This window comes from Bidens hawaiensis, unplaced genomic scaffold (genome assembly GCF_021521415.1).
Source record: "Bidens hawaiensis isolate Kalapana, Puna unplaced genomic scaffold, B.hawaiensis_p1.1 tig00010467_1, whole genome shotgun sequence".
In the NCBI taxonomy this organism is placed as follows: domain Eukaryota; kingdom Viridiplantae; phylum Streptophyta; class Magnoliopsida; order Asterales; family Asteraceae; genus Bidens; species Bidens hawaiensis.
Genome location: NW_027491799.1, coordinates 663,980 through 724,430, shown reverse-complemented (window position 1 = coordinate 724,430; position 60,451 = coordinate 663,980). Strand labels below are relative to the sequence as shown.

General features: G+C 38.7%; 6 protein-coding genes and 1 pseudogene across 6 annotated transcripts; 5 read left to right on the top strand and 2 right to left on the bottom strand.

Annotated features, from left to right (window-relative positions):
- Window positions 1–865: 865 nt before the first annotated feature.
- Window positions 866–3,861, top strand: LOC143535343 (uncharacterized). The gene is made up of 6 exons (XM_077029624.1): window positions 866–970; window positions 2,377–2,470; window positions 2,910–2,983; window positions 3,191–3,250; window positions 3,410–3,649; window positions 3,739–3,861. The coding sequence occupies exons 1-6, from the start codon at window positions 866–868 to the stop codon at window positions 3,844–3,846; spliced, it is 681 nt and encodes a 226-aa protein (XP_076885739.1). The 3' UTR covers window positions 3,847–3,861.
- A 1,892-nt stretch (window positions 3,862–5,753) lies between these two features.
- On the top strand, window positions 5,754–11,402 carry LOC143535361 (uncharacterized). The gene is made up of 9 exons (XM_077029640.1): window positions 5,754–5,879; window positions 5,988–6,202; window positions 6,283–6,465; window positions 6,545–6,670; window positions 6,921–6,935; window positions 7,028–7,180; window positions 7,265–10,026; window positions 10,118–10,201; window positions 11,053–11,402. Exons 2-9 carry the CDS (start codon window positions 6,144–6,146, stop codon window positions 11,115–11,117), a joined length of 3,447 nt encoding a protein of 1,148 aa, XP_076885755.1. The 5' UTR covers window positions 5,754–5,879; window positions 5,988–6,143; the 3' UTR covers window positions 11,118–11,402.
- A 3,050-nt stretch (window positions 11,403–14,452) lies between these two features.
- Window positions 14,453–15,707, top strand: LOC143535341 (25.3 kDa vesicle transport protein SEC22-1-like). The gene is made up of 5 exons (XM_077029623.1): window positions 14,453–14,686; window positions 14,795–14,955; window positions 15,030–15,176; window positions 15,260–15,336; window positions 15,477–15,707. The coding sequence occupies exons 1-5, from the start codon at window positions 14,499–14,501 to the stop codon at window positions 15,558–15,560; spliced, it is 657 nt and encodes a 218-aa protein (XP_076885738.1). The 5' UTR covers window positions 14,453–14,498; the 3' UTR covers window positions 15,561–15,707.
- A 1,389-nt stretch (window positions 15,708–17,096) lies between these two features.
- LOC143535389 (peroxisomal (S)-2-hydroxyacid oxidase GLO4-like) lies at window positions 17,097–39,399 on the top strand. The gene is made up of 11 exons (XM_077029656.1): window positions 17,097–17,251; window positions 17,329–17,453; window positions 17,768–17,814; window positions 17,888–17,965; window positions 18,061–18,185; window positions 18,718–18,805; window positions 38,090–38,182; window positions 38,697–38,766; window positions 38,850–38,950; window positions 39,033–39,137; window positions 39,220–39,399. Exons 1-11 carry the CDS (start codon window positions 17,109–17,111, stop codon window positions 39,397–39,399), a joined length of 1,155 nt encoding a protein of 384 aa, XP_076885771.1. The 5' UTR covers window positions 17,097–17,108.
- A 3,232-nt stretch (window positions 39,400–42,631) lies between these two features.
- Window positions 42,632–45,034, top strand: LOC143535388 (peroxisomal (S)-2-hydroxyacid oxidase GLO3-like; annotated as a pseudogene).
- Window positions 45,035–45,193: 159 nt separating this feature from the next.
- On the bottom strand, window positions 45,194–52,136 carry LOC143535387 (protein PHYTOCHROME-DEPENDENT LATE-FLOWERING-like). The gene is made up of 12 exons (XM_077029655.1): window positions 51,990–52,136; window positions 50,496–50,538; window positions 50,334–50,398; window positions 50,155–50,226; window positions 49,189–49,269; window positions 48,950–49,117; window positions 48,759–48,857; window positions 47,541–48,664; window positions 47,247–47,461; window positions 47,007–47,152; window positions 46,872–46,910; window positions 45,194–46,773 (listed from the first exon to the last, which is right to left on the bottom strand). Exons 1-12 carry the CDS (start codon window positions 52,134–52,136, stop codon window positions 45,322–45,324), a joined length of 3,651 nt encoding a protein of 1,216 aa, XP_076885770.1. The 3' UTR covers window positions 45,194–45,321.
- Window positions 52,137–54,725: 2,589 nt separating this feature from the next.
- On the bottom strand, window positions 54,726–58,611 carry LOC143535340 (oligouridylate-binding protein 1C-like). The gene is made up of 12 exons (XM_077029622.1): window positions 58,531–58,611; window positions 56,924–56,985; window positions 56,518–56,620; window positions 56,367–56,443; window positions 56,233–56,294; window positions 56,027–56,114; window positions 55,864–55,939; window positions 55,736–55,766; window positions 55,527–55,646; window positions 55,360–55,445; window positions 55,102–55,278; window positions 54,726–55,017 (listed from the first exon to the last, which is right to left on the bottom strand). Exons 1-12 carry the CDS (start codon window positions 58,609–58,611, stop codon window positions 54,736–54,738), a joined length of 1,245 nt encoding a protein of 414 aa, XP_076885737.1. The 3' UTR covers window positions 54,726–54,735.
- Between the last annotated feature and the right edge of the window lie 1,840 nt (window positions 58,612–60,451).

Below are 60,451 nucleotides of genomic sequence, written 5' to 3'. Positions count from 1 at the left end.
TAATTTCTAGTTATACTATAACAAAATCCAATTTTTTTAGGATGAACTATAAGTTAGTTTAATAAATGTCACGTTTAAAGGTTAAATAATTACTAACAACATACCATGTTTCAAACTTTTAAATTATTAAATGATTTTCATATTTTCTCGAACAATCAATGAATAAAACCTGACTATTCGGGGTTGCCCAATAGCAAAAGAAGCCTTCATACGCTCGCAATAGCAAATAATGTTGGGTAACCCAATCCCACTATCTCCTATTCCTGGAAAACCCGCCGTCCGAATACCCGTTGCTGTAAAACTTGATTGAGATCAAATTTATATAAAATTATGCGACCTTCATCCCAACTCTTCACTTCCCGTCCGACACGAACCGAGCTAAAGTGTGTGACTAGATTATTAAATGTTTAATGCCTACATTGGTTTAAAAGTCAATAAAAGCTCTTAGGTTGTTGATTCACAAATATCTACCACACCCATCCAACCCATTTCCATTTTCCACACAACCCATTATTTTAACACTTTAAATCTTTTAAAAACAATAAATAAACATATTTTATTCCTGTTTCTGGAGACTTCTTGCGGCCTTAACGTACGATGTATGTATGAAAAAAGATCAAAATCCTGTAGCTCATATTCATATGATCATATCCTCTTATTATAACCATTCCAACGTGCGTGTTTTACTCTTTAAATAAATTAACAACATGTATTATTATTAGTTTATTACTCCCTTTTTATAATCATTCCATCAACAATTACAACCCTTTAATATCCAAGAAACTGGGTCTTGATCTTTTAATTAATCCAACAATTTATTGGCAAAACAAAGAACAAAGGTGAATCTTGATTAAGGGTTTCAAGAATGGATGTTAATGGAGGAAAAAGTATTGATTTTTATAAGATTTTGGGGCTTAAAAAAGAATGCACTGAAGCAGAACTCAAGATTGCATACAGGAAGCTTGCAATGGTAATTTTTTTTTTTATTAAATTTTAACTGTTTTATTATTTTTTTTTCTTTAATATTATTGAAATTTGTATGAGTTTCTTGACTCATCATCATCATCGTACTCAGTATATCCCAATAGCAAAGCTATGGTAGGGTCTGAGGAGGGTAAGATGTAGACAGCCTTACCTCTACCCATAAGGATAGAGAGGCTGCTTCCGGTGAGACCCCCGGCTCGATAGTAGTTTTGCATCAAGCCTTGGACATAAGGCACATAGTACTCAATCATCGGGACACCGGCTGATCGGTGCATGTACCCTTGTCTTTCGGCTATCAACGCCACTACATGATGCCTGATTAACCGTCCGTCACTTTTAAACGTTATTTTCACGAGATTAGTAAAATAACGTCAAAATTAGTGCAATTTCACTTTTGCCCACCCGAGGGTTCACACATATATACATCATATGTGCGCACCGCAAGCAGGGCTTTATGAGTTTCTTGACTATAAAATTTAAATACTTGCAAGATCTATATGAATTTGATTATTTGGAGCTACTTAATTGAGTCCAACGGGTCATAACTTATAAGTGATGTTAATTCTAAAAGATTTAGTTTTGTTATCTAGCACAACGTGTTGCCCGTTTGCCATTTGTTTTGATTAGGCCTGTAAACAAGCCGAACGAACACGAACAAAGGCATGTTCGTGTTTGTTCCTTTACATTTAACTGGATATGAACACGAACACATAATCGAACAAATTTTTGTGTTCACGATCATTCATTATGAAAACGGGCATGTTCGTGTTTGTTCCTTTGCATTTAACTGGATATGAACACGAACACATAATCGAACAAATTTTTGTGTTCACGATTGTTCATTATGAAAACGGGCATGTTCGTGTTTGTTCGTTTAAAACCTAAATGAACAGTTCATAAATGTAAACGAACAAAAACAAACAAACTTAAATGAACATAATAGAACAGCCATAAACAAACGCAAATGAACGTAATTGACCAGACATAACCAAGCGTGTATATACACACATATACATATCCATATACGTATACATATAATTTAAACGAGCCCCTTTTATGTTTATATAATTATTTTTATATAAATATAGCTACTTACGTATTTATTAAAATTTAAACAAACATAAGCGAACGAGCGAACACAAACGGACATTCATGAACATAAATGAACGAACAAAACGTTTGTTCGTTCGTTTAATTAAATGTACAAAAAAAATTTGTTCGTGTTCTTTCGTTTATTAAATAAACGAACTTCCTGCCGAACAGTTCATGAACGTTTGGTTCGTTTACAAGCCTAGTTTTGATGTAAACACTACTGTTTTTTTAATGAAATTTATTGATATGAAATGACAAGAGTATATAACTTTTTGTCTATTTGTGTTGTTTTGGGCGTAGAGATGGCATCCTGATCGTTGTTCAGCCTCCGGTAATTCGAAGAATGTGGACGAGGCAAACAAGAAGTTTCAGGAAGTGCAAGAAGCGTATTCTGGTATGTTTTTAGATCAGTTTCTGTAATTAAGTTCAATTTGGGATTAATTGTATTGAGAATTGTCATGGGGGTGTTTGGTACTGCTTATTAACTTGGGTTGCATTCGGGTGCGATAAAAATCTGATCTTGGATTGGAATAGCATATTCCTATGTCTGGCAAAACGGGCTGCTTTAAAAATGTCATTTTGGTTTCGGGTGAGTGATCTTAAGGAAATGGGCATGGGTTGAAACGGGCCATTTTGGAAAAAAAGTAACAAATAACTCAACATTATCAAGATACAATAATAATAATAAATTGTTATAAATCTATCTAGTTCCTGAAAATTTGAATAAAAACATGTTTTTGCCATTTTTTAAGATTTTTGACAATAACACCAACAAAAACATGTGTATTTGAAGATTTAGTTGACAAATTCCAAACAATTTTTGTGTTTCATAGTACTTTCTGATGCAAATAGAAGATTTCGGTACGATGTTGGAATTCGTGACAATGATGATGTTGATGACAACAATGTGAGTTCTTTATTTCTTTTCTTGCAAGAGACTTATGTTCATCATAATGTCCTTTGAAAAACATCTAAAGTCAATAACTTTCAGATATTATTGTATTTACATAATCTGTGGTTTCTTCAAGTAATTTGATTCAAGAATTGAGTTTAGAACCCTGAAAGTATTTTTTTTATACTGTGATTTACCGTTTATGAATCGGTTATTTTGAAGCAGGGAATGGTTGATTTCTTGAGAGAAATGGCAGCAATGATGAGGCAAAACAAAGCCAGTGTAAGTTTTATGCTTTCTTATTCCTTTCTGATCATTATAAATAGTAAAGGCATCAAAATTAATGGGTCGGGTAATGGGTCAAAATGGTTAACTTTAGTTTGGTTGCCCCGAAAGACTATTATTCAATTTAACCTTTATAAGTCTATATGTTGTCGATAGGGTAACATTGAGACAAGTGTCGAGGAGCTAAAAGGTTTGTTCGAAGAGATGTTTGAAAAAGAAATAAACTCACTTGATCCGTCTTATGAAACAAAAAACTTCACCACTTGCCCTATAGTGTTTCCAAGTTATGGTGAAAGCGCTTCCTCTACTAACAAACGAGGTTCTTTGGGGGTGTCAACCGTCACGGTTGAAGACCCGTCAACTTTCAAGATGAGTGTACAAGGATTTTGCTTAGGGGTTAGTTAGTTTACCGGCCTCTCTATCTAATTTGACTATAGTCTTTATCTGATTCAAACCGAATACTAACAATGTGTCGTGTATGATAGACAAACAACATGGAATACACAAAGAGAGCAAGTTGTGCTCGAGAAAGGCGAGGCACTAAACAAAGTTCCAAACACAAAACTAGTCGAAATGGTTGCAACAATTTGTGATTGAATGGTTAACGCAAGTTTCTAGTTCATTCTATGGTTGTGTAATATTTTTAGTGTGCTAATTAATTCTTTGAAACAAATTCTTTCTTGTTATTTGTATCATGGTGTTGATGGTAATGGAATTATCATATCTTACAAGTGAGTGTTCTTTGCAAAATAAGTGAAAGTGAATCTAACTTATAATTTATAATTTGTGAAATACAAATGTTGGTAGATTGCATTCTAAAGATAAAGGCTAAGTGGATTGCAAAGAAGCTTTTATTCTCTTTTTTATAATCAGTTTCTTTTTACTCCGTATATGAAAAGAAATAAAGTATGGTACTAAGTTAATGGGCTCCATAATCCATAAATTTTGCTTTTCAATTTTCTATAATAATATGTAGTCATCTACATAAGGTATCAATACCTAAGGCTGATGGAGACTTGACAAGTGTTTCCTCTTGTAGAGGAATCTTTAATCAACAAAAAAATATGTATGTGTGGTGTAAAATGTCAATGATGTTCAGTGTCATGATTAAGGAATGCATCACAAGAATGACTTTTGAAATCTAAAGAAGATTGCATTGATTTGTCATAAATGGAAAATGTTTTGCTTTAGAAAAAAAATATCATGAAAGTAACGGTTTTTAATAGTGCGAGTTATATCTTTAAACTTAGGCCATCTCGAAAAGTCATGTATAACTTATATGTGACCTTTACACTAATAACCATTTAGAGGTCTCTTTAGAATTAATTTTGTAGAGGTTGTTGGCTCCCCCAAGGGAAACCCACTTGCACCACCCATGAATATGATTGTGATTATGGAACTGACCGATCTTGGGTTTATAGCATTGGACCATATGTTTGATTGGACCAGATCTTTGATGATGCTGCATGGAAGAGCTTCACATGCTTTTTAAGCTAAATGGAAATATTTTAATACACGAATATAAAATGGTTATCTAGTAGAGGTCACATATATCATGACTATGAAGTTGGATTTGTTTTTGAGTGAAAGTTAAGTATATTATGGAGATAAATGTCACCTAGTTTGTTACATGTAGGGGTGAGCAAAATGTTCCAAGAAAATTAAAGTAACTTAAATAAAAAGTTAAGAAAATAAATAACTTATGGTTTCATACTTTCGTTTTATATTTATATATAATCGACTATATCGCTTGGATTTATATTACACACAGAACACACACATACAAAAGCGATCAAACAATTACCATAGCAAACTGCTAGATAACCAAATCAAATCGAAGCAATTACTATACTTTTTAAAAAGAAGGGAGATCTAAAATTCTAACATGTATTAAACCCATTGAAATGTCTTTTCTTCCACCTACTCAAGATATGTCAAAACCCGAATCTGTAATAAACTCTACGCAATTGACTCAAACCCAAGATTTAACAATCGAAAACCATACAATTCATGATAACAAAAAATTACCGCACCGGTCGTATTACACTTTTTAATTACCGATACTTTAACACATAATTCAGACATAATGTATATCGAAATATTAAACTACACACATAAAGTTACCTACTAAAAAAATAATATAAAAAAACACACCTCCCCCTAAAATTCTACATGTTTCTATATTCATGCTGTACTGTTTATCTAGTTACATCAACTAAAATAACTACATATTTCTACCTAGTCAAATGTTTTCAATCAAAACACAATCCTCGTTTTATCTTGTATGTATTCAAATCTAATAATCTATGCATCTACATATATACATACACATACTGTACTTACATATTTTTTAGAAAGAAGATGGAGAACATGAAAGATAATGGGTGGGTTTGAGAGAGAGAAGTAAAGCAACAAGCACCATCTACACAACACAAGACAGCTAATTAATTTACCTTTGTAGGGTTTTCAACTTTCTTTCTTTCTTTCTTCATATAAAACACACACACTCTCTAAACAACACAAACCCCTTTTCTTTCTACACCCAAGAACCGCAATGTTGCTTGATTTTTGAAATCCAATCCAAGATCCTTCTGGGTTTTCAAGATCTTACATTGCTGTCACTTGGGTAAGTCTTCAATTTCACTCAGCTTTCCGATTTCGGATTTCCAGATTATTAGGGTTTTTACCCGATTATTGATTTGATTGGCATTTCGATTGTTTGGTGTGGAATCAGATCTGATGCGGTCTTGCATTACAGTCTGATTGCGTTGTAGTTAGATGGGATTTGGTTAAACGTTCGAATTTTGTTGTTGATGCACGAATAGTTCGCATTGTTGGTTTAGGCTTTTCGTCGAACAACTGGTGTGCGAGGTGAAACATTGGGGACAAGATGGAATTCGACACGCCGCTTGATTATGCTGCATTCCAGCTGTCACCGAAACATTCGAGGTGAATTCCGGTTTTGGTAATTGGTAGCTTGGTTTGGTTTTGTTGATTTTGTGCTGATCTTTTGGTTGTTTTTTGTGCAGATGTGAATTGTTTGTTTCGAGTAATGGGAACACAGAGAAGCTTGCGTCGGGTTTAGTGAAGCCGTTCGTGACTCATTTAAAGGTTGTGGAGGAACAAGTTGCATCGTCGGTTCAGTCTATAAAGCTTGAAGTGGATAAACGTAAAAATGTGGACTCGTGGTTCACGAAGGGGACACTAGAGAGGTGTTTTTCCTATGATAATTCAGTTGCTATTTACTAAATATGTTTTTTGTAATTATTAATTTATTTATTTTATTACTAGGTTTGTACGGTTTGTTAGTACACCTGAAATTGTAGAGCTAGTGATCACCTTAGATGCCGAGATGTCTCAGCTAGAAGCAGCCCGAAGATTATATTCTCAGGGATCATCTGAGAGCAACATAGGTATGTGATATGGACCGTGATCTTTTTTACTTGATATGTGAAATAGGAAGATTGATTATTTGATTAGTGTAATAAGAGTTTGATACGCGCTATGCATCTGCTACCAAGTAAATAAAAACATATATCATACCTTTGCACATTGTTTTTTAAACTTCAAATTAGGGCTAATTTGACGGTGCTAACTGCTAATATAGTGGGCTAATATGGTAATGTTATTATAATCCAGGTGACGGTAGATCAAGCACCGCAGCCAGAGCTGATGCAACCAAGTAAACACTTCTCTCTCTATCTCTCTCTTTCTTTCTCACACACACACATGCTGCATTTTAGGCTAATTTGTTACATCTTACGGCAATTATAGGAAGGAACTTTTGAGGGCAATTGATGTGAGGCTGACAGCTGTAAAGCAGGACTTCGATACAGCGTGTGCTCGTGCGGCTTCTGCTGGTTTTAACCATGAGACTGTAACCGACCTTCAGTTGTTTGCTGAGCGGTTTGGTGCTGCTCGTCTAAAGTAAGAGTTTTTACTTTTTCGTTAAATAATATTTTTGTGTTTGGTTTGAAACTGTTAATATAAAATATTTCTAATTTTGTGCAGTGAAGCTTGCTGTAAATACCTCTCACTTTATGAAAGATGGCCCGAGTTGTTCAAGCACTCATCTAAATCCAGCTTCGGTGATCAAGCTGCCATCCGGTGCTCGTACAGCTCAGACATGTCAATTGATGACGACGCACCGTCTACCACCGCCACGTCCACCGTCCCCGCTGCTGCCTCAGCTTCTCAACCACCGCCAATCACATTCTCTTTACGACCCATGGGTAAAGACGAAACGGTTTCTGATAACCAAAAGGTAAAGAAAGAAGATACTGGTAGCGGTGGGGTCGAGGAACCATTGGCTCAGACCGCCCCACAGCCGTCTTCTAGGCGGCTCAGTGTGCAAGATCGGATTAATATGTTTGAAAGCAAGCAGAAAGAGGTGGGTTCTGCCACCGGGAGTGGCAGCAAACCGCCACCAGCTGTTGCTAAGCCTGATCTTCGCAGGCTTTCGTCTGATGTTTCTCAATCGAATGCAACTGTTTTGAGAAGATGGAGTGGTGCGAGTGATATGAGCATTGATTTGAGTGGTGAGAAGAAGGAAACCGACAGCCCGAAACCACCTTCGAACGCGACCTTGATTGAGTTCAACAAAAGTCAGTCTTTTGATGTCAAGAAAAGTCAACATGATTTGAAAGATCAGGTGAGTACTACTAGTAGTAGTAGTAGTCAACCTGATTTTGAGGTCAAGAAAACTCAACCAAAAATGGAGACGAGTTCTGTTAGACCCGAAGAATCTGTTGGGTCTAACCACTCAACTTCCACTTTGGAAAAGACGCAGTCTTGGTCATCTTTAACCAAACCTGAGGATGATTCGTTGGAGGTGCGGTTAAAACCCAATACTCAGTTCAAGTCTTTATTCAGTAATCAGGAAGAATTTGGTGCTGGGCCCGTTGGCCCATTTGAGCCTGACTCCAAACCGACGAGTTTAAAGGCTCCTTCAAAGAGAGTCGGTTCCGGGTCAAAAATCCAGGAAGCTGTAGCTGCTTCTCAGCATAGAGGGCTCGAGATCGGTTCTTTACGGGCTCAAACCAGGCCCAATTCTTCAGCAGAAACCAAGGAACCAATAGCGAAACAATCTGGCGAATCTGGGCCACAAAAAACGAAGGTTCAAAAAAATGTTTTGCGTGACGAAAGCAAATATGCTGACGAGTACAATAAGACACCGCCACCTGGCAAATATTTTCAGGCGGGGTCTGGTTCAACGCCAATGGATACTAATGTTGACCAAGTCAGTAAGTCAAGGCCGTTAAAAGGAAATCAAGAACTAAACGACGAGCTTAAACTGAAAGCAAATGAATTAGAAAAGCTTTTTGCAGAGCATAAACTTAGAGCTCCAAAGCTTCCGGAAGAACCTGTTCCACCTCCGGTTCCCGAACCGAAAACCGAACCTAAATCTAAACCTGACGATCAGAATCACCGGACTCCACTTCAGAGAAGCTTTTCTGATGCTTCAAGAGGAAAATCTTATAACAGTTACATGAAGAAACGAGAAGAAAGATTAAAGGAACAATGGGGATCTAATAAAGCCGAAAAAGAAGCTAGGATGAAAGCTATGCAAGATAGCCTTGAACAAAGCAGTGCTCAAATGAAGACCAAACTATCATTGTCCGCAGGTACACAGGATCCCGTTTCCAGTGCCCGCAGACGTGCCGAAAGATTAAGGTCATTCAATGCCCGGTCAGCTATGAAGCGAGAGCAGCCGTTAGATTTCGGGCAGCTTGAAGAAGATGAAGATATATCCGAATTTTCAGACCTCAAGATTTCAAGTAACGGTGTTTCTCGCGGTAAAAAACCGTTACCAAACAAGAATTCTTCCACATCTACACCGCGGACACCAGTTCCCAGTACGGGCTCCAAAGTAGCCTCTGGTTCCGGGAAACGGAGGGCACAATTGGAAAATCCTCTCGCCCAGTCGGTCCCGAACTTTTCAGATTTGAGAAAAGAAGATGCTAAACCGTATTCTGTTGCCAGCAAGGCAGCTGCACGATCTCAGATGAGAAACCATACGCGTAGCAGAAGTAGTACCAATGACGAGGTTCCACATGTCAAGGAAGAGAAACTGGGACGGCTGCCACCTGCCGTTTCAACACCGGGAGAAGGTGTTCATAAAAAGCCGTTTCATAAGAGGAATAACAGCATTGGCGGGAAAATGAAGGTGCCATTAGTGGTAAAGGAATATGAAGAAGACGACGTGGAAAACGAGTTTGATGATGTCATGGAAACCGAAGCTTCTCAAGATGTAGTAAACGAGAGCTTGTCAAACTCAGAATCTGGTAACGGGCAAACGGACCCCACCGACCCGAATCTGGCAACCGAAATACTGGCGGTGCAAGATTTGCCCGGTGAAAGCCCGATGTCATGGAACTCGCAAATCCATTATCCGTTTTCTTTTAATAACGAGGCTTCTGATAACGATGCTTCTGTTGAATCTTGGAATCTAAGTTCAACAGAATCTGATGTGGCACGCATGAGGAAGAAATGGGGAAGTGCGCAAAAGAACATTCTTGTTGCTAATTCGTCTTCTGGTTTTCAATCCCGCAAGGATATGACAAAAGGGTTTAAACGGTTGTTAAAATTCGGGAGGAAAGGGCGTGGTTCTGATAATTTGGCTGATTGGATTTCTGCTACAACTTCCGAAGGAGATGATGATACAGAAGATGGTCGAGATGTTTCTAATCGGTCATCCGACGAGCTTAGAAAATCAAGAATGGGGTATGGACATGAAGGTAGCTTTAATGAGACTGATTTTTATACCGATCAAAGTGAGTATGGTTTCTGTTAAATAACTGATTTTTAATATATAGTTTTAACATGAGTTATATGTTCGAATAATGCTGTTACTTTTTATTATAGTGCATACATTGCAGACCTCAATCCCTACGCCACCAGCCAATTTCCGACTGAGGGACGATCACCTCTCTGGAAGCTCTATGAAAGGTATAATATGAACTTAAAGCTCAAGCTCGGCTCGTTAATAGTTTTTCAAGCTCGAACTTGGCTCGGGCTTAACTTGTTTATTATTTGTTAAAAGCATTTAATTATTTACTGATACATATATATTATTATTTTTCAGATATTTTACAGATATTTATAATAATATTTTTCATATATTATTATATGTTAAAGTATATATTATTTAATCATTTTTATGATACTTTAATCTGTAATAATATTTATTGTGTAGTTATATATGCAAAATTTTTATTTTTATGTAAATAATATGCTCATTTGCCTAGTAAAGCTCGGTATGTGAAGCTCAGATTGAGCCTTTCTATTAAATAAGCTCCAGTTTAAGCTCGGACTCAAACTCGAGCTTGTTTAAGCTCTCGGTCTCAAACTCGAGCTCGTTTAAGCTCTCGGACTCGAACTCGTTTAAGCTTGGCTCTTTTTGAGCTTTTAGCGAGCCGATCTCGAGTAGCTCACGAGTGGCTCGGCTCGTTTACACTTCTAACTTAAAGAATAAATCACATGCTCGTTTAGGCTCGCGAGCCTAGTCAAGTTCGGGGTGTGAAGCATGGGCTTGAGCCATTCATTGTATGAGCTTCAGTTTATGCTCGGGCTTGAGCTCGAACCCATTTAAGCTCAGCTCATTTCGAGCTTTTAGCGAGCCAGTCTTGAGTACGTCATGATCTGCTCAGCTCGGCTCGTTTACACCCATAACTTAAAAGAATATTATTTTTGACTTATATAAAAGTAATTGTATTTTTTTTTTGGATAAGTCTGGGTATTCGTCACTGAAAACTCATGGGCGTTACCTTACTCTTTGGTTTGAACTTTGAACTCAACAGCGCCTCGGTCGTTCTTCTCGTTGTCATCATTCAGGAGCAAGGGAAGCGACTCGAAGCTAAGATGAGAACGGTCGGTAGGTATATATTTAAAATAGAGAAAATGGGTTGGCAAGCATTTGATATGTTTAAGATCTACAGTGTGGTAGACCTTGCTCATGCTTGTGGTAGTCAGCTTTGCTAGTATTTTTGGTTGTATATTGTATTCCTTCAACTCAACTAAATAGCCAATTGGCTAAACTTTATTGTTGAATTCTCTCTCTAGTCTTTATGAAGCAAGTGTTTCAATTTTTTTGCACTATGTACACAAAACTCGAACTCGGAAATTTGAATGGTTATTTCAGTTCTGGTTACTTGTAACTTGTTTCTAAGGGTTCATTGGTATCTTGTAATGCATGGTGTTTCTGGTTTCTAGCAACTTGCTGGTCCATGTTAATAAAGTTCCCGTTACAAAAAAACATGGATGGTAGTCATATAAATAATGTTTAGGTTTAACTCAAGTTAAACGTCAAACAATGCTGCTATCAAGGACGAAGCTTATCGAGGGCCAGGGGTGGCCCCGGCCCCCCTGTTTTACTTTTTTTGTTTGCGCAGAAGTGTAAGTTAACCCGTTTTTTCGCTCAAAAATTTGTATACGTAGTGTACACTCACCTGTTTTCAGTCGAAAATTTGAGCTATGCCCCCTTTTTTTTTTTGCGTAGCAGTGAAATTTTGTATACATAGTGTAAATTTATCCGTTTTCAGCCGAAAATTTGAGCCCAGCCCCTTTGAAAAATTCCACACAATTTGACCCCCCCCAACCCGCAAAGTCTTTGTTCAAACTTCGCCTATTATTATTTTTTAAATTAGATTAGTTAAAGTTGAAGGACTTTATGATTTTTGATAATTAAATACTTATTATCATATGTTTACTAACATTTACTTATTCATTAACATTATTATTTAATTCTATATATTTTTTCATAATTTGTTATTAATGGTATAAGATATTCTTAAATCAGATTACATAGAAATTATAAAAGCATGTTGTTAAAACTTACTCGTTTAATAAAAAGAAGATAAAGATCAATGAAACTAATGTCCAAAGCCAAAACTTTATATTATATCACTCGACTTTCATAAGAAAATAATTACATAAACATTTTATTAGAGTGATGTGACGTGACAAACCACTGTCCAAAGCCAAAACTTTATATTATATACATCACATGCAAATACATATAGTTAGACTATTATCATAACAAACATTTGTTTGTTGAGGCTTCATACATAAGGAGTAATAAAATGATCCAATTACAATAAAGAGACAGATAAACGGGTAACAAGTTGCGCCGCCACCTCCCTTTTAAATGGCAAAACTAATCCTACTGAAAACAAAGTTATCTTTTCTTCGGCGTCGTTGAGTTATTGTGCACGACCCGCTGAACCCTTTTCAGAAATGTAGTCGCATCGGGGGCAAGAGACCCAAATGTATCGAAAGCAAAATGAATGAAGGCGCGTTGATTCTCAACACACGTCTTCTCGTGCTTAGCAATTTTTTCTGATTTTGCTTTTAACACGACCTGCCTAGCAACAAACCCCGATGCCCCTAAGTCCGACAAGAGGGGACACCCCATTAAGGTTTACACAAGCATGATCCCCCCGCGCATCCAAACACAAAAATGTCCGCTGGTCGAAGAGTAGACGTTCCTTCACGCGGATCCGACAAAAATTCACAGAATTCTCTTTTTTTTCCGAGATTCCCGCTCGTTTTAACACATCAAAAAGGACATCTTTGACCAAATCATGTCTATATTTAAACCCAGAGAATTCTTTGCAATGAACCGATGTTCACTGGACTTATCTAAACAAACTTTACAGTGGACCGAACATGACTCATCAACTGGAAACATGAAAATCATTAAACGATATTTAAGAATGACCCGGTACTCCACCGCTGACACGTGCCGGCTTAAACCTTTGATGGGGATGACAGTCCTAAAGAACCATAAGGACCAATAGGCAATAAAGTTATATTAAAGGGAGCAAGTATTCAAATATTTTATAATTATAAATTTTAATTAATAATATCTGTCATTTTGAAGGACAAGAAAAGAAATCATCCCAAATTCTCCAATTCATTCGTTCTTCCAAAACCCTAAAATTCGATTCGATTTGATTAATTCAATCCGTTATCTCTGCATTGTCTTTAACCTCAATCATCGATCAATTAACCTAGATCAAAATTTTAGGTAGTTTTTTTTTCGGTTTCGTATGCATGTAATGCGTTATGCTTGATTTTGTTGGATTTGGATCGAATTGGAGTTACGTTGGATGTTAATTTAGGTCTGGCTTTGTGATTACAGTTGATTTGTGGTTTTAGGTTTGAAATTATTGTTTAATTTTAGATGTTGTGTGGATTAGATGTTCGATTCTGCTTGATGTTTGTGAGTGACTGTTGAGTTTGAAGTTTGTAATAGATCTAGTTTTACATTTAAGAATTATTGGTGAATATGCAGGTTGTAGTATGTAGTGTTAGTGTTAGGATTACATACAGTTTTTAATGCGATAAGTGTACAAATATCTAGAGTAAGTATTATTACTCTACTTCATTTTTTGTAGCGTAATTACTCTAGCCTAAAACTGTAGGGTGATAATAATTACTCTAGTTGTTTGTATGCTTAGTAGGTTAATTTCTAGGGGTGCAAATGAGGCGAGCCACTCACGAGCTACTCGATATTGGATCAATTAACGAGTCGCGCTTTTTCGAGCTTGAGCATTGTATGGGAAGCTCTTTTGGATTTTCGAGTCTTAATTAGTTTTGTGTATTTTTAAGTTTTATCTTTTTTGGACTTCTATGTATTAATTTCACAGTTCCCTATTGTGCTCGAGCCGAACTTTGGCTCGTTTAAGATGCTACACTAGCTCAAGCCGAGCTTAGGATCGTTTAAGGTTTATCTCAAAATATATAAAATATTAAAACGGTGTCATAAAATTCCAGACTAGGCGCCGATTAATCGCTAGTCGCCACCCCACCGACGTGTGGCCAATTAGTCCTCATTTGTCCAAAATCGGTCAAAATTGAAAATTTTATATATAAATTTTGGAATATATATGTATATTTGAAAATTTACATATAAATTCCAATCCGATTGATCCCTATTAATTCCAAAACGTATACAAATTAATTAATAAATAATAACGAGCCGTGCTCGAGTTTGAAACCCAAGGTTGAGCTCTCGCAAGTCAAAATGAGCCGAGCTCCAGCTCATGTAAGTCGAAATGTACTGGATCTTACTGCGTAGTCTGTAATCTGTATATAAATTTCTGAACAACAAACCTTACTGAATCACTTTGTAGCTTCTGTAACAAATTCATTTTGTTCTAATTTCGTTCTAGTTTTTGTAATAATACTCTTAATTTGCAGGTTTTTTTGAATTTCATTCAGTTTAAAGCTTCTGAAAGTAAACATGGTGAAGCTGACAATGATTGCCCGTGTTACCGATGGCCTTCCACTAGCTGAAGGATTAGACGATGGTCGTGATATGCAGGATGCAGAGTTTTATAAACAGCAAGTTAAGGCCTTGTTTAAGAACCTTTCAAGAGGACAAAATGAAGCTTCTCGGATGTCTGTGGAAACCGGCCCCTACATTTTCCAGTATTATCTGTTCCGTCTACCTTTGTTTGTTTTTCTCTAAAAAATGTTATTGTATGTTATGCAATTCTTGTTGGTGGTAATTTAACTTTATATGTGGAAAATTTTCAGCTATATAATTGAAGGGCGGGTGTGTTATTTAACAATGTGTGATCGTGCTTATCCAAAGAAGCTTGCTTTCCAATACCTTGAAGATCTTAAGAATGAATTTGAGCGTGGTTATGGGAATCAAATTGAAACTGCTGCAAGGCCTTATGCTTTTATAAAATTTGGTAAATGTTACCTTTAATGTATTTGGTTACGGGTAATTAACATTCTTGTTGATTAACACATTCTTTGTGAATAGATACATTTATACAGAGGACTAAGAAGTTGTACCAAGACACAAGAACTCAGAGGAATATTGCTAAGTTGAATGATGAGCTTTATGAAGTGCACCAAATAATGACCCGTAACGTGCAGGAAGTTCTTGGTGTTGGTGAAAAGTTGGACCGTAAGTTAATTATTTCTTTTAATTGTTATCTGTTATGTGAAGCTATTGAAAATATTAATTTATATATATTGATTTTTTTACAGAGGTCAGTCAAATGTCAAGCCGATTAACCTCTGAATCTCGCGTCTATGCTGATAAAGCAAGAGATCTAAATCGACAGGTTAGAAATGATTAGTTTGTTGTTGGTTTTTGCTGCATCTTGGGGGTGTTTGGGATTGCATACTATATGCAGATTGCAGTAGCGATACCGAACACAGCCCTTAGATTATTTGTTAATTTGTTTTTTTTTGAAACTTATAGGCATTGATAAGGAAGTGGGCTCCTGTTGCAATTGTTCTTGGAGTTGTGATTCTGTTATTCTGGGCCAGAAATAAGATATGGTGATCAATGGTTTGTATTCAGTTGTTTTTGGGCGGATTAAGATATTATAAACTATTTGAGCCTTCAAGTAGAAAGGTTATAAATTATGACTGTATTTTCAGCATATATAGTTGCTAGCTATATGGAGGTGGTTAAATTAAAGAACCTTATGCTTAGAAAGTATTTACTTTATCCTGTGTTGGATTAATGAATTTTTATTATACATGGATTTGGTTTGGTGATGTGTAATATTCACTCATTGCACATTGTTGTGCAAGTATGGTGCTTGCTAGTAAGCCATCATTGATTTTAATGAATAAAGTCATAAACCAATAACTTCTTTAAAGTTAATTTGTGTTAATGTTCTAAAATAAAGCAAGGCCATTTTGATAATACAAAATGTTTTAATAATATGAACCACTGGATTAAAACTCAATCTTGATTACATAATATTCATCATTTTACTACGTTTGTTCGTGTTACACTACACTGAAGATTAACTACAGTATTTGTTGTTGGAGGATATATCGTCTCCTCACACCTCATGATTCCACCATTTAAAATCTTCAAACGGCATTCGGTGAATGGTGAAATCTGCTGATGGTCAAACACTTAAGCATCCCTACCTTTGTGTTATTGTCAAGAATGTTTGTCCTTGATAATGATCAATATCAACAACTTAAGAGATCATCCTCTGTTGAGAAGACATCTACCATAACAAGTAAAAATAAGGTTCCAAAAACTGTCAAGCAGTTAAATTTGAAGGATTAAAGTCTTAACACATGAATTTATGTACAATGCAAATTCTGCAACAACCAATCACATGGGGATTGGGTGGGGTCCATGTTATCCATGATGACTCATGTGTCTGATTATTGTATATGGGCCCACTAAAAAAATTTAACAAAAATAAAATCTCATAAGGTCCTGACCCTTACATTTAAATAGCATAACCTCCTCCACTGCAGATTAATAGCAGTTAAAACTTAAAGGGTATGATTTATATGCATATTAATAATTATATTCTTGATTCAGTTAATGTTTGATTATGTTAGAATAAATATACATGTTAATTTGTAGTGTTCATCGTCTAGATTTTAGGGTTTTAGACATGCAACATCACTTCCTTTTGAAAGTTTGTTACTTTGGCCAATTTAAAAAACTTAAGTATAAAATGCCTTGGGGTGTTAAAACAGATCGTGCTCATAGATCGTGTAAGACACGTGAGCCTAAACACGGCCCGCATGTTAACCATAAAGTTATTTATTTAATTATCAATTCACCTATTATTACTTTAAATTTACGTTTTTATAACAAAAAATACAAATTTATATAAAACAATTACATTTTAATTATAATATAGCGTGTCAATTTCCTTTTTAGATTTTAATTTTTTCATAAGATACCAGACCAATTTAAATTACATAAAACACATTTTAATAAAATAAAAAATAAATGAGTTAAATAGGCCATGTGATTTTTAATTCCATGTTAAAACGGTTTACATACACGTATACACATATAAGCTCAAACTAATCACAATTCTTGATACCATAAACAAAAGTGATCAGAATGGGTGATGAACCAGTGAATGTGAAGGAATATCAAGAATTGGCAAAACAAGCTCTTCCAAAAATGTATTATGACTTCTTTGCTGGTGGAGCTGAGGATGAGCACACACTCAGACAAAATGTCGAAGCGTTTAAACGAATTACGTAAGATATTATTAACTTTATTATACTGCTATCATATACATTATTATCTTTTTAACAACATTTTATCTTATAAACAGCATCAGGCCTAGAATTCTTGAGGATGTGAGTAAAATAGATATGTCAACAACCATATTGGGCTACAAAACTTCTGCACCAATTATGATTGCTCCAACTTCTATGCATAAGTTGGCACATCCAGAAGGTACGAAATTCATAATTCGCAGATTTCTTAAACTGATCGGGTAATTTATGTAAAATTATGTTATAATTTAAACTGATTGGGTATTTTCTGCAAGAATACATTTGAAAGATAGAAAAAAATGAGCAACAGGTTCCATAGTTTAAACGCAACTGTTTTATATAACTTTATACTAAAATATGCAAAAGAAATAAAAAAAAACATCGGTCATGTTCGTGTCAACCTGCCAACCCACGGACACAACCGTTTAACACCCATAATTTCATGTTTAGTAAATATTTTCTTGTGTGTTTGTGACTATTGATTGTATTTTTCAGGAGAGATCTTGACCGCCAAAGCAGCGGCTGCATGTAATGTCATAATGGTAGTTTTATTGCTACAATTGCGGCTTTCTAAATTACTTTTGTTATTTTATTTTTTTATTATTTCTGTTCCAGGGATTATCTTTCTCAGCTACATGCACAATTGAGGAAGTTGCTTCCAGCTGCAATGCTGTTCGATTCTTTCAGTTATATGTATGAAATCTCAAATCTTCATGACTCTATTGTCGTGTTCGATCAAGTTTTTAGTTTTTGTGTGAAAGGCTATGTTATTTTGGATTTGTTTTTAGGTGCACAAGAGACGTGACATATCTGCTTTGATGGTGAAAAGAGCTGAAACAAATGGTTTCAAAGCTATTCTTCTTACTGCTGATTCCCCTAAACTCGGTCGTAGGGAGGCTGATATAAAAAACAAGTAAAACATCGCATAAAATTGTGTGTATATCCGGGTTAATACTTAATACCATAAAACTCCAATATAGTTTCTTATTTTTCACCGTAAAGTACTTTTCCTAATTTTGTATATTAAAGCCCCTCGACTTGTATAAGAAACACACGAGAAAATCACAAAGGTAATCTTTCTATATTAAAGTCCGTGAACTTGTCTAAAATGTACATATGTAAAAACAAATGTCAAATAATGTTTGTTAACTCTTAAAAGTCACATTATCAAATTTTGACAGATTTAAGAGTTAACAAGACATCATTTTAAAAAGTCAAAAGTACGTGGATTTTAGCCGATTCTATGGACTATGATACACAAAAAATAGTTAAAAGTCACCTTGACGTCTATATTTTCACAAGTTGAGGGACTTTAATATTCGGGGACTTATTTTTGAAAGCTAAGAAAGCATAGTGGTTTTTCTATGGTATAATTAACCCTTTGTTTTTTGTTAAATTTTATTCTTTTTTTAAATAAGTAATTAACCTTGCAACATTTCATGTAGAATGATTGCACCTCAGCTGAAGAATTTTGTAGGTCTTATGTCAACTCAAGTTCATGATGTAAGTGAAATCATTATTTTTTGTATGTTGGTCTTTCAGGGTTCCTTATTATGCATTTATTTTTATTGGTCAATACATTAGAGCATTCTCGTCCCATTTCCTATCCCTATATCCAAATATATCATATAATTATACTAAAAAACACTACATTTCTCTCTCCTATTCAATTAAATAATATTTTTTATACCTTTTTCATTAGAGCATTCTCATCCAACCCTTCATTTAATGTGAATGGTGTTTTTTTTAATTTAGAGAGTAATTCAGGGTGTTGTGAGTAAAGAGTTTTTATATTTTAGAAAAATTAGTGATTTTTCTGTATATTTGAAAAGTTACTGTTCATCCCCTATAATTTTTTAATATGTTTTGAGAGTGGTTGTGAGTGAAAGAAAGAGAAAAAGTAATGATAAAAGGTATAAAAAGTATTATTCAATTGAAATAGAGAGAGAAAATGTAATGAGTTTTAGTGTAATTTTTGGTTTAGAAATAGAGGGTGGGGTGAGAATGCTCTTACAGTTTCTCTCTCCACCCTATAATTTACAAAAAAATCACTACCTTTTCCCCAAATTCACTATCTTTTCTCTCTCCACCCTATAATTTACACTCACAACCCCATCCTATAATTTACAAATCCTACTCACATAATTTTTGTCACACCCGGCCCTGAGCTGCGGAAACAGCCGGGCGCGCGCGAGTGGGGATTGATAATTAAGCACGGGCCATTGCAAAACATTCAAAGTAAGATTTTCATTGCGCATGAAATGTTTAATACAAATACATTACATTGTTTAAAGTTTACATAGAAACATCCAAGCATAAAAATTGTTGAAGATTTCCACGTCATATCCCCTTTGCGTGGCGGGAACAACCGCGCGCATCGAAGGGATAGAACTAAAATCTTCCAAAAAGCTAGTTTTAGATGTTCAGCGTGAGGTGCTCTAAGTGTGACTCCATGCGCTACCTAGTTATCTCCTGAAAGACACGTGAAACATTTGAATCAGTATAAACTGAGTGAGTTCACAAGTTTTAGTAACTTGATAAATCGTATTGCATCATAGTCTTGATAGAAATCATTCTAAAACATAATTCTGATAGCATTATTGAAACACATGCTTAGTAAAACATAGTTCTGATAACATATTCTGATAAAATCGTTCCGCGGGTTACGCGCGAACATTTCTGGGAACCGTGCTCGTCTGTGTAAGTGGCGCTGCCACTACGAGCGAAATAAGTAATACCGTCCCGCGGGTTACGCGCGGACACTTCTGAAAAACCGTGCTCGTCTGTGTAAGTGGCGCTGCCACTACGAGCGAAATAAGTAATACCGTCCCGCGGGTTACGCGCGGACACTTCTGAAAAACCGTGCTCGTCTGTGTAAGTGGCGCTGCCACTACGAGCGAATAATACCGTCCCGCGGGTTACGCGCGGACGTTGTGCCGGAAAACAAGGCGCTCGTCTGCGTAAGAGGAGCGACCTCTACGAGCGGGCTCAATCCCATAGTACTGCCCCGTGACATGCTAGGCACTCGTCTGTGTAAGAGGTGCGACCCCTACGAGTGGGCGGATCAAACCAGCAGTCCCTACCCTTAGAGTTCCAATGGTAAAGTGATCACTTACTCGAATTCTGGCGCACATACATCGTAAACCATAGATAACCGTTTGCATTGCTCATCATGAAACATAATTTAAACACAATCGTTTGCATAACTTGTAAGTATACCATGATAAATCGTGATTTAAGTACGTGTCCCTCGCCCCGAAAACAGTTTAAAAACAGTGAAAATAGTGAAAATAGGGGCTGTGAGACTCACCTGTGGTTCTTGTTAAGGGATTAATCGAGATTCGGGTTTTCTTGGGGTTGGCCTCGGAATTGAAGGTCTAGAATACGATTAAATAACAAGAAGTATATATATTAAGATCAAGAAATAGGAGAATATAAGGGTTGGAAAGTAGATCTCGAGGTTATAATCTCGGCTTACCTAGTAACAGGATCGGAAATGAAAACAACGGATGCTTGGGAGATGATTAGTGCAAGTTTGCAGTTCTTAAGAGAGAAGTTTGAAGTGTGTTTGGGTGATAATTTAGGTCACATATTTATAGGCAAACTCAAGGGAACACAATCCCTTGCTTTAGGGGATTGTAATCTTTTCATATCTAGGTGTAATGATGATAAAGTATGGAAATTATTATTATTTATTTAAAAGTGGAGGTGATTGGTCCTAGGGAGTGGATAAAGGATTCTGATTTGATTTGGACAGGACATGCAGGTCTGTGGTTGGTGGGAGTAGGGTGGCTGATAGTTGACTTTTCATGTTACAGTGTGCTTTTTCAGGTGCTTTTGTCAGTTGTACAGTAAAAAGTGGAAATCTCTGAAACACGCTACTGTTTCCTTTTGGGCGGGAATAATCCTCCTTACATCTGGAGAATAGACTAAGTGTTCTGTGCGTATAGCTTTGTGCGCATAGCTTTCTGCGTGAAGGACATTTCTTTGCTGCGGGTAGGTACGTAACCTTCTCGCAGTCAGGGACATTGAGTTTCATTTGTAGATTCTCCAGGTGGTCTTGGTATTTCAACATAGTGATCAGTCATGTTGAAGTCAATTCCATCTTGGAGCTTCAGACAAACTAGCTCTCAATGTTCCCGCCATGCGGGTAGGTTAGTTCCCCTTCCGCACGCGCATAAACGATTTGGGATGCACCCGCCTTAGCATCATGCGTGACGGTCAACCCATTAGACAACATAAAGTTAAGTTACATGAAAACATAAAGCCAAAACATTCGCACATGGCGCATATTGTTCTTACATATGCCAAAACATATGCCCACGCTGGTTCTTACATCGCGTGCTCGCGCAGGGCACACATAACGTGCCCGCGCTGATTCTAACATAGCGCGCTCGCGCAGGGCGCACATAACGTGCCCGCGCTGATTCTAACATAGCGCGCTCGCGCAGGGCGCACATAACGTGCCCGCGCTGATTCTAACATAGCGCGCTCGCGTAGGGCGCACATAACGTGCCCGCGCTGATTCTAACATAGCGCGCATAATATTCACAATCACCTAATTATTAGGTTGATTACTTAGTTTATAGGGTTGGGAAATTACCGGGTGTCACATTTTCCCCCTGTTAAGAGAATTTCGTCCCGAAATTTAGGAGACGTTGCTGGCAGAAGCCATGCTCTGAAAGAGGTGTGGGTATTTCTTGCGTATTTGATCTTCTCTTTCCCAAGTGAATTCAGGCCCACGCCTTGAGTTCCATTGAACCTTTACTAACTTGATTTTGCTTCTGCGTAACTTTTGTTCTTTCCAATCGGTTACTGCTATAGGTTCTTCTACGAAGTGCAGTTGTTTGTCGATGTGAATCTCTTCCAACGGTAAAATCAACGTTTCGTCAGATAAACACTTTTTGAGGTTGGACACATGAAACGTATCATGAACTCCACTGAGTTCGGCGGGTAAACGGAGTTTATAAGCAACCGGAACGATCCTTTCCAGGATCTCAAATGGTCCAATGTAGCGCGGATTCAACTTTCCTCGCTTGCCGAAACGGGGGACTCCTTTCCATGGAGAGACTTTCAAAAGTACTCTATCCCCTACTTGAAACTCCAACGGTTTTCTTCGCACATCTGCGTAGCTCTTCTGTCTGTCGCGCGCTGTCTTAAGGCGATCCCGTATCTGAAAAATCTTGTCTGTTGTTTCTTGGATCAATTCTGGACCAGTCATTTGCTTGTCACCCACTTCAGCCCAGCACAGTGGGGATCTACACTTGCGCCCATACAAAGCTTCAAACGGCGCAGCCTTGAGGCTTGTGTGATAACTGTTGTTGTAAGAAAATTCAACCAATGGGAGGTGAGTATCCCAGCTACCTCCGAAATCGATTGCGCACGCGCGCAGCATATCTTCCAATGTCTGGATTGTTCGCTCGCTTTGTCCATCCGTTTGGGGATGATATGCCGTACTCATGTCAAGACGAGTACCTAAAGCCCCTTGTAACGATCTCCAAAACCTTGAGGTGAACCGACTATCTCTATCAGAAATGATGGACACTGGGACTCCATGTTTTGAAACTACTTCTCGAATATACAATCGGGCTAACTTTTCCATCTTATCGGTTTCCTTGATCGGCAGGAAGTGCGCTGTCTTAGTTAGCCGATCTACAATAACCCAGATAGTGTCGTAACCCCCAGGTGTCCTTGGCAGTTTGGTGATGAAGTCCATAGAGATTTGTTCCCACTTCCACATGGGAATTTCTGGCTGCTGAAGTAACCCCGACGGCTTCTGGTATTCAGCCTTTACCTTCGAACACGTCAGGCACTTACTGACATACGTCGCGATGGCGCCTTTAAGATTGGGCCACCAATACAGCACTTTAACATCTTGGTACATCTTGTCTGCGCCAGGATGTACGGAATACCGCGTCTTGTGAGCTTCGTTTAATACTTGCTCGCGCAATCCTCCCTTGAGAGGGACCCATATGCGGTTAGCAAAATATCGAGTGTCGTTTTCCTTGATCTCCAAATTCTTAATCATACCCCCAAGGGATTCGTTTTTAACAAACTCTGGTTTCAAGGCTTCTTGCTGAGCGTCTCGGATGCGGGTAGAGAGATCTGCGCGAATGGTCAACCTTAGAGCCTTGACTCGTAGCGTTTTTATTCGCTCCTTCCTACTTAGCGCGTCTGCTACCACATTCGCCTTTCCAGGGTGGTACTTAATTTCACAGTCATAATCATTCAACAACTCCACCCATCTTCGTTGCCTCATGTTTAAATCCTTTTGATCAAATATATGTTGAAGGCTCTTGTGATCCGTAAAGATTATACACTTTGTACCATAGAGGTAATGGCGCCAAATCTTTAACGCGAAGACAACCGCTCCAAGTTCCAGATCATGCGTTGTGTAGTTCTTTTCATTGGCCTTGAGTTGGCGCGAGGCATACGCTATGACTTTATCTCGCTGCATAAGGACACATCCGAGTCCCTGATGTGAAGCGTCGCAGTAAACGACGATGTCATCCGTCCCCTCGGGCAGAGACAAAATTGGCGCACTACATAACTTCTGTTTCAACATTTGAAATGCCGCTTCCTGATTTTCGCCCCAAACAAACTTCTTGTCTTTCTGAGTTAGCGCGGTCAGAGGTAGAGCTATCTTGGAGAAGTTCTCAATGAAGCGTCGATAGTAGCCAGCTAGTCCTAGGAATTGCCTCACCTCAGTTGGGGTTTTTGGCGCTTCCCAGTTTTCGATGGCCTTGACTTTGGAAGGATCAACGTGTATTCCTTTCTCGTTTACAACGTGACCGAGAAAGTGAACTTCTCTAAGCCAAAACTCACACTTGGAAAACTTCGCATACAACTTTTCTTTCCTCAACAATTCCAAAATCAATCTCAGGTGTCGCTCATGCTCGGCCTTGGTCCGAGAGTAAATCAGAATGTCATCTATAAATACAATCACAAACTTATCCAAGTATGGTTTGCACACGCGGTTCATCAGATCCATGAATACAGCCGGCGCATTAGTTAGCCCGAAAGGCATCACTAAGAACTCATAATGGCCGTATCTAGTTCGGAAGGCTGTTTTCGGCACATCTTCCTCATGGACCCTAAGTTGGTGGTATCCTGACCGTAGATCTATCTTCGAATAATAACTGGATCCCTGCAACTGGTCAAATAAGTCGTCAATCCTCGGTAAGGGGTACCGATTCTTGACTGTCAGCTTGTTCAGCTCCCTGTAGTCAATACACATCCGGAAGGAACCATCCTTCTTCTTTACAAACAGTACTGGAGCTCCCCAAGGTGAGAAGCTTGGGCGTATGAAACCCTTATCCAATAGTTCCTGTAGCTGATTGGATAGCTCTTGCATCTCAGATGGAGCTAATCGATAAGGCGCTCGAGCTACTGGCGCAGCTCCTGGGACTAAATCAATACGAAATTCGACTTGTCGCGGCGGCGGTAATCCGGGCAAATCTTCAGGAAAAACTTCTGGAAATTCGCGCACTACTGGTAAGTCTTCAATTCTTCGCTCATCTCCTTTCTTCTCTACTACATGCGCCAGGAAGGCGTAGCACCCTTTCCTTAGGCACTTGCGCGCCTTTAGGCACGAAATCAGTTTCGTCGCAACTCCCCTTCTTTCCCCTTGAATCACCAAGGTTTCTCCGTTCAACAGTGGGATCCGAACCTGCTTCTCATGGCAAATAACCTCCGCGTGGTTCTCGACTAACCAATCCATACCTACCACAATGTCAAAACTTCCCAAGTCTATTGGCAACAAGTTAATATTGAACCCGTGACCTCCCATGACTATTACACATTGTTCAGTTCTTTCGTTCGCGCATAACTTCCTACCATTGGCTAGTTCTATAGTATAAGGTGTGTCTAGCCTACTGGTTGCTAAGCCTAGGGAGTCTTTAAACTCAGCGGATATAAAACTTAGGTCAGCGCCAGTATCAAATAAGACAGATGCAAAATGGCCGTTAAGCAAAAACGTACCGGTTACCACATTCGGCTCTTCTTTAGCTTCGCCTGCGCCGATCACAAAAGCTCTCCCGCGAGCTTGGTTTCCCTTTTGTGGGCAATCCCGACTGAAATGCCCTGGTTTTCCGCATGCGTAGCAGTTGTCACTGGCTCCTGCTTCCTTAGCACGGCAATTCACCGTCTTGTGCCCTGACCTGTTACACTTGGCGCATATGACGCTCGCGCACTCACCCTCGTGGTGAAACTTGCATTTGTTGCACCATGGATAAGGCCCGCTGTATCCTTTCCTTGATGGCTCCGCGGCTTGGATCGCGTAAACCCTTGCGCTCTCCTGCTTCTTGAACGGTGGCTGCTTGGAGTCGGACCCTCGGTGGTGAGAGTTCCATTTCCTCTTGGAGTCAGAGGTTCGCTGCTCGTTTCCGCGCGTAGTCAACATACCCGCACGGACCGTATCCCTTGTAAGGGTGATGGCCTGCGCTACCGCCTCATCAAAGGTTGGGGGCGCTGCGGCGTTGAGCGGAACCCTAACAACATGAGGTAACCCAAAGATATACCTCTCGATCTTCTTTTCCTCCGTGTTTGCCATGTCTGGTACCAACTGGCAAAGCTCGTTGAACCGGTTGTTGTAGGCGTCGATATCCGTTCCTATCATGGTGTGGTTCCAGAATTCCTGTTGCAGACTCTGAATTTCTGCGCGAGAGCAGAACTTTCTCATCAACATTTCCTTCAGTTCCTCCCAGGTCTTGTGAAGAGCAACTTCTCGCCCCAAAGTCTTCACTTGAAGCTTCCACCAAGACGAAGCTGCTTCTTGGAACATGCAGGTCGCGTAAAGGACCTTCTGGTTCTCACTACATCTGCTAATGGAGAGAACTGTCTCCATCTTGTCAATCCAGTTGTAGAGCCCAATGGCCCCTTCGGTACCCTTGAATGGCCAAGGCCTACAGGCCATAAATGTCTTATAGGAGCACCCTTTGTCCAAGGCTCCTGATTCGGGTTCTAGGGTCTCGTTCTGACGACCCTGACTAGATTCGGCCTTGCTGGCCTCATGTGTCGCGATCGCCTGTGCGATTATTTCCGCGAGTTCCTCGGGTGTCATGGTGTGACATCTGCCCCGATCCGACCCGACCCAGGTACCCGTTTCTCTGACCCGATCTCTCTTTTATTATTTAATATTTATACTTGTATTTTATTTTTAATAATAATATATATTTCCTGCCCGCCTCTTTCTCCCTCTTTCTTTCCGCCGTCCCCTCCCTCTTCCTTCTCTCTTTCCGCCTTCTCTTCCCTCTTGTCCTTTGGTTCTTTCCGCCTAAGGATGTCTGCAGCTCCACGCGCCAGACTCCTTACATGGAAGCCTGCGTGAAGACATCTTGTTCCTGCGATGCGTGAAGAGAACTCTTCTCGCAGCGCGCTAAGAATGCATGTTCTTCCCGCAATGCGCTAAGAATGTATGTTCTTCCCGCGATGCGCTTAGAATTCTTGTTCTTCACGCAGCACGCTAAGGATTTGTGATTCTTCCCGCAGTGCGCTAAGGATTGTTGTGCCAGCCCTCGCGCTCGCGCACTCAGCCTTCCCGCGCTTAACCCTTGTATCTTCTGTTTAAATCTAGCCGTTTGCTTTTGTGTTGTCTTATCTTTTGAGCTGTTGACCTAATCTGCTTTATGTCTGAATAGTTACTTTCGGCGCAGCATGCGTACCAACCCCCATTGGTTGGTAGAAAAAGTGACTGACATTATCTTTTGAGATCTGCTTTTGCCAAGCTTTATCCAGTACCTTTATTTGAACCGCCCATGCCTGTTACTGTTCCCTGTCAGCTTTATCTTGCCCCCTGCAGCTGCCATATCTTTTGATATCTTTTGCTTTTGGATTCTTATGCTTTTTGATATCTTTTGCTTTTTGAGATCTTTTCCCCTTTTCTAGGATTGTGTTCCCTAGGGTTTCTCTATAAATAATAGTATTATTTTTCCTAACACATCACACACAAAACACTTAATCTCTCCTGTTCTCTTGCTCCTTGCTCTCTCTGCCGTCTTCCTCTCTGCCTCCGTCTTCCTCCTTGTTCTTCCTGCTTTTCCGGTAATATATATTATATATAATAGTTTACTTATTAATTATGCTAACTTATAATCAAGACTTAAAACAAATCATTAAAACAATAATCTTATTTATAGGTTAACTTGTGCTTGTTTAAAGTTGGTTCTTGCTTTATCTATCACCGCATCGTTTATCATGTGAGTTATCTCGTATCTAATCCCTTTTTATTTTAAATGCTTTGGGATGTTCATGTGTTCATACAAAACTTGAGTCTTAAACTTGTTTATGAACTTTAGTCGCGCAGTATCCCATGTGTTGAGGACGTTTACTTGGCTGTTTATTTGTATGTGTGTATCATTAACCGCTTTGTTCGGCCTATTCCGCAGTTCCGTTGGTACCATTAGTTGAACACGGGAGACCTATCGTTTACGGTTTTCTTTGTTTACACTTGCACAGATGTTTTCTCGTTTTTATGCTCAATTGGGAGCATGGATTGAACTATGATCTATGAACTATCTTAGGCTTGATCACAATCTGATTACACCCTTGTTAAACTCTAGACATACACGTGTTGCGCGCAGATTTACTGTGATTATCTATGATTATCTATTAAACTTGATTTCTCACCAACACGCAAGTGTTTGACGTTTATTTTAACACATGTTCAGGTTTGCAGTAGCTGTTTTGGAGCTTGTGGACACGTAGGACGTTTTTACTTTTGGACCTAGAATTAAAATGTATCAAGACAAGTTAATGTTGTTTGAATGTTATAATTTATAATATATTGATTTATGTTTGATTTATGTTCTTTATTTTCCCCGCTGCGCGTACGCGATAAAATGTGTATTAATAAATATTGACACCCATAGTGTCGCGAGTAATGAAGCAATATGTGGCGCCCCGATGTATAATCCGCCTTTGGTCGGGGTGTTACAGATTGGTATCAGAGCTCGTTGACTTTAGGATAGGTGGTTAGACGTAACGGCCTAGAATACCTAAGAGTCCCTTCTCGCGCATGAGAGAAATCTCATGTTTGCGCGCTTATTGTTAATTACTCGTTATTTATGAATATGCTCGCGCTTGCGCAGTATATGATTTTATTCCGCGATATTTCGACTTTTGTTGAATTTCGATTTTTATTGATTTTACTTACATATTCGTTTGTTGGGGTTGAAAATCCGAAAAGTCATGGTGATACATGAATAGTTGATTTTCAATTTCCATTTACGATTATGTTCTGAGGTTGGAGACTTGAAAAGTCATGGTGATACATGAATTGTCAACCTCCAATACTCATTTTCTTGTATGTTTTATATTGAGGATTGAAAAGTCATGGTGATACATGAATCGTCAATCTCCAATACTCGTTTGCTCGTATATTTTAAATCGGGAATTCAGAAAGTCATGGTGATACGTGAATTGTCGGTTCTTGATTCGAATTTGTTACCTTTATTAAGTCTGCATTTAGGATCATTTATTTTACTTTAACTTTTGATAGTATCTAACTCCGTGAAACCAAGCTTTATAAGATTAAAACTTTGCGCTAAAACCAAGATATTAACTAAAATTAAAATTTTTATAGAATGCCTCCGCTATCTCGCCGATTTCAGAGAAGAGAAGCCTCGCGCATGCGTAGACAGCAACGTTCCCAGGAAATGGCCGCCGCAATAGCCCAAGCTTTGAGCCAAAACAATGCTAATACCTCCAGTTATAACATTAAGTCCTTTAATGCGGGTAACCCTCCGAAGTTCACAGGTCTTGAAGGAGCCACCGTGATGCTCCAATGGCTTGAGAAGATTGAAAACACTTTCCTCCATACCCAATGCCCCTCAGAAAGACGAACCCTATATGCTTCCAGTGTCCTGGAATCCAGAGCGCTTACATGGTGGAATGGAGTAGCTCATGCGCGTGGCGCAGAGGCTGCTTCTAGCATGACATGGGAGGAATTCAAGGAAATTCTTACGCGAGAATTCTGCCCTCCCAACGAAGTTAAGCGCCTGGAGGAAGAATTCTGGAACTTGAAGCAATACAGCGGTGAAGCGCGCGAGTACGCGACGCGCTTCCACGAGCTAAGCTTACTGGTCCCTCACCTTGTTACCCCTTCCCGCCGAGCCATCGAGAAATTCCTTGGGGGTCTCCCCATGGAAATTCAAGATTCTGTATGGGCCAGAAACCCAGTTACCCTCTCTGACGCCATCGAATTGGCCGCTGTGCTCAGCGACAACCATGTCAGAGCAGGAACCCTGTTCCTGCGGGGAACTGAGAAGACCAAACCCACCAAGACTGTCCCTGAACCAACAGAAACCAAACCAGAACCCTCAAACCATAACCAGAAACGTAGGCGCAGACAAGCCTATGCGCTTACCAACCCGCCCATTGTCCAACAACCCATTTATCAACCTCCAGTTTACGCGCCTAACCCACTGTCAACCTACCCAGCACCTCCTGTAGTCCACAACTATGCCTTAACCAATCCCGCACTCCCTGCCCCGCCAACTAAGAAACCTTACACAGGAAACCAACCCTTTTGCCCAACCTGTAGACTTCATCACCCACCTCAAGTCCCGTGTCGACAATGTAACCGATGTGGCCGCGTAGGTCACTCCGTTGAGTACTGTAGAACCCCTCCCTCCAATCCGATTGCGCCAACACCACCAGCTTACCCGCAGAACCCACAGCCAACTTACCAAAACCCACGACCCAGATCGTGCTTTAACTGCGGTGATCCAAGTCATTTCCGGAACGCGTGCCCAAGGCTACAAGTTCAGATTACTCAAGCGAATCCGGTGAACCAAATTTCGAACCAAGTGACGCGTGGCCGAGCTTTTAACATAACCGCGCACCAAGCGCAAGCGAATAACGACGTAGTTAATGGTACATTTTTGCTTAACGGATTTTATGCATCTATGCTTTTTGATACTGGCGCCGATCGAAGTTTTATCTCTCGCGCCTTCGAGCAGAAGCTTGCGCGACCGCGCGATGACTTAAAAGAAGATTTTTCAGTTGAATTGGCTAATGGCGAAACTGTTTTAATAAACTCGGTAATTAAAGATTGCACGCTTAACCTTAACGAAAACGATTTTCTGATCGACCTCATCCCTATGCCTCTTGGAAGCTTTGATGTTATCATTGGTATGGACTGGCTCTCGAAGAATCGCGCCGAAGTTATTTGCGCCAAGAAATTGATTCGCATACCTCGAGAAAATGGTGATCTTCATATCTACGGCGAAAAACCCTCCAGTGGTCTTAAACTTATGTCTTGCGCCGAAGCCCAAAGACTCATGCGGAAGAAGTGTATTGCATTTCTAGCCCATGTGGTTAAACCCGATGAAGGAAAGAAGCTTCGCGATATCCCTGTTGTGCGTGATTTTCCTGAAGTTTTTCCTGATGATCTTCCTGGTATCCCTCCCGCTCGTGAAGTCGAGTTTCGTGTTGATCTTGTCCCTGGTGCTTCCCCCGTTGCTAAATCTCCTTACCGTCTTGCACCCGCTGAGATGCAAGAATTGGCCAGCCAACTCCAAGAGTTGACTGCTAAAGGATTCATTCGCCCTAGCTCTTCGCCCTGGGGTGCTCCGGTGTTGTTCGTTAAAAAGAAAGATGGATCGTTTCGCATGTGTATTGATTACCGCGAGTTGAACAAACTCACCATTAAAAACCGGTATCCCTTACCGCGTATTGACGACCTCTTTGATCAACTCCAAGGTGCCTCCTGTTTCTCGAAGATCGATCTCCGTTCTGGTTATCATCAGTTGCGTATCCGCGATGAAGATGTTCCGAAGACTGCTTTTCGTACTCGTTATGGCCATTTTGAATTCTTGGTCATGTCCTTCGGTCTAACCAACGCACCCGCCGTTTTCATGGATCTTATGAATCGGGTGTGTAGGCCTTTCTTGGATAAATTCGTGATCGTGTTTATCGATGATGTTCTGGTGTATTCTAAGACCAAGACCGAGCATGAGCAACATCTCCGATTGGTATTGCAAAAGCTTAGAGCCGAGCAACTCTATGCTAAGCTTTCCAAGTGTGAATTTTGGTCTGATGAAGTACAGTTTCTTGGTCATGTTGTAAACAAGATGGGTATTCATGTCGACCCATCCAAGATTGAAGCAATCAAGAACTGGATTACGCCATCCTCTCCTTCTGAGATCCGTTCCTTTCTGGGCTTAGCTGGTTATTACCGGCGTTTCATTTCGAACTTCTCAAAGATCGCTTTGCCTTTAACAGCTCTGACGCACAAAGGTAAACCGTATATTTGGGGCTCGAAGCAAGAAGAAGCCTTTCTAACGCTCAAGCGTTTGTTGTGTGAAGCTCCTGTTCTTGCGCTACCTGAGGGTAATGATGATTTTGTCGTGTATTGCGATGCATCCAACCAAGGTCTCGGTTGTGTTCTTATGCAACGAGGCAAGGTTATCGCTTACGCATCAAGGCAACTTAAGGTTCATGAAAAGAATTATACAACTCACGACCTCGAGCTTGGTGCAGTTGTTTTTGCCTTGAAGATCTGGAGACACTACCTTTATGGTACTAAGTGTATCCTTTACACTGACCATAAAAGCCTTCAGCATATCTTTGATCAAAAGGAACTTAACATGAGGCAACGCCGATGGAACGAACTCATCAGCGATTACGATTGTGAGATCCGGTATCATCCTGGTAAGGCTAATGTGGTAGCCGATGCGCTCAGCCGAAAACCCTGCCAACTTAACTGTATCTTGCCGCGCACCCAGCTTCACTTCGCGCCGATTCAAAGCAACCTTGAATCGCGTATTCGTGACGCGCAGCGCGCATCCATCAGTAATGGTAACCTTCGCGCCGAGTTAGCGTGTGGCGCGGAAGCACTCTTTGTCCCTAATCTGAGTGGAATTCTCTGCTATCTCAATCGCATCTGGATCCCTTGTGATGAGAATCTTCGCGCTGATATCCTGAGTGAAGCGCACAAATCTCGGTATTCTATTCATCCCGGCGCTGATAAGATGTACAAGGATTTGCGCATAACTTATTGGTGGCCCGGTATGAAAAAGGATATTGCTGTGTTCGTAGCTAAGTGCCTGACTTGTTCTAAAGTTAAAGCTGAACACCAGCGCCCATCTGGTTTGCTCGAACAACCAGAAATTCCTACGTGGAAATGGGAAGGTATAGCGATGGACTTTATTACCAAGTTACCTTTGACAGCAAGCAAACATGATAGCATCTGGGTAATAGTGGATCGATTGACTAAATCTGCTCACTTTCTGCCCATTCGTGAAAACTACCGTGTTGAGCATCTCGCGCAGCTTTATGTCAAGGAAATTGTCTGCCGCCATGGTACTCCTTTGAGCATCATATCCGATCGCGATGGCCGTTTTATATCTCGCTTTTGGAAATCTCTCCAATCTGCGCTAGGAACTCGCTTGGACATGAGTACGACATATCATCCTCAGACTGACGGTCAGTCTGAGCGAACTATTCAAACTCTTGAGGATATGCTCCGATCTTGTGTTCTTGATTTTGGAGGTAATTGGGATTCACACCTGCCTTTGATCGAGTTTCTTATAACAACAGCTATCATTCCAGTATCGGTATGGCCCCATTTGAAGCACTTTACGGTCGTAAGTGCCGCTCCCCGATTTGTTGGAGCGAAGTGGGTGAAACTCAAATCACAGGACCCGAACTTGTTCAAGAGACAACCGATAAAATCGCCAAGATCCGTGATCATTTGCTGACTGCCAGAAGCCGACAGAAGAGTTACGCAGATCGTAGGCGAAAGCCTCTCGAATTTCAAGTTGGTGATCTTGTTCTCCTCAAAGTGTCGCCTTGGAAAGGTGTTGTCCGCTTTGGGAAGAAGGGTAAGCTTGCTCCTCGTTATGTTGGTCCATTCAAGATTCTCGCGCGTGTGGGAAAAGTTGCCTACAGACTTGACCTGCCGCTCGCGCTCAGTAATGTGCATCCAACGTTCCATGTTTCCAATCTCAAGAAGTGTTTAGCTGACGAGAACCTTCACATTCCACTTGATGAAGTTCAAGTTGATGAATCCATGCATTTCATTGAGAAGCCTGTTGAGATTATGGATCGCGAGGTTAAGCAAACCAAGCGCAGTCGTATCCCTATCGTGAAAGTTCGCTGGGAGTCCAAGCGCGGAGCCGAGTTTACATGGGAAAGGGAAGATCAAATGAAGATCAAGTACCCGCACCTGTTCTCTGCGCAACCTACTTCGAGATAAATTTCGGGACGAAATTTCTTAAAGTAGGGGAGACTGTGACATCTGCCCCGATCCGACCCGACCCAGGTACCGTTTCTCTGACCCGATCTCTCTTTTATTATTTAATATTTATACTTGTATTTTATTTTTAATAATAATATATATTTCCTGCCCGCCTCTTTCTCCCTCTTTCTTTCCGCCGTCCCCTCCCTCTTCCTTCTCTCTTTCCGCCTTCTCTTCCCTCTTGTCCTTTGGTTCTTTCCGCCTAAGGATGTCTGCAGCTCCACGCGCCAGACTCCTTACATGGAAGCCTGCGTGAAGACATCTTGTTCCTGCGATGCGTGAAGAGAACTCTTCTCGCAGCGCGCTAAGAATGCATGTTCTTCCCGCAATGCGCTAAGAATGTATGTTCTTCCCGCGATGCGCTTAGAATTCTTGTTCTTCACGCAGCACGCTAAGGATTTGTGATTCTTCCCGCAGTGCGCTAAGGATTGTTGTGCCAGCCCTCGCGCTCGCGCACTCAGCCTTCCCGCGCTTAACCCTTGTATCTTCTGTTTAAATCTAGCCGTTTGCTTTTGTGTTGTCTTATCTTTTGAGCTGTTGACCTAATCTGCTTTATGTCTGAATAGTTACTTTCGGCGCAGCATGCGTACCAACCCCCATTGGTTGGTAGAAAAAGTGACTGACATTATCTTTTGAGATCTGCTTTTGCCAAGCTTTATCCAGTACCTTTATTTGAACCGCCCATGCCTGTTACTGTTCCCTGTCAGCTTTATCTTGCCCCCTGCAGCTGCCATATCTTTTGATATCTTTTGCTTTTGGATTCTTATGCTTTTTGATATCTTTTGCTTTTTGAGATCTTTTCCCCTTTTCTAGGATTGTGTTCCCTAGGGTTTCTCTATAAATAATAGTATTATTTTTCCTAACACATCACACACAAAACACTTAATCTCTCCTGTTCTCTTGCTCCTTGCTCTCTCTGCCGTCTTCCTCTCTGCCTCCGTCTTCCTCCTTGTTCTTCCTGCTTTTCCGGTAATATATATTATATATAATAGTTTACTTATTAATTATGCTAACTTATAATCAAGACTTAAAACAAATCATTAAAACAATAATCTTATTTATAGGTTAACTTGTGCTTGTTTAAAGTTGGTTCTTGCTTTATCTATCACCGCATCGTTTATCATGTGAGTTATCTCGTATCTAATCCCTTTTTATTTTAAATGCTTTGGGATGTTCATGTGTTCATACAAAACTTGAGTCTTAAACTTGTTTATGAACTTTAGTCGCGCAGTATCCCATGTGTTGAGGACGTTTACTTGGCTGTTTATTTGTATGTGTGTATCATTAACCGCTTTGTTCGGCCTATTCCGCAGTTCCGTTGGTACCATTAGTTGAACACGGGAGACCTATCGTTTACGGTTTTCTTTGTTTACACTTGCACAGATGTTTTCTCGTTTTTATGCTCAATTGGGAGCATGGATTGAACTATGATCTATGAACTATCTTAGGCTTGATCACAATCTGATTACACCCTTGTTAAACTCTAGACATACACGTGTTGCGCGCAGATTTACTGTGATTATCTATGATTATCTATTAAACTTGATTTCTCACCAACACGCAAGTGTTTGACGTTTATTTTAACACATGTTCAGGTTTGCAGTAGCTGTTTTGGAGCTTGTGGACACGTAGGACGTTTTTACTTTTGGACCTAGAATTAAAATGTATCAAGACAAGTTAATGTTGTTTGAATGTTATAATTTATAATATATTGATTTATGTTTGATTTATGTTCTTTATTTTCCCCGCTGCGCGTACGCGATAAAATGTGTATTAATAAATATTGACACCCATAGTGTCGCGAGTAATGAAGCAATATGTGGCGCCCCGATGTATAATCCGCCTTTGGTCGGGGTGTTACACATGGTAATTCCCTTGGCTCTAGTTGGAGGCATTCTCGTTCTTAAAAGAGAAAACATAACAAACTTAGCGCATGTACTCTGAGCACATAATGTTCTTATCTTTATTCACTAGACATTGTGTGACCCGTGTTCCTAAGTGTGTGTATAGTTTCTTTTGAAAATATTTTCTTTGAAAAATACTTCATGCGATTCCCCGACGGTTATAGTCTAGGTTAAAACTTCTTTTCCTAGTTCGCTATAACCAGTGCTCTGATACCAATCTGTCACACCCGGCCCTGAGCGGCGGAAACAGCCGGGCGCGCGCGAGTGGGGATTGATAATTAAGCACGGGCCATTGCAAAACATTCAAAGTAAGATTTTCATTGCGCATGAAATGTTTAATACAAATACATTACATTGTTTAAAGTTTACATAGAAACATCCAAGTATAAAAATTGTTGAAGATTTCCACGCCATATCCCCTTTGCGTGGCGGGAACAACCGCGCGCATCGAAGGGATAGAACTAAAATCTTCCAAAAAGCTAGTTTTAGATGTTCAGCGTGAGGTGCTCTAAGTGTGACTCCATGCGCTACCTAGTTATCTCCTGAAAGACACGTGAAACATTTGAATCAGTATAAACTGAGTGAGTTCACAAGTTTTAGTAACTTGATAAATCGTATTGCATCATAGTCTTGATAGAAATCATTCTAAAACATAATTCTGATAGCATTATTGAAACACATGCTTAGTAAAACATAGTTCTGATAACATATTCTGATAAAATCGTTCCGCGGGTTACGCGCGAACATTTCTGGGAACCGTGCTCGTCTGTGTAAGTGGCGCTGCCACTACGAGCGAAATAAGTAATACCGTCCCGCGGGTTACGCGCGGACACTTCTGAAAAACCGTGCTCGTCTGTGTAAGTGGCGCTGCCACTACGAGCGAAATAAGTAATACCGTCCCGCGGGTTACGCGCGGACACTTCTGAAAAACCGTGCTCGTCTGTGTAAGTGGCGCTGCCACTACGAGCGAATAATACCGTCCCGCGGGTTACGCGCGAACGTTGTGCCGGAAAACAAGGCGCTCGTCTGCGTAAGAGGAGCGACCTCTACGAGCGGGCTCAATCCCATAGTACTGCCCCGTGACATGCTAGGCACTCGTCTGTGTAAGAGGTGCGACCCCTACGAGTGGGCGGATCAAACCAGCAGTCCCTACCCTTAGAGTTCCAATGGTAAAGTGATCACTTACTCGAATTCTGGCGCACATACATCGTAAACCATAGATAACCGTTTGCATTGCTCATCATGAAACATAATTTAAACACAATCGTTTGCATAACTTGTAAGTATACCATGATAAATCGTGATTTAAGTACGTGTCCCTCGCCCCGAAAACAGTTTAAAAACAGTGAAAATAGTGAAAATAGGGGCTGTGAGACTCACCTGTGGTTCTTGTTAAGGGATTAATCGAGATTCGGGTTTTCTTGGGGTTGGCCTCGGAATTGAAGGTCTAGAATACGATTAAATAACAAGAAGTATATATATTAAGATCAAGAAATAGGAGAATATAAGGGTTGGAAAGTAGATCTCGAGGTTATAATCTCGGCTTACCTAGTAACAGGATCGGAAATGAAAACAACGGATGCTTGGGAGATGATTAGTGCAAGTTTGCAGTTCTTAAGAGAGAAGTTTGAAGTGTGTTTGGGTGATAATTTAGGTCACATATTTATAGGCAAACTCAAGGGAACACAATCCCTTGCTTTAGGGGATTGTAATCTTTTCATATCTAGGTGTAATGATGATAAAGTATGGAAATTATTATTATTTATTTAAAAGTGGAGGTGATTGGTCCTAGGGAGTGGATAAAGGATTCTGATTTGATTTGGACAGGACATGCAGGTCTGTGGTTGGTGGGAGTAGGGTGGCTGATAGTTGACTTTTCATGTTACAGTGTGCTTTTTCAGGTGCTTTTGTCAGTTGTACAGTAAAAAGTGGAAATCTCTGAAACACGCTACTGTTTCCTTTTGGGCGGGAATAATCCTCCTTACATCTGGAGAATAGACTAAGTGTTCTGTGCGTATAGCTTTGTGCGCATAGCTTTCTGCGTGAAGGACATTTCTTTGCTGCGGGTAGGTACGTAACCTTCTCGCAGTCAGGGACATTGAGTTTCATTTGTAGATTCTCCAGGTGGTCTTGGTATTTCAACATAGTGATCAGTCATGTTGAAGTCAATTCCATCTTGGAGCTTCAGACAAACTAGCTCTCAAAGTTCCCGCCATGCGGGTAGGTTAGTTCCCCTTCCGCACGCGCATAAACGATTTGGGATGCACCCGCCTTAGCATCATGCGTGACGGTCAACCCATTAGACAACATAAAGTTAAGTTACATGAAAACATAAAGCCAAAACATTCGCGCATGGCGCATATAACATATGCCCACGCTGGTTCTTACATCGCGTGCTCGCGCAGGGCACACATAACGTGCCCGCGCTGATTCTAACATAGCGCGCTCGCGCAGGGCGCACATAACGTGCCCGCGCTGATTCTAACATAGCGCGCTCGCGCAGGGCGCACATAACGTGCCCGCGCTGATTCTAACATAGCGCGCTCGCGCAGGGCGCACATAACGTGCCCGCGCTGATTCTAACATAGCGCGCATAATATTCACAATCACCTAATTATTAGGTTGATTACTTAGTTTATAGGGTTGGGAAATTACCGGGTGTCACAATTTTAGAGGATGGGTTGGGAATGCTGTAATTTGCTGAGTAAGGGTTCAAATCTTGAAGCTTTTGCATCTATGAGCTTTGATCCTTCTCTTTCTTGGAAGGTACAATATTATTATTATTTATTATTATTTTTTTAATATGGTGTGCTAGAAAATGTTGTAAAAGTTGGTTTACATGGTCAGGTACTCGCTACAAGGTATGTCGCCGAGGCAAGTTTCTTTAATTCCGTCTAATTACTAAGAATCGATAAAAGGTGGTCAATCTCAGTCAGAATCACATCTAATTGGTGAACTTGGGCTGATTTTGACTTAAAAAAATAAAACATAATTCGTATTTCTATAATATGAAAGTACAAATATCATTTTATTAACTAACGATTAACAATTTTTAGAATAATTTATAATTTAAAAATGTGTTTCAATGATATTCACCAATTTTGTTATAAATATTAACAAACTTATGATAGATATAATATCCAAAATCTAATTTTCGTTATATTTACCATGTCCGAGTACTCTCCGAGTACTCCCAACTCCCTAGTCGGTCGCAGAGGTCCGCTTAGTGACTTTTGCAACTTTGGTGCCTAGAAGTAGTTACAGATGATTTGTTTTGCAGGACATTGCTTGGTTAAAGTCCATTACAAAATTGCCAATTTTGATAAAGGGTGTACTCACTCTTGAGGATGGTACGACGGATTCAACTCATTTCTCAGCCTGCTCGACCCGTCCATCTTGCCACCTCTAATCTTAGCTTATTTTTTCTTGGCAGCCATCAAAGCTATGGAAGTAGGCGTTGAAGGAATTATAGTGTCTAATCATGGTGCGCGCCAGCTAGATTATACTCCAGCCACCATAGATGCTCTAGAACAAGTAATCAGTAATGATCCATATTAAAATTTTAATCATCATTAAGCAAATCCAATATTAATAAATTTATTGGGCTTGCTTGCAGGTGGTACTTGCAGTTCAAGGAAGAATACCAGTTCTCTTTGACGGTGGAGTACGACGAGGAACAGACGTATTTAAAGCTTTAGCACTTGGTGCACAGGCTGTTATGGTACTTTAAAGTTCAAATTCACCAGAAAATAAGATAAAAATCTCATATTGATGTCTTAAAACAATACTTGATAACATTGCAGATTGGGCGACCGGTGGTGTACGGGTTGGCTGCAAAGGGCGAGTATGGAGTTAAAAGAGTGATTGAAATGTTGAAGGATGAACTTGAGCTCACAATGGCTCTTTCTGGCTGCCCGACTCTCAACGATATTACCAGAAACCATGTCGGAACGCAGAGCGATATTCGGCATTGTAGACTGTAGTTTTAGATAATGAGATTAGTTGGAAGAATAAATTTGTTACACATTCAATGCTAAATATTGGATATCATAGAACATTGATATGTAAACATTAGAGTTTAGACCTTAAAAATGTCCCAGTTAAGCATATATATATATATATATATATATATATATATATATATATATATATAGACTCATAATTTTTAACCACCTCTATTTTCAGCATATTTAGTTGCTTGCTATATAGAGGTGGTTAACTAAATGAAACCTTTATGTTTATAAAGTATTTACTTTATCTTGTGTTGGATTAATGGATTTTATATATGGATTTGGTGTGGTGTAATATTCACTCAATCTCATGGTTATGCTTGCTAGTAACCTGGTAAGCCATTGATTTTAAATTTGTAATAAATAGGCCAGTAGTTGCTCTAAAATTAAAGTTCTAATGTTCTCTAGTCATGAGTTATAAGAGCATAGCTTTCCTATCCACATACCAATTGAAGAAACACTAAGTGACCCGGTACAGATTATAGATAATCTGAGGGTTAAGTAATGTTTCCCACGAATGAGGTCTAGCTGAGAAGGCTGTTCTTCAGGAGACCTGCAAAACAAACACCGTAAGCTCGTCACTGAGAAGGGGGGGGGGGGGTTCCTCCTTGTGACCACCCTCCGGCGTGAGAATCAGACTAGGTTGCTCTGAATATAAGTGTATATTAAGAGATTGCTAGATAACTGGATAGCAGATGATCTTACCATTCCAAGATGTTGGAGTATTTATAGCCGAAGGTAGGTTTTCTAGAAGGTACAGCCGGCTGAATAGTATTCCTGTTCAACCAACAGTAGATTACGCACAGGCCATACTGGTTGGTGGGTAGGTTACGGCCAACAGTAACAAAGTCGGCTGCACTATTCCACCAACTGTAGACTATGCACGTCCCACTTACTGTGGATTGTACGCAGGCCATGCTGGTTGGTGAATAGGTTACGGCCAACAGTAACACTATTCCACCAACTGTAGGCTGCGCATGCTCCACAGTAAGGGTTGGTGAGTAGGCAGCGGCTAATAGTGACAAACAGTACTAGAGGGTGCTCCTCCTCGCACTGTTGTCTGTGAGCTGTCACCCTGTGATTGGCTCATGGGCTGTTCTGGTCAGATCGTCTGTCCTATCCATACCTTGGTAGGTATGGTACAAAAGATCTTTCAGAATCAGACTGGCTCATTTGGGCGGGATTGTTCCCGCCTTGCTCATTCCTTCACGTGACTGCTGAAGTAGCTAGTGTCTTGTGCGTGTAGCTCTGCTGTCTGCGGGTAGCCTTCCCTGATGGCTTGTATCCGCAACTGCGGGAACAGGCGGGGTACTTCACCATTGGGAGGCTTTCCCTGCGTGTACAGCTTGCGTACTGCGCGTAAGATTCTATGAGCATGGTGGGTCCTGCGGGAGCAGATGGCCTTTGCGCAGACGTACCTGTTCAAGGTGAGTCTTGCGGGACCAACTGGTCTCTGCTGGGACCTACCTCTTCACCAATCATTTGACTAAAAACACATTTTCTTCTAGAAATTTAAGCATCTTAATAAAATCTTACACATCTCATTCTCCAAATCTGTCTTACATAATACTTATTTATTCTACTTTTATTATCTTTTTTTATTTCTTACATGCTCAATCACTTATAAAAATATAATAAACAATTATATGTGGTGAATAGTTTAATTTCCTTTAAATTTGGGTATGTTCTGAAAATCCTTGATATTTATGCAGAATATAATGATATAGTTAAAAAAAGAAAAGAAAAAAAAGTAGTTATGTTTGATAATTGAGTAAATTATAATTTTTATCCTTTTAAATGTTATAAAAATATGAAATTGGTTCTTTTTAAAATGACTTTAACTCATGTTGTTTTATCCTTTGAGGAGTACTATTTGTGTAACATACTTAAAAGTTAAAAAAGAAAATTAATGTTTGTGTCCCTATGATTTTAGTGCGGAGACATAATGAGTCTCCGAAAATTTTTTTGAACTGGCTGAGTCCCCGTGGTTTCAGAAACGAACAATTTAAATCCCTATGGTTTCAGAAACGAACTATTTGAGTCCCTGTGGTTTTAGAAACAAACAATTTAAGTCCATGCCGTTACTTAACTTTCAGAGAACGGAAGGGACTCAAATTGTTCGTTTTTGAAACCACGGAGACTCAACCAATTTAAAAATTTTTTCGAAAACTCATTTTGTCTCCACCCTAAAACCATAAAGACACAAACAGTAATTTTCTTCGTTTAAAATTCTAATCTAATAACACCGTTTTAGAGGCGCTGTTTTTTGCAAGTGGGACCCACCCCCTTTTTAATAAAACTTTCTTTTTCGATGAACCAATTTAGAGGGTCTTGTTTTTAAAGCAAAAATAGTGTTCATCTGCAACAATCAATCACACTGGGGTCCATGTTAGCTACTGCGTTGACTCATTTTGTGTGAGAAAATTCTCAAAATAGCGAGAGAGACATAGTCATTTTTTCCTTAAAATTTTTTCTAATTTAGACTATTAAGACGGGAAAAGATAAAGAGGGAGCAGACCATATTTCGAAAGAAAGTTATGTAGGAGACGAGATTTAGGGAAATAATGAAGGTAAAGTCCAAATTTTTTGTAATCTGGGAGTAAAAGTTAAGATTTTTCCAAAACTTCTTTTTTCAAAAACCGTCACTGTTTTTTATGTTTCCTACCTTTCCCGTTCATATTTTCAAATTCTTTGGAAAAATATATTTTTTACAATTATACCCCGGAACCACCACCACCATGAACCACCACCATCACCGACGCCGTCGGTTGCCGGAGCTCCGGGCACCATCTTCCGGTCTTCCTTTCTCATTTGCACCTTGATTTGCTGCTTAACTCTTATTTGTTGCTGCTTAACTCTTATTTGTTGTGACCCTTTGCACCGTCTTCCGGCCACCACCTCGGACCAAGTTTCAAACTTTATCAAATTGATAGTATATAGGCATCAATTAGCAGCTAGAATTTGTCATACTAATGATATTTCAACAATAAAAAAATCAAGAATTTAAAGCATCAAAAGCATATATATGAAAAATGAAAATAGAAAAAGAAAGAACCCCAACTGAGCCAGTGGCAGATGGCTTTTGTTCAGCCATGACAGACATGATCTTGGTGGACGCTTTCTTGTGGGCAATTTTGATTGAGCTTGAAGGGCGTGCAAGAAACTGAGACACCCCCACATCTTTCTGCAAGATAGGTCACAACTAATGAGAGGTAAGCAGCAAATTAAGGTACAAATGAGAAAGGAAGACCGGAAGAAGGTGGTCGGAGCTCCGGTAACTGACGGCGTCGGTGATGGTGGTGGTTCAAGGTGGTGGTGGTTTAGGGGTATAATTGTAAAAAAAATATTTTTACAAGAATTTGATAATATGGACGGGAAAAGTAGGAAACATAAAAAAACAGTCTCTCAAAGACAGTTTTTGAAAAAAAAAATTTGAAAAAATTTGAACTTTTACTCCAAGATTACAAAAAAATTTGAACTTTACCTTAATTATTTCCCCAAATCTCGTCTCCTGCCTGACTTTCTTTCGAAATTTGGCCTGCTCCCTCTTTATTTTTATCTTTTCCCAATCCGTCTTGACAGTCCAAATTATAAAAAGTTTTGAGAAAAAAAAGGCTATTTTGGTAATTATCTCTAAAATAGACTATTTTGGAAATTTTCCATTATTATTATTGTATGTAAGAGCTCACAAAATTGTAACAAGTAGTCTTACATGTATATTATGTATAGATAGATGTAAAACATTAATTTTTCAGCCTTTGTTTTTAGGTGTCGATCGAAGAGACGTGACATATCTGTCTTGATGGTAGATTAGAGCTGAAGTAAGTGGATTCAAAGCTATACTTCTTACTGTTGATACTCCTACAACTGATCGTAGAGAGGCTGATATAAAAAACAAGTAAAAACATTGTATAAAATATTGTTACTTTTTAGGTTAATGTGGAATAAAACCAATATGCTTTTTTATTTTGTAAATATGGTATAACTTTTCTTTTCTTCTCTTAAAAAAAATTGAAAATCACTTTTATTAAAATTTTGATAAGTTTAAGAGTTAACATGTCATTTTCGAGAAAAATGAGAAGTACCTCCATTTTAGGCACTTTGATATACAAAAATTAGTTTGTTGCCTATTTTTATGGCCCTTTCATTTTTGTTAACTTTTATTCTTTTTCTAGATAAATAATTAATAATTTTATGTAGAATGATTGCACCCCAGCTGAAGAATTTTGAAGGTCTTATGTCAACTGAAGGTCATGATGCAAGTGAAATCGTTATTTATTTATTTATTTTTAATAACGAATCCTAAAAAACCAACAAAATTAAAATTTGTTGGTTTTTTAGGGTTCGTTATTATGCATTTATTTTAATGGTCAATACATTATATGTGATTTGCGGAGTAAGGGTTCAAATCTTGAGGCTTTTGCATCTAGTAGCCTTGATCCTTCTTTTTCTTGGAAGGTATAAGAAATTACTTTTGACATCTCATTGTTCTTATGCAATCTTTTAACGTAAAGGATTATATCTATGTGGTCTTGAGTCTTGACGCAGAGCGGAAGAAAATAATATTCAATAACTAGAGCATTACATTAACGCCGGATTCACTTTGGTGGGATGGTAAGGTGGTTAAGGTGTGTAATAGAAGGTCAATGGTTCAACGTCAAACCCTCTTTAGTAGGGTAGGTCTAAATACGGCTGATCTAACCAAAACTGAATTTGATTTTCTAAATAAATGTGTGAATTACTTAAATTAAAGATTTACATGTTATTACATAGAAAATAAAATAATCCAAGAAAAACCGTCCATATCGAAGTTAGGGCTCCAAATGATGGAATCCGGGTCCGGTAGTTTGTCACATGATCCAGCATGTTTCCATCCATTACTTACGGTAATAGGTTATGAGGTAGCTCCCCGTTTTTTTTAAGTGGGGCCTTTTTCTACCCTGTTTGTTTTTGTTTAGCTAGTTCAAGTACCGCTACCTTTGGATCTCTATCAGGTCTTTATATAATAGCTTTTTATGGTTTGCTAGAAGTAGTTACAACTGATTGGTTTTGTAGGACATTGCTTGGAAGTCCATTACCAAATTGCCAATTTTGATAAAAGCCGTGGAAGCGGGAGTTGAAGGGATCGTCGTGCCCAATGCGCCAACTAAATTATGTCCCAGCCACCATTGATGCTCTTGAAGAAGTAATTATCCGTAGTTAACAAATTTAAATTCACTTAATCACCATTTATTAAGAAATTTATTGGGCTTGCAGGTGGTACTTGTAGTTCAAGGTAGAATGCAGGTTCTCTTTGACGGAGGAGTTCGGCGAGGAACAGATGCATTCAAAGCTTTAGCACTTGGTGCACGAGCTGTTATGGTAATTTCACCTCAGAATTCCAGTATTTTCTTATAACTATACTAGATAATATAGTCTAATGTTGCAGATTGGGCGACCGATTTTGTTCGGGTTGGCTGCAAAGGGCGGGTATGGAGTTAAAAGAGTGATTGAAATGTTGAAGGATGAACTTGAGCGCACAATGGCTCTTTCTGGCTGTCCCATTCTCAATGATATTACCATAAATCATGTCGGAACGCAGAGCAATATTCGCCATTGTAGACTGTAGTTTCAGATAAATCTTATCAAGAATCATTTCATAATAATATGCTAGCTAAATAAATTGTTACATATCCAATGCTTGCTAAATATTATTTTATTCAACCTTTCGGAATTGAACACATGATTTATGTTAAATGTTGGATATAATATAACACTGATATGTAAACATTAGTCCTTAAATTGTCCCACTTTCAAGCATATAAATATATCTATACATTTACCTTCCAAAATACTATTCTCCATTACACAAACTTGAAAAAAAGATAAATAAACAGTGAGAATGTATGATTATGGCTAGCTGCTCTTATTAACACCCTGCACATCCATTGGTGAATTAGTCATACTACTGACCGAACCCATGGTCTGTGAGCTCAACTGTGGGCTTGCAGGACCATTAGCCTCTTGATTACCTGCACTCATTGGTGGGTGAATCGCACCAGAACTTAACTGTGGGCTCATTGGGGTCCGCTGGCTCATTTGTTGAGGGCTAGCCTGTTGCAGTCCCATTGACGGAGAACCAACCTGTTGCTGAGGTGGCGAGAGAACCGCCTGTAAGGGAGATGATGATTCTTGCTGCTGCTGTTGTTGCTGCAGTTGCTGATGCTGATGCTGATGTGGCAATTGCTGCTGTTGCTGTTGCTGATGTGTCATTTGCGGCTGCTGCTGCTGTTGCACATGCATCTGTTGTTGCTGCTGCTGATTTGGCAATTGCTGTGGCTGATTCATGTAGGCATTCATGCCGGACATTAATTTTGGTGGGGCCATAGCGGTTCGTTGCATTGGGTTCACATTGTTTGCCCGGTTCATACCAGGACCCAACATGGAATAGTTACTTGACCCTGGATGCATCTGGCGGTTCGCACCTGGCAACCCGGTGATATTACCAGATTGCCCTCCGGCCCCACCCATCATAGCTCTGTTCTGTTGTACCATTCTAAGCTTTGCATTCATCATTTGAGCTTGAACCGGTGTGATCACCCCATTCCTAAGTTGCTGACTAATTACATTACTAAAATTAGACGCCTGATTCATATTAATCGAAGTCTGACCCATATTATTCCCCATTCCCGATAGCACCCCTGTCATCGGTGGTGAAATTCCACGATTGGCCCCCATGCCTTGAAGCCCAACAATATTATTCCCCATGCCTTGAAGCCCAACCATATTATTCCCGGTATTACCCCCCATTCCAACATTCCCGAGCCCCATCATCATCTTCCTCTGCATTTGAGGTTGTTGCTGCTGTTGCTGCTGCTGCTGCAACATTTGAAGTTGAAGCGGGGTGGTTTTATTCAACATATGACCTAACTGTTGCATGTTTGAATTCTGTCCCATTGCATTTAAATGAGATAACGGATTGGAAGCAAGCATCATTGCCGGTGATCTTTGCAGCTGTTGTTGAATCAAATTATGTTGATTCTGTTGAAATGATGGTTGTGACTCCGGTTGCATGGGCCGCGTAGGCGGCAATAACCCGCTTCCACCTTGCGAGATTTGCATCAGTTGTGAATTTGCAGGTGGATGCATTCTTGAAGCTGACGAATTTACTGATGCGTTATTATTATTATTATTTCCACTATCAGATGGTTTTGCAATTTCATGGCCTGAAACCGTATCTGACATTTCAATTTTTGGGGATAATACTCCAGACGGGTTATTATTTGGTTGATCGCCGGAAGATCGAACGGTGTTGGTTGGTTTTGGTTGGAGATGATCGTCCGCAAGTTCATAACCTTCACGCAACATCTGCACAAAACAGGTAATATGGTTATTATCTTTCATATGCATTAAAAAGTAAAGATATAATATTTTGAAATTAGTTAATTCAGTTTTTAAGATCATACCAGTGTCTGGAATTGAGCTGCAAGCAAGTCTGCAATATGCTGTAACATTAAGTCAAACAAAAGTCAGAAATACTGTATTTGTTAAATTCAAGCAGATAAAAAATTATAAAGAAATAAAAAAAAGTAAAACTTAACGGTATTGGGAAGTGTAGGAAGGCATTCTTCGGAAGCTAAGTAATCACAATCATCTAATTCTCCATAATGCATTGCAACTGTGCCATCGTCTCGTTTCTCTGATAATATCAATCTAGTTCGTGATTTTGAAACTGAGAACCCGTTTCCTGAAAGAAAAGTCAGCATATATGATCAGAAATGTCAACATTCTTATAAAAAAGTAAATATTTTTTACTTTTTATAGTACTTCAACAAACAAACCTTGGAGCACACGTTCTTTCTGCTCGAAGATCAAAACTCGGGTCTTGCAAACATTCACGCTCCCTCCCACAAGTGATTTAGACAGGGGCATGTCTTCATCTTTAGGGTTTTCATTATTGAGATCATTAAAGAGATGATGATTCAATTGTTGAGTGCTAAATGATGTATTCTCAATGTATTCATCAACCTTATTCTTTTTCATGTTTAACTGATACCTGCAATAAATTTTAAATTAATCATATAAGCTCAACATCAATAAAAGTAATTAAAGTTAATTTACTTTATATTTAATACCTGGCTGTCAGCATTTCAATCTTTGAGAATTTGTCACGTATGCTTTTATCAGCCTCTTTTCCAACTAGCGGACTGGAGGCATTAAAGGGCCCAGGCCCACTGATGTTACTTACACTAGCAGGCGATCCAACGCCACTCATAGCAGCAGGGGTTTTCGGAAGAGAGGTTGATCTTCTGGCTGCCATTTGAGCATAAGAAGTCAACGATCCGGCCCCACCAACAGTTGGAACTGAAGTGACTGCTGACTTGTCCCTTTGGGGTGCATACTGCGCGCCATGAGATCCACTGGAAAATTCTCCTGATTTTGATGATAGAGGAGATTGAGGTAGCGTGCCGGAAGATACACGTGGACTTTGTGCTGACTTTCTTCTTTGAAATTGTTCCTCTTTCCTAGAATTATCCAGAGTGTTCCATGGAGTTGGTGGAAAACTGGATCTTTGAAACTGCTGATTCAGCCTCTGTTGTTGTAGGCGCGGGTCAACATCTGAATCCACCATCTGCATGTTTCGGTTTAGCTCTGGGTCAACGGGCTCTTGTTTTAGATTGTATCTCAATCCAGGTTGACCCATTGTTAACTGTTCTTGATTGAAGCTTCCTTCAAATGGATACTTTTGCATTCCAGCATTATAAGGTAACTGAATCCCTCTACCAATTGATTGCTGGTGTTGCTGCGAGTGTTGCGGCTGCTGTTGCTGCATGAGTGAATTTAATCCATCCATTTGTTGTGGACTTCCATCAAGACCCATTGAGTTTGACCTAGCTCTTTTAGTCAAACCAGTCATGGAAGACAGTTGACTATCTTGGTTTTCCCTCTTACCCAAATTTGAATTCATACTTTCAGGATATGAATTCATCATGTCTTGAACGGGCCCGGAACCATGATCCTGCATAACTCTAGGGTTTCCAGACCCTATTTGATATTTTGATTGATAAGATAGTGAAGGAGATGCTGGAACAACATTCTGGGCAGTCGAATTCACAAAATCAGATGGCTGCACCATCAGCGCTGAATTTTGGTTTTCCGGGACCCGGTCAATGCAAATCTTCTTCCCGTTGACCGAATTGTCTGGTCCTGCCATTTGCCTCAACCTCTTCCATCTAAGTTCTCGTATATTCAAATTTAGCTGTAACAAAATGATAAGTGAATTTAAACAAAAAAAAGAAAAATAAATAATTTATCAACATCAGCAGAATTATTATTAAGTTTATAAAACTTACATTCGTGCAAGTTGGAGGTCTGCAGAGTCGGTCTAAGTTGGGAGTTGGGTTTATATCCATCTTTGGATTTAGGGCTATTAATATGCGAGCTTCTGCTTCCTACAGGCCCAAATAAATTAAATGTTAGATTGGAGTACGTTTAAATATTTTCATTTGATTATTAATTTATTATCATATTAAATAAAGCTCACCATTAAATCACCATAAGTCCAAGAACTGTCAGAAATCAAAGGGATGTCTTTAACCACGTTCTCTAATGACATTTTAAGGCGTATTTTGGTGGTAATTGGGCGCGATGAATCTGCAGAAGAACCATTATTAACTCCTGGTTCTGAAGCAGAGTTTCTATAATCTCTCACCTACAATATTGCCACATCAGAAAATATGTCTTAATGTTAGTCCTAAATTTCTATATAATGTGATTACTTACCTCACAAGCAACTGCTCCATTGTTATATTTGCATGGTATATCATCCAAGAAATCAGCAGGTAACAGGCCACGCTCAATAGCCTTCAAGTACCAAGAGAAAAACAGGTGTGTCAAAATTTATTTAATAATCACTCATTTCTAATTTAGCAAACATTTAACACAAAGCGCCGTAATTATCAGCCAAACTCAAGCAACTTCTTTCTTTAGTTACCGAATTAGCAACTGGCCAATAAGTAACAGCCTCAAGTTTCGCCGGATCCACCCTGATTCCTTTCGCATACACCAAGTAACCAAGAACGTTATTCCCTCCCATCAAAATTCACAATATAGAAAGTTTGGCATTCTCGGCAGCGTGGCGTCTGCAAAGGGAATCAATGTAGAAACGCCTAAAGCTAGGACGTTTACTAATTGGCCAAGACCTAACACAGTAACTAAAGTAAGAAGTTTCTTGGTTATGGCAGGTTATAACCAACGCTTCTTGGAAGGTTTCTCATTCTTGGTGTTACAACTTACTCACTTGGTAAGAAAAGGCGTAATTTGAATGGTACGAGGGACTGGCCGTTAACAGCCCCCCAATTACTAAGGTACTTCAACTGAAGAGATTGTCATACATTTAGATATAAGTAGAGGTGCAAGGATGGATGGGTTGGGTATGGGTGAAAATGTGTTCTGATTGAAAGGTAATTTTTTAGAAAAGAAGCCACATGAGGTCAGGTTGACCCGCAAACACTTATTTGCCAGTTTTTATAAATAATAATTAACGCGTTGGTTATAATTACAAGTTACAATAATAACCTATTATTTAAATAATAATAATTTAGATGGTTGCGTCAAAAATAGACTTTGGACCCTCTTTCAACTCGTTTAACTCATTCCCTTTTGAGCTACACTTATTTACTCATCTGACCCATTTGAGATATCTAACCATTCCATAAGTAAAATATAAGTATGAAGATTAAGAATTACCAAGAATAGGCTTTCTGATGTCCGATCATATGGGTGCAAGAACTTTGGATCATCTTGTACAACAATCCGATTCTAAAAGCGTGTACAAAGTAGTTAGTTGATTTCAAAGCTTACTACTTTATAAAAAAATAATAAAAATAAATAATAAAAAAAAAATCTGACATCATTCGGTAACAAACCTCAGAGGGGTTTCCAATTGAATATCCATCAGGAAAGAGGTTTATGAAGAAAGATATGTCAGCATCTGGCAAAAACAATAATATAAAATTAGCAAACCAAGTATCCAAGCAGCCAATGAAGGCAAACAGATGTGCGGAAATTAATGTTCTTTAGCAAAATACCTGAAATTTCAGAATCATCTCTGCCATTTTCAGTAACATCAACCTACAGTTTTAGCATATATTAAAACAGTCAAATCAAACAAATTGTACAAAAGTTAAAAGTCTGTAATAGCTTAAGTTAACCATGAGCAAAGAATCAAAGATCCCATCTTTCCAAGTGAAAGGTTCAAATAAAAACCATTAAAATACTTGAAAACACGTGAAAACCACTTTTAAACACCTACTTTTTTTATATTTTTTGTTTTACATTTTTTCGATGTGTTTAATCTTTACCAAAACAAAAAATACATAAAAAAGAATATATGTAGCTCGCAAAAGTACATATACGCAGGGCTCATAATGTACATATAAGTATCTTGTATGAGATACATATATGTAACTTCGCAAGATACATATGTGTATTTTCAGTTTTTCACGATCTACTGATTTTTTTTATTTCTTTTTGGTATTGGCAAAGGTTAATAACACACTAAAAGAAAGAAAACATAAATAAAAATAAAAACTAGAGTCTAAAAGCGGTTTTCACGATTCTCCAGATTAAAAGTGGTTTCCGTTGGGCCCTAATTTGAGTGTCCTAGCAGATTGTTACAAAGGTAAACAAGCCAACTGACTTCATTTCACTTTTCAAACAATATTTACACAAAGCTTCTACAAATCCCTAATTCTACTGTGTTAAATACAAATCATCTGCAACTCTACACAATTCCCCATAATCATCAATTTTGTTGTAAAATAGATTTAATTCGAGCAATTTCTCATCAGATTTTGCACAAACGAGCACGCGATTCAACTGATTGCAAAACAATTAAACGAGACAAAACTAAACAAGATTATTAACATAAATAAGAATGTTTAAAAGTGGTTTTCAGGTTTTCGTTATCTTTCCTAAGTGCCCTAGCAGATTGTTACACCAATAAACAAGCTAATAACTAGCTTTCATTTCACTTATTAAACAAAATTCATATAAGGTAATTATAAATCCCTAATTCTACTGTCCTCAATACAAATCATCCACAACTCCACACAATTTCCCTAAATAACTTCCCATAATGCCATAATCATCAACTTTGTAAGCTAATATATTCAATTTGAGCTAAATAAGCATCAAACTGAATCAAATTGCACTAACGAACACGCGATTTAACCAATTTGCAAAAGAATTAGACAAGACGAAACTGAACGAGTTTATTAACATATTACATAATAAAACTATATAAAAAAACAAAAAAAATGTTTAAAAGTGGTTTTCACCTTTCCTAAACCCTAATTTAAGTATCCTGGCATATTAAACAAAATTCATATATAGTACTTATAAATCCGTAATTAATTCTACTGTGCTCAATTCAAATTTCTCTGCAACTCCACACATAAGGTCATAATCATCAACTTTGTAAGCCAATAGATTCAATTTGAGCTAAATTCTCATCAGATTGAATCAAATTGCACAACCGATTTACAAAGCAATTAAACAATTAGAAGGAGACGCATACATACCGAAGGTTTAGCTTTTGCTTTTGCAAACTGATTATTGTGAATTGGAGGATGAGCTCCAACATCTTCTTCTTCGTCTGCAACGGGATCAGGTTTAGGTTTAGGTTTGGGGCGAGTACCGGTCTTAGAGACCTTGAACGAAACCACCATTGTTTACGTCACGATTGAATCTGAGAAACTGTGATGGATTGATTGATTGATTGATTGATTAATTATAAATTACACTGGATATTTTTTGCATCACGGTCGCCGTATACGGGGCTCCGGAACGGACAGACAGGTTGTTGATTTGGTATTTTGTTAGGGCTCAACTCTTAAGCATTAAGTAAAAAAAAAAAGAAACAAAAACGGAATCCTTGAGCGGGCGGTTAAATTTATCACATTGGGATACACACATTCTGATCCAGGTAAGGCCAATGCTCGTGAACAATCGCCCAAAGAAACGTTGGTGCGATGAGTTAAAACTCGTTCAATTCAAAGATCTAAGTGCAGTCAATAGCGGCGAGATAGCAGTTGGATAGCGGTTAGCGGACCTTTGCAAAATAGCGGTGCCAATAACAGTACTGAGTGGTATTGGCTGCTATTTGACCGATTTTTATTCCTTGATAGCGGTCAAAGCACTGATTTTCAAGATTGGTATATTTTGCTAAATTAAGAAAAAACCATAATTGCCCAAACATCAAATTATTATTTGTCTATAACCGGTTTTTTTATCCAAACCATAGAAAAATCACGTTCTGGCTATTTCGTCTACCAACGATTCCATGGTTTATGTGGACATGGAGGAAGATTTCATTTCTTATGATTGAATCATATTTTAGTTATTTATACTTTTGTGTTTTTTTTCTTTTGATATTACTATTAATATAAATGTCTTTATATTGCATGATATTAAAATTTACCGCTATCCCACCACGGTAACCTATATTTCAATTAGCGGCCCTTGACCGCTATCCGATTTTTTACTGCATTAACTGCATAGGATCCAATTAGTGGACGTGCATACTCGACTAGTCTCCCATAATCACCTGGTGCCGCTAAAACTACTAAATGATTTGAGCAGGAATCGAACATGGGTTACATGAAACAACATGTTTCTACTTTACCAATCCACCGGCAGCTTGTTGGCGACTTGAAAAACTTATATATTTGAGGTGTATTTTCCATTATATATAAATTTATAATTTATGTAAAATAATATTTAACAAGAAAGGCTCTCAACACTCATTGTGCGTAACCTGTAAGGCAAGTGTAATATTTGGTGAGATGGAGGAACTAGTATGTTAAGCAGGTGTTAAATTAGCTTGAAAGTCACTCGCGATTTTTTAAAAGAAAATTTTGACAACTAAAGATAATAAAAGGGCCGAAATGCTCTGCGGGGAAATGATAGCTACTAACGTAAGCAAACTCACAGCATCCAGAATAAGACCACTCACATAAACGCAATTTGGGATTTTTTAGGGGATCGGACTACAAGAGCGTCCCAACATGTGAGTTGTTTTTAATAGTTAAAAGGGCTTGGCTTTAAAATTTTAGATGTCTGAGATATGTTTTTTTTATTCTGTGATATACTTGAGTAAAATAAATGTAAAGGGAAAGGTTAAGGGCATGTGTTATATTTAGTAAGTGGTGAGGTATGAGAATTGTCGTGTAGGCGTTACATGGAAAGTCGCTTACTTAGTATGCGTTACATCTAATGAGTGATTTATTTAAGAGAAAAAAATTACAATCAAAAGAGAATAAAACGGTTAAAAGGCATGCACGTGACGTAAACACACTAACGATCACTCACACAAGGGAGGCATGGTGTTCATGTCACCATGCGAGTGTAAGTTGATGTGGCACACCTCCCTCACTGCTCACGATGCATAACACATGTTTTAAGAGGGTACGTTGATCAAAATTCTAACGTGATTACTAAAAGATAAATTCCTCTATTCCCATTTTTTCTTCATGTCATCACCTTTCTCTGTTTCTCATGCTTAATGGTGACAAAATCGTTGGAAAGGGTCTCACAATTCCCACAAAAGTTTGTCAAACGAGCAACGAGATAACCGACAACGAACTGCCTTGTGCAATGGTTGAAGAAGCTTTGACTTTTGAAGGAGATCAGTGAGGCGTACATAACTAGTGCTTTATTCAACGCTCCTCTTAAGACAGTTTTGCTTCACAACTGGTCGAATTTGATGATCTTTGCGATTTCAGCCATCAATGAACTAACCACCACTTAGTATTGTGTTCCTATAGTTTTTTACAGCAATTGTAGGGTTATTTAAGGGTTTAAGATCCTAATCCATTTGAATAACAATGGTTCAGTTCTGAATTAATATTTCAAAATAATATATGTTTTGTTGGAGAGTCCGTCGGGTTTTCAGGTGCTATTACAGTCTACGTAACCAGGAGTCACCGACAATTTTTGTCAACAATTTCAGATATCTTATTTAAAGAAATCGTGTTTCTAGCTAGACCCTATAAAAATTGTGATGGGCATTTCATGGTCATTGGATATCGGATCAAACCGCACTTGTTACAGATACAAAAGCCGGCTATTGCCATAACTAACATTAAACAGACATTACATGTATCCATACCCGTGGCAAGCATATAGAAACAGAACGAGGTAAAGTAAAAAACAAAAATAAAAAAAGATAAAACAAAGCTGAACAACATAAAGCCTCCTAGAAACTCAGAAAACAAAATAAATAAATAGAAAAACACAAACAACGCAAGCAAAACGCCACGTAATCACTCACTGATAATACATGAGTTGTTGGGCAGCAGCAACATTCTGGAAACCACCATCATAAATAGCCTGGCTTGCTCCAGCCGCACCCATACTCATACCACCCACTGGTTTAAGCGGGTGCTGCCCTTGTGGGTGCATCAGCCCATGGACCCCAACCATCTTGCTTATTGCCAGCTGTCTCTCGTATGCCAACAAGTCAGCAGCCGACAGCATCAGTGCAGGTACAGGTGGCGGAAGTGGGTTTGAGGTTGTTCCTGGCGGGGTCGGCTTACTGCCCCAAGAACACTAAATTGCATACAAAACAAATTAAAGGAAAAGGTAAAAAGGAAAACAAGATAAGTATTTTAGAGAATAAATAAACGTACGCACCTTAATTTGTTTACCGTAAAGGATGGATTGTGTGTTTCCCATTTGAATGGCTAAAGCTGCCTCTGGATGATTATTGTATCTCACAAAACCGAACCCTTTATCGGGTTGAACCCGGACTTCCTCGATTACCCCAGCACCAAGGGTGTGAAAGTGGCGATGGAGCTCAAGCTGAGTAACCTGAAACACAATTACAATCATACCCTTAGTTTGAAATACTTACAGCGATAGCTACATGGTTGAAGGAATATTGGTTCTTACTTCTGGAGCAAGGTTGCCGACATAAACAGTGGTATACTGTGGGTTATTTTCAGGAGCATCATTATTAACAGGCTCTTTATTTTCCTCTGCAAAATAAAAAAAAATATTAAAACAAAAGCATGACAGTTGTAACAAAATAATTTAGAATTGTTATTTCTATTGCATACCTGAAGACCCGTTTGTTAGCTCCACAACACTTTTAGAATCTGAGGCCTGTTTTTCATCACTGGTACCGGCACCTTTGGTAGCCCAATTGCACCTTATTTGCCTACTGCCAAGCCATTTCCCTGATAAAATTAAATAAGAACAAATGATGAAAGAATACTTGCATGTATTTACAAATGAACGAATAAAAAACTGTTAATGTAACACTTACCAGTTAAGTCATTGATAGCACTTTGTGCATCCTGAAAAGAAATTAACAAGGTTAGATTGTAACTAAAAGATAATACTCTGCACAAAAAAATATGAGTAACAATTTATGCTCATGATCAAACTATAAACCTGTTGGTTCCGGAAGGAAACAAACCCAAAACCTCGTGAACGGCCAGTTTTCTGATCCCACATAACCCTCGCATCCCTACAACAGACCAATAGACATGAAATGAAGTGTGTGTCTGTGTGTGTGTGTGTACAGAGAGAGAGAGAGAGAGGGTAATGTACTCACGAACAACTACTATAAACAGAGAAGCATGCATACAACATGGCATCCGTAACCTCAGGGCTAAGATCACCAACAAATATGTTGTAGTGACCTGCAACCAAAAGCATGAATGCCATGAGATCGAATCATTAATGTATTATAAAATAGTAACACATGATGATAGCTACACATATTAACCAGACAAAAGATAAGCACCACATAAAACCGACCTGATGTGTCCTCCCTCTGTCCACTGGCATATGCCCAGTTAACTTTAATAGGCTGTCCAAACCTGAAAATAACATCGATAATAGGCCATTATATAAGGTAGCGAGGAGCGCATGGATCTATTAAAAACACTTACAAATGCCTCCCGTTTAAAGATAATATAGCAAGCGCAGCTGATCTACGGTCAAAGTAGTGGATGAATCCATAAGATGACTGCACAAAAAGCAAACAAAAAATTGATAAAAATGTGTGATAATTCAACATATACCAAAAAAAGACACGTCTACCTTCTCTTTTCTTATGAGTTTGCAGCCTTCAACAGGGCCAGTACTTGCAAAAACCTCTTGAAGAAGTGGTTCTGTCACTTGTATATGAACGTTCCCGACATATCTGCAATGCCTCAAAAATTTAAGAACTAGAAATTCATATAAAGAAGAAAAAAATTAGCTATACAATACTACCAGTTTTTGGTACATATAACAATATAGTCATTCTACATTTGACGCTCTGCATATTACAACTATACACCTAAGTACTCTATGTGTATTGAAGGATAAGAAAAGCAAATTTTATCAATATAGCAAAACAAAAAACCACATAGTTGGTTAACAGGGCAGATCAAGGTGTTTGTCATGCTTGCACATGCAAACGAAAAAGAAAAAAAACTGAAAAAATCGCCTGTAAACCACTCACACACTGCGGCATGTATTTGGATCAAATCCAGGAGGCAGATTTCCACTTGGGATTGGCTCAATCTGCAAAATAAAAATGTGAAAAAAGGAAAACCCCCAAAAAGAATAGCAAACTAAGTGAAAAGAAAAGGATAAAACCTACCCCACTAACTAGAATAAATCAGCCCTAAGAACGAGTAAAAAGGCAAAGAAGCAAACTAAATCACTAAAAGATAAATAAATGTCCGCATAGTTCCCCTATGTAAGCTTAATAAATAAAAGTATAAGAAAATCCAAGATTAAAGGACTTGCTGCATTGCTGAATTCATAATAGGTTCTAAGTTCTAACTGCCTTTATTCCTTACAAACGTTTTACACTTCTTATACATCTGAAGCAGCATTTTAATTTAATCTGCACCCATTGTGGCTAACTAATAAATGAAGCATCCACTAAAACACAACAGAAACAAAAATGCTTTTGTTGTCTAGAAATCTTTTTTGAAATCAAAATATGGGCTTCTTCGAAAAATTGGCAATAGCAATGTGATTAGAAAAATCCCAAGGGTAATTCTTGGAACAGAAGAAACTAACCAAATGCTCAATATTAAACTAAAAGCTTTCCCTTCCAAAATCGGAATGATCACAAAGAATTGGAAAGGAAGAAATCTCATTGTGGAATCACATGTGGTGAACAAACAGAACTTGCATATTAACTAATCATACGCCGTATGTGCAAAAAGAAAGCTCATATTCAAAACCAGAACTAACTTCCCAGTTCCGCATCTCCAGTTACCAAACAAAAACAAAGTCGTCAGTAGCAATGATTTCCAGAACCCCTATAGTGGGAGGGAGCCCACAGGCAATAAAGCAACAAAAAAATAAACACTCTTGACACCCACTATGAAGGCATATAGTTACTTGTGAACAAGGTATTCACCTAATTTCCTAAAAGATAAGCTACTAACTTGTGAAACAGGACCACATAAAAACCACTACACACTCGTTATTTCTATAAAGAAACGTAGCATTGTCATCATGAAAGTGCCTCAAAATGCCACTGCACAACAGCTAATACCCTTATCCAATGCATCAAAAATCAAGGCAAGAAAAAACATTTCATGACTAAAAAACCATTAGTTCCAAAGGCATAATACAATATGCAAAGAATAAAAAGAGAAAAAGAAACATTATTCAGTTAGAACTAAACAAACACCAGCTAAGCCAAGCAAAAAGCTACCAGTTCACTTTATAAACTCGTATTGGAACGTAATATGCGTTATTTAAAGATTATTACAAATTTACTTATGTTAGTTTTAAACTAGTTACAAAATTCAAAATATATATTACATTTCAAAAATAATTGGTTAACCAGCACAAAACTAAATTAAAAAAAAAAAAAAAAACACCTCATTTCGTCAAAAATCGATTGCGATAGACCAACGCAACGTTACATCTCACAAATAACCAAACAAACAATTCCAAATTCCCTACCAATTACCACAGCTACCAAACAATTACACGCATATCGGTCAAAATCCAACGATCAATCATTCAATCACAAATTACAGCATTATGACAAACATATAACGTACATACATTACATAATCAAAAGAAATGAGGCGTATAAACCTGTGGAGGAGCTAATAGGCCAGGATGATACATCGATTGTTGTTGAAGGAGAGCTTGCTGCATCAGCCTCTGGTGTTGCATTATTATTATTATTAATATTGTGATGAAATGAAATGATCGAGGTAGATTGGATTGGATAATTTGGTGAATTTGGGGGTTAGGGTTTCAATCTAGTGAATTGAATAATAATTTATTATTATTATTATTAAGATTGAGAGAACAATTGCCCTCGGGAAAATAAAAATGACGGGATACAGAGAGTACCAAATGAAGCTAGATATTTTTAACAAAGTAACATTATTGGTAGTTACCCTTTTGTAAAAGGAAAGTTTTGTCCTTTTAACTTTTTGATTTCGCGTTTACGTTTAGCATCCGTAACGCGATGTCATGAACTCACTGTTCTCTTTTTTTCTTGCAGAACACATCCTGAAGTATGATTTTTAGTGTGAAATTTCGGATGCACTCCACATGCTTCCTTTTCGTCTCTCTCGCTCCTCAACGTTAGATCAGGGTGTCAGCGTTGAAAAAGTTATAACTGCGTGATTAACTTTTGGTATATGTTTGTAAGTTGGATGGGTTTTCAAATGAAGAAAAGTAAACTAGCATACAAGTGTTTCATTACATTTCTATTGGTTATAAAAATTTTGAGGGATCCTTCTACACTTTGATAATACAATACATAAAACTTATGAAATGTAACTATATCTCAATATTTAAAAATAGTATACACGTTAGAGATTCCATGCATTGTGGCGGATCGAACTTGATTCGCGAAGGATTCCTAACACATCTGTCAGTTACCTCGTCGAAAACAAGGATTCATACCCTCTCTCTGTAGCTACTTCAAGCGGGCGTGTTGCAACGGGTACATTGCATATTCTTAATTCGTACAAGTTTTGTTCGTCATGATACCATCAAAAAAAAATATCGCGACAAAAGTTGAAAGTTTGGTGGCCAAAGTTTAATACTCCCGGTGAGAGAGAGAGAGAGAGAGAAAGAGAGAGCTATGAAATTGAAATAAAGAAATAAAACGTAAAATTAGAAAAGAGTTAGGGGATTTTGTCCTCCCAGACTAGGGTTTGAGATTGAGAGAAAACTTTCCATTCGTAATCCCAGCTTGGAGTCTGGAGGACCGGAAGATGACATATGTCTACGGCGGAATCCATGGGGACAATGGCTATTGAGTGCTCGAAATCATAGAATATCCAACATAAGTTTGACTCATAATAGTCCAAAAACAATGGTTGTAAGGCGTGTGGTTCATTGGTTCAGATGTGAGATGATGCTTGCAATGAATACATGTTGGATTCTCAGTCGGTGATATCGTCAAAAAAATATATTGTGACAAAAGTTGAAAAATTGGTGGTCAAAGTATAATACTCATAATGAGAGAGGGGGAGAGAGAGAGAGATGTGCAACAATGAAGGAGTGGGCATTACTAGCGGAGAGGAAGCAATCGAGGTTTGTTGGGATAGATCGTGTGCCATATTTTGTAGGCGAAGAAATAATATGAATTACATGTGTTGGATGCCAAGTGTTGAATCATGATATTAATAAAATGATGTTCCGTGCAGTGACAAAGCCAAAAACATTTTTCATGAGTCACTAATTTTTTACGGGATGTCTATCACTCGATTTTATGTGTGAAACGGACTAATGCTTATATTAGTTAATAATATTTCGTTTATTTCAAAAATGTTTAAAACATTAAATATATTTAAAAATAAATAAACAATAATATAATATGAGCTGTCATTTTACCATATTATTGATCGATGTTAATGTGTTATGGCCATTGTCAACGTATTCTGCATTTAACTTTTTCCTTTTCATTGTCCCATTGATTTTTTTCTCTGAATTCTAATAATGAATATATGCAGTCACGGGTATCAATCAAAATTCAAACTTATTTTGACTAGTT

Bases quoted from the DNA above. Each gene is read 5' to 3' on its own strand.
- LOC143535343 (XM_077029624.1), top strand. From the start codon at position 866: ATGGATGTTAATGGAGGAAAAAGTATTGATTTTTATAAGATTTTGGGG. The intron at 2,984-3,190 runs GTGAGTTCTTTA...GTTATTTTGAAG, and splicing joins ATGATGTTGATGACAACAAT to CAGGGAATGGTTGATTTCTT. The intron at 3,650-3,738 runs GTTAGTTAGTTT...CGTGTATGATAG, and splicing joins TACAAGGATTTTGCTTAGGG to ACAAACAACATGGAATACAC.
- LOC143535361 (XM_077029640.1), top strand. From the start codon at position 6,144: ATGGAATTCGACACGCCGCTTGATTATGCTGCATTCCAGCTGTCACCG. The intron at 6,466-6,544 runs GTGTTTTTCCTA...TTTTATTACTAG, and splicing joins ACGAAGGGGACACTAGAGAG to GTTTGTACGGTTTGTTAGTA. The intron at 7,181-7,264 runs GTAAGAGTTTTT...AATTTTGTGCAG, and splicing joins TTTGGTGCTGCTCGTCTAAA to TGAAGCTTGCTGTAAATACC.
- LOC143535341 (XM_077029623.1), top strand. From the start codon at position 14,499: ATGGTGAAGCTGACAATGATTGCCCGTGTTACCGATGGCCTTCCACTA. The intron at 14,687-14,794 runs GTATTATCTGTT...GAAAATTTTCAG, and splicing joins ACCGGCCCCTACATTTTCCA to CTATATAATTGAAGGGCGGG. The intron at 15,337-15,476 runs GTTAGAAATGAT...TGAAACTTATAG, and splicing joins CAAGAGATCTAAATCGACAG to GCATTGATAAGGAAGTGGGC.
- LOC143535389 (XM_077029656.1), top strand. From the start codon at position 17,109: ATGGGTGATGAACCAGTGAATGTGAAGGAATATCAAGAATTGGCAAAA. The intron at 18,806-38,089 runs GTCTTTCAGGGT...TCACAATTTTAG, and splicing joins TCATTATTTTTTGTATGTTG to AGGATGGGTTGGGAATGCTG. The intron at 38,951-39,032 runs GTAATCAGTAAT...GCTTGCTTGCAG, and splicing joins CCATAGATGCTCTAGAACAA to GTGGTACTTGCAGTTCAAGG.
- LOC143535387 (XM_077029655.1), bottom strand. From the start codon at position 52,136: ATGGTGGTTTCGTTCAAGGTCTCTAAGACCGGTACTCGCCCCAAACCT. The intron at 50,399-50,495 runs GTATTTTGCTAA...TGTTTTTGCCAG, and splicing joins AGATGATTCTGAAATTTCAG to ATGCTGACATATCTTTCTTC. The intron at 47,462-47,540 runs GTATTAAATATA...AATTTATTGCAG, and splicing joins ATTGAAATGCTGACAGCCAG to GTATCAGTTAAACATGAAAA.
- LOC143535340 (XM_077029622.1), bottom strand. From the start codon at position 58,611: ATGCAACACCAGAGGCTGATGCAGCAAGCTCTCCTTCAACAACAATCG. The intron at 56,444-56,517 runs GTAGACGTGTCT...CTTTTTGTGCAG, and splicing joins AACTCATAAGAAAAGAGAAG to TCATCTTATGGATTCATCCA. The intron at 55,940-56,026 runs GTGAGTACATTA...GGTCTGTTGTAG, and splicing joins TCTGTTTATAGTAGTTGTTC to GGATGCGAGGGTTATGTGGG.